The following is a 72,089-nucleotide window of genomic DNA, read 5'->3' as shown; positions in this document are numbered from 1 at the left end:
CATAGTAGGCATTCAACAAATATGAACAAATAAACCTCTTGGCATAAATATTCTTTCCCTTTAAAATATGATTCCAAAAGTTCTGGCCCGTTCCTAATGATGGTTTTATTATTCTTAAGGACATTTTCTTTTCTTCACACCAGAGAAACACATCTTCAATTCTGCAACAAAGGCGCTAGGTGAAGACTGTTTGATTCAATGACCTTGATTTATTGAAATTGCTTGAGGAGAACATCAGGGTGATAAACAGCAGCACATGCAGTAAGCAAGCAGCCGAGACACCGTCCAGTCTCAACCTGGCCTGTGCTGGCCGCCGGTCCACACAGCTGGCCCCCGGTCCACACAGCTGGCTGGCATCCCAGTCCACATAGTGAGCACCCATGTTTACACAGTTGGCTGGTAATCCTGTCCACACCTGGCTGGCACCCCAATGTACACACCTGGCATTCCAGCCCATACACCTGGCTGGCACTTAGATCCTCACAGTTGGCACCCCAGCCCACTCAGATGTTGACCCAGTCCACCAACCTGACTGCAGTCCAGTTCCTCCCAGCTGGCACTCACTCCATACAACTGATGCCTCAGAATGGTTGCTGCACCCCTGAGAAGTGTCCTCTCACTCTTCCTTGCCCTTGACAACAGAGTTTTCACTGGCCCCTGAACACAACTCCGGTGACTACAGAGACATCGGTGTGCCAACAGTATAGTCAAAGCTGTGGTTTTTCCAATAGTTGTGTACGGATGTCAGAGCTGGACCATAAAGAAGGCTGAGCACCAAAGAATGGATGCTTCCGAATTGTGGTGCTGGAGAAGACTCTTGAAAGTCCCTTGGACAGCAAGCAGATCAAGCCAGTCAATCCTGAAGGAAATCAGCCCTGAATATTCACTGGAAGGGCTGATGCTGAAGCTGAAGCTCCAATACTCTGGCCACCCGAGGCAAAGAGCTGACTCACTGGAAAAGACCCTGATGCTGGGAAAGATTGAGGGCAGGATGAGAAGGGAGTGACAGAGGATGAGATGGTTGAATGGCATCATCAACTCGATGGACATGGGTTTGTGTGGACTCCGGGAGTTGGTGATGGACAGGGAAGCCTGGCGTGCTGTCGTCCATAGAGTCACAGAGAGTTGGACACGACTGAGCAACTGAACAACAACAGGTGACTACTCTGTCCTCATTAAACAAAATAAGCTTCAGTGATACTGAAAGGGGGTTAGTTAGTAAGACACTTGGTTGATTTTCCCAGCCAGAAGAGTATAATATACAACCACAAGGAACCTTTTTTTCTTTTTTTTTGAGGATTCCCAGAAAGGAAAGCACTTACAGGTTTCTCAGATGGCATGAGTGCAATCCTAGTCTGGGGCCTCTTGCAGCCCCTCTGACCTGTGCTGGAAAGGAGGTTATTCTCTTCAAGTTGTCAATGCCGCTCCAGGCACAGCAGTCAAAAGCACAGCTCAGGCCTGCATCAAGAGCAAAGGCCCTGTGAAGTCAGGCCCTGACACTCATGGAGGTACAGTGACATGCTATGAGGACACCATGTTGTCCAAAATCCCTCCAGGCAGGCCTAGCATGGGTGAACACTGGAGTCAGATGCAGGTGGAGAAGAGCATCATGGGAGTCTGGGATGCTGGACCAGACATTGCAGAGTGGGTCTGGAGCAGTGCTCTTAGATGGAACACACTTCGAGTTTTTTTGTTTGTTTGTTTGTTTTTGGGTGTAAATTTTTTATTAAAATATCATTGGTTTATAATATTTTAATAGATTTAAGTGATGACATAGTGATTCAATATTTTTATTGATTATATTCCTCTTAAAGTTATTATAAAGTGAAGTGAAAGTGAAGTTGCTCAGTCGTCTCCGACTCTTTGCAACCCCATGGACTGTAGCCTAACAGGCTTCTCCGTCCATGGGATTTTCCAGGCAAGAGTACTGGAGTGGGTTGCCATTTCCTTCTCCAGGGGATCTTCCTGACCCAGGGGTCGAACCCAGGTCTCCTGCATTGTAGGCAGACGCTTTACCCTCTAAGCCACGAGGGAAGCCCATTATTATAAAGTATTAGTGATATTTCCCTGTGCTGTACATTATATCTTTGCAGTTTATTTATTTTATATATATAGTGGTTTGTAGCTCTTAATCCTATATCCCTATCTTGCTCCTCCTCCTTTTTCTCTCTTCACTGGTAACCACTAGTTTGTTCTCTACATCCATGAGTCTTTCTGTTTTGTTATAGTCCTTCATTTTAATTTTTTTAGATTCTACAGGTAAGTAATAACACAGTGTTTGTCCTTCTCTGACTTCTTTCACTAAGCATGATACTATCCAAGTCCATCCATGTTGTTGCTAATGACAAAAGTTTTCATTCTTTTTTATGGCTGACTAATATTCCATTATAGATATATACATCTTTATCCATTCATCAGATGGAACATACTTTGAGGGGCACATGTACAGCCATACCCAACTCTTGATGATCTTTAAAGTGACACCTGAATACAGCACCTGTTGGAAACACATAGAGGGGGAAATGCAGAAAGTGCATCCCTAAGCCCAGGCCAGGAATATTGCCAAGAGAATATCTAGGGAGGGCAGCTCCTTTGAACTCACTGGCATGGCCACTCATCATCTATGCTACCTCGGGCCTGCATCTTCCCCTCTATCAACCTTAGTTTGTTCAACTTGGACATGAGGATGATGGTGTACATCTGTCAGAAGCTCCTTCTACCTTTACCTCAGTCTAAGCTGATCAGCCTGATTCTGTTTCTTGGGCATTTGAAAGTGACATGAAGAGACCACTCCATGTAGGTAAATAATTGAAGTTGAAACTCCAATACTTTGGCCACCTGATGTGAAGAGCTGACTCATTGGAAAAGACCCTGATGCTGGGAAAGATTGAGGGCAGGAGGAGAAGGGGACGACAGAGGATGAAATGGTTGGATGGCATTACCAACTCAGTGGACATGAGTTTGGGTGGACTCTGGGAGTTGTTGATGTACAGGGAGGCCTGGCGTGCCACAGTTCATGGGGTCGCAAAGAGTCAGAGATGACTGAGTGACTACACTGAACTGACTAAGCCATGGATATTCTCCCTTTGCCCCTCCAGATCCACTCTCCGTCCTTCTCTGCACTGCTGTGTGTCCTGGGAGGCTGACCTCTGTCTGCATTGTATCTATTGACCTCCCAGACCTCCTGCATTCTAGTCTGCTCTGGCCAATGCCACCTGGAGATAGAAGAGTGGATGGAGAGAAAGATAGAGGGATTTATTCTCACAGCTCCTTCTCTTCCAGGCTATGGTTTGGCAGTGGCTGAATTCCTCCACCGAAGGCCATGGCTCTTGTCAGGCAGCCCTTCTCCCAGTGCTGCAGGGTTTGCCAGGTTCAGGGACACACTCCCTCCCCTTGGCCCTTCTGACCTACCAGAGGAAATGGTTTCCTACCATGCCAGCCACAAGGTGCTTGATGGTCCGTTGATGGTTTCCCTGAATGCTACCCTGGCAGGTAATCTCTGCCCTCAGCTCTCTTTGACCACCCCTTTCAAGCAGGCCATCTGTGTCCTGCTGGACCCTTGACAGTATAGGAAGCCAAGCTGGAAAGGCTTAAAGATTTAATGACCTGAGGTCACAACTCGGGGGCAGTTCTGATGGCCCTTGTAGAAGCAGGATCATGTAACTGTAGAGAGCATCCAAGGGGCAGATGGCTGCTTGGTGATTTTCCAGGACCCACAGGGCCTGACTGTGTAGCCCACATTTCAGAGTCCCTTCCAACAACCTCTGTGGCCAAGCTAGCTTGAACAGACTTCTGATTCTTGTGCTTATTGATCTGTGATTGAAACATAGGCCTATCTTTCTCTCCTCTAGGAGAGCTGCCTGCTATTTCTCTGTAGGACTGGAATTCCTACTGACAAGAAGGCCCGTCTCTTCTTAGATACGAAGTGCCAAATGGGTGGGTTCTGTGTCTGGTCTTGAGCAGTCTGGGTGATCAGCAGCCAGCCTAGCAGCTGGCAGAGTAGACACTCAATAATGTATCATATTGAATGAATGAAAAATAATCTCCAAGCAAAAGTATTTGTTGGATGCACAAGTACAAGATCGTTTGAGAGAAGCTGAGAAAGACTGCTGGGCATTTTGCTAATTGGCTGAATACACACCAGAGTCCACTTTTCTCTTCCACCCAAACTGCCTTTGTTTTACCCATATTCAAAAAAATCAGCTGCCATGGCTGACTAGGAATGCCCTCCCAGGCACGAAGGGACACTGAAAGAGGAAAAACTTGCCCCCATGTACACAAGAACTAAGCATTTTGCTTTCCAGTCTTCAAAGATGAACAGAGACAACAAAGGGTTGGAGGAAGAAATTTTGGCTGAAAGTACAGGGTAAATAGTCCTAGGACTGTGGGTTTTCAGAATTGGAAGGAATGTTCAAGGTTGGCAAGTTGAATCTTTCACAAATGATAAGATAACCCTCAGCCAAAGCTGGGGGCCCCTCTTGGCCAGCTCAGAGAGCTGGTGTACCTCCTCAGAGTCCTGTGTCTCCCAGCAGAGACCCAGGATTCTAAAGGAGGCAGGCAGGGGGCATCCAAGTCTCACCTGCAGGTGTGGATGAAAGGGTGATGGCATTCTCACTGTGGGTCCCACGGGGCACAGGAACACGTGAAAGCAGCAGGGACACGGTGAGAGATGACTGTCACAGTTGTGCTCTGTCCACGCCCCCATGTGCATGGGGTCTCAGAGGGCAGGGGCTTTGGTCAAGCAGTCCCAGTCTTGGGTGCCCACACCACCTTAGGCAGGTCCTCCTCTTAGAACCCAAGTGCTCGACAGGAGGAGCTAAGATGGCAGAGGAATAGGATGGGGAGCCCACTTTCTCCCCTACAAATTCATCGAAAGAACATTTGAACACTGAGCAAATGCCACAAAACAACTTCTGACCGCTAGCAGAGGACATCAGGCACCCAGAAAAGCAGCCCATTGTCTTCGAAAGGAGGTAGGACAAAATATAAAAGATAAAAAGAGAGACAAAAAAAAAAAAGAGAGAGACAAAAGAGTTAGGGATGGAGACCTGTCCTGGGAAGGGAGTCGTGATAGAGGAAGTTTCCAAACACCAGGAAACCCTCTCACTGGCAGGTCTGGAGGAAGCTTTCAAATCTCAGAGGGCAACCTAACCAGGAGAAAAAATAAATAAAACCTGCAGATTACATGCCTAAAAGCAACTTCCAGCAGAAAAGTACTCCAGATGCTCACATCCACCACCAACAAGTGGGGGCGGAACAGAGAGGAGCGGGAGGCATTGCTTAGGGTGAGGCCTGGGCCTGAATGCCCTGAGGGCAATTGGAGGGAGCTAACATGAGATAGCAACTTAAACTGTGGGATAGCAAGAGAGAGAGAGAGAAAATTAACCTGCGAAAAGCGCTAACCAAACACACTGCTGGCCTGTTCGCAGAACAAAGGAAGGACTGAGCAATTCCAGAGAAGAGCTAGCCGGTGGTGGACTGGCCCATTCCCCGCCAGAGTCAGGAGGCAGTGGGGAGGGGAAAGGGGCAAACTCGTCCCCAGAGACAGCACCCCCTACCACACTGCAAACAGGCTCCCAGCTTCTAACCAAAGACTTCCTGAGATTCTGGATGGTCGACATCCGCCGGGAGGGTCGCGGCTAGAGACCAGCTCCCCAGAACAGACACAAGACGCACCCAACCAGCGCATGCCGGAAACTGAGGCTGGGACCGCGGAGGGGATAAGGCGCACCGCACCCGGGGAGAGTGCGCCGGTCAAGCTCCTGGGTGCCTGAGCTGCTCGGGCGGGGGGAAGGCACAAAACGCAGGCCCAACCGAGTCTGCGCTTTTGTGGAGGACCAGAAAACTGGAACCGCATGCAACGCAGGGCCGGCTCCCTGTAGAGCAGCCTGGAGCCTGAGCAGTGTAGACGGGGAGAGCACACACCCGTGAGCGGGCAAACCCAGTGTGGCCGGAACACTGCGAGTGCACCCCACACAGGCCAGTGAGATTTGTCTGCAGTGCTCCTCCCCTCCCCACAGCACGACTGAATAAGCAAACCTAAACAAGAGACCACCTCCGCCCACTTGTGTCAGGGCAGAAATTAGACACTGAAGAGACCTGCAAACAGAAGCCAAATAAACAAAGGGAACCGCTTCAGAAGTGACAGGTGCAACAGATTAAAATCCCTTTAGCTAACACCGACTACACTGGAAGGGGCCTATAGATATCGAGAAATGTAAGCTCGAACAAGGAGCTATCTGAAGCTGAACCGAACCCATAGTGCCCACAACAGGTCCAGAGAAATTCCTAGATATATTTTTACTATTTTTTATAATTGAAAAAATTTTTTTCTTTTTCTTTTATTTTCTTTTAAAGTCCTCTATTACTCCTCTATTACTCATTAATTTTCATTTTCATTTTCATATATTTTTACTATTTTTTTAATTAAAAGAAAAAAAATTTTTTTTTCTGTTTTTATTCTTCTATTTTCTTTTAAAGTTCTCTATTACTCCTTAATTTTCATTTTATTTTCATATATCTTTACTATTTTTTTAATTAAAATTTTTTTTCTTTTCTTTTCTTTTCTTTTAAAGTCCTCTATTACTCCTCTATTACTCCTTAATTTTCATTTTCATTTCACTAAAACCTTGCAAAAAAAAGACCATATTTTTAAATCAAACTTCATATATATTTCTTAAACTTTTTGTGTTTTTGTTTTTGTTTTTAATATTGTATTTTTAAGAGTCTAACCTCTAATCTAGATTTTTAATCTTTGTTTTTCAGTATTTGATATCAATTTTGGACATTTAAGAATCCAATATTCAGTACCCATTTTTACTCAGGAGTGTGTTGATTACTCTCTCCCCCTTTTGACTCTCCTTTTTCTCCCCCAGATCACATTTATTTCCTCCCTCACCCTTCTCTTCTCAATCCAATTCTGTGAATCTCTGTGGGTGTTCTGGCTATGGAGAACACTTAGGTAACAGAGTACTGTGTAGATCTGTCTCTCTCCTCTTGAGTCCCCCTTTTTCTCCTCCTGCTCACCTCTATCTCCTTCCTCCCTCTCCTCTTCTTCATGTAACTCTGTGAACCTCTCTGGGTGTCCCTCACTGTGGAGAATCTTTTCACCATTAACCTAGAAGTTTTATTATCAGTGCTGTATAGTTGGAGAAGTCTTGAGGCTACTGGAAGAATAAGACTGAAATCCAGAGGCAGGAGACAAGCCCAAAACCTGAGAACACCAGAGAACTCCTGACTACAGGGAACATTAAATAATAAGAGATCATCCAAAAGCCTCCATACCTACACTGAAACCAACCACCACCCACGAGCCAATAAGTTCCAGAGCAAGACATACCACGCAAATTCTCCAGCAACGCAGGAACATGGCCCTGAGCATCAACATACAGGCTGCCCCAAGTCACACCAAACGCATAAACCCATCTCAAAACTCACTACTGGACACTCCATTGCACTCCAGAGAGAAGAAATCCAGTTTCACACACCAGAACACCCTAACCAGGAAACCTTGACAAGCCAATTGTCCAACCCCACCCACTGGGAGAAACCTCTACAATAAAAAGGAACCACAGACCACCAGAACACAGAAAGGCCATTCCAAACACAGCAATCTAAACAAGATGAAAAGGCAGAGAAATACCCAGCAGGTAAAGGAACATGAAGAATGCCCACCAAGCCAAACAAAAAAGGAGGAGGTAGGGAATCTACCTGAAAAATAATTTATAATAATGATAATAAAAATGATCCAAAACCTTGAAAACCAAATGGAGTTACAGATAAATAGCCTGGAGACAAGGATTGAGAAGATACAAGAAATGTTTAACCTAGAAGACCTAGAAGAAATAAAAAAGAGTCAATTAAAAATGAATAAGGCAATAAATGAGACCAAAACACTCTGGAGGGAACCAACAGTAGAATAATGGAGGCAGAAGATAGGATAAGTGAGGTAGAAGATAAAAGGGTGGAAATAAATGAAGCAGAGAGCAAAAAAGAAAAAAGAATCAAAAGAAATGAGGACAACCTCAGGGACCTCTGGGACAATGTGAAATGCCCCAACATTTGAATCATAGAAGTCCCAGAAGAAGAAGACAAAAAGAAAGACCATGAGAAAATACTCGAGGAGATAATAGCTGAAAACTTCCCTAAAATGGGGAAGGAAATAGTTACACAACTCCAAGAAACTCAGAGAGTCCCAAACAGGATAAACCCAAGGTGAAACACCACAAGACACATATTAATCAAATTAACAAAGATCAAACGCAAAGAACAAATATTAAAAGCAGCAAGGGAGAAACAACAAATAACACACAAAGGGATTCCCATAAGGATAACAGCTGATCTTTCAATAGAAACTCTTCAGGCCAGAAGGGAATGGCAGGACATACTTAAAGTAATGAAAGAGAATAACCTACAACCCAGATTACTGTACCCAGCAAGGATCTCATTCAGATATGAAGGAGAATTCAAAAGCTTTACAGACAAGCAAAAGCTGAGAGAATTCAGCACCACCAAACCAGCTCTTCAACAAATGCTAAAGGATCTTCTCTAGAAAGGAAACACAGAAAGGTTGTATAAACGCGAACCCAAAACAACAAAGTAAATGGCAACGGGACCATACCTATCAATAATTACCTTAAAGGTAAATGGGTTGAATGCCCCAACCAAAAGACAAAAACTGGCTGAATGGATACAAAAACAAGACCCCTATATATGCTGTCTACAAAAGACCCACCTCAAAACAAGGGACACATACAGACTGAAAGTGAAGGGCTGGAAAAAAATATTTCACACAAATGGAGACCAAAAGAAAGTAGGAGTCACAATACTCATATCAGATAAAATAGACTTTCAAATAAAGGATGTGAAAAGAGACAAAGAAGGACACTACATAATGATCAAAGGATCAATCCAAGAAGAGGATATAACAATTATAAATATATGTGCACCCAACACAGGAGCATTGCAATATGTACAGCAAATGCTAATGAGTATGAAAGGGAAATTAACAATAACACAATAATAGTGGGAGACTTTAATACCCCACTCACACCTATGGATAGATCAACTAAACAGAAAATTAACAAGGAAACACAAACTTTAAATGACACAATGGACCACCTAGACCTAATTGATATCTATAGGACATTTCACCCCAAAACAATCAATTTCACCTTTCTCTCAAGTGCACAAGGAACCTTCTCCAGAATAGATCACATCCTGGGCCATAAATCTAGCCTTGGTAAATTCAAAAAAAATGAAATCATTCCAGTCATCTTTTCTGACCACAGTGCAGTAAGATTAGATCTCAATTACAGGGAAAACAAAAAAAAAACTATTAAAAATTCAAACATATGGAGGCTAAATAACACGCTTCTGAATAACCAACAAGTCATAGAAGAAATCAAAAAAGAAATCAAAATATGCATAGAAATGAATGAAAATGAAAACACAACAACCCAAAACCTATGGGACACTGTAGAAGCAGTGCTAAGGGGAAGGTTCATAGCATTACAGGCTTACCTCAAGAAACAAGAAAAAAGTCAAATAAATAACCTAACTCTACACCTAAAGCAACTAGAGAAGGAAGAAATGAAGAACCCCAGGGTTAGTAGAAGGAAAGAAATCTTAAAAATTAGGGCAGAAATAAATGCAAAAGAAACAAAAGAGACATAGCAAAAATCAACAAAGCTAAAAGCTGGTTTTTTGAAAAAATAAACAAAATTGACAAATCGTTAGCAAGACTCATTAAGAAACAAAGGGAGAAGAACCAAATCAACAAAATTAGAGATGAAAATGGAGAGATCACAACAGACAACACTGAAATACAAAGGATCATAAGAGACTACTACCAGCAGGTCTATGCCAATAAAATGGACAACTTGGATGAAATGGACAAATTCTTAGAAAAGTATAACTTTCCAAAACTGAACCAGGAAGAAATAGAAGATCTTAACAGGCCCATCACAAGCAAGGAAATCAAAACTGTAATCAGAAATCTTCCAGCAAACAAAAGCCCAGGACCAGATGGTTTCACAGCTGAATTCTACCAAAAATTAAGAGAAGAGCTAACACCTATCTTACTCAAACTCTTCCAGAAAATTGCAGAAGAAGGTAAACTTCCAAACTCATTCTATGAGGCCACCATCACCCTAATTCCAAAACCAGAAAAAGATGCCTCAAAAAAAAGAAAACTACAGGTCAATATGACTGATGAACATAGATGCAAAAATCCTTAACAAAATTCTAGCAAACAGAATCCAACAACATATTAAAAAGATCATACATCATGACCAAGTGGGCTTTATCCCAGGAATGCAAGGATTCTTCAATATCTGCAAATCAATCAATGCAATACACCACATTAACAAATTGAAAGATAAAAACAATATGATTATCTCAATAGATGCAGAAAAAGCCTTTGACAAAATTCAACATCCATTTATGATAAAAAACTCTCCAGAAAGCAGGCATAGAAGGAACATACCTCAACATAATAAAAGCTATATATGACAAACCCACAGCAAGCATTACCCTCAATGGTGAAAAATTGAAAGCATTTCCCCTAAAATCAGGAACAAGACAAGGGTGCCCACTCTCACCACTACTATTCAACATAGTTTTGGAAGTTTTTGCCACAGCAATCAGAGCAGAAAAAGAAATAAAAGGAATCCAGATAGGAAAAGACGTGAAACTCTCACTGTTTGCAGATGACATGATCCTCTACATAGAAAACCCCAAAGACTCTACCAGAAAATTACTAGAGCTAATCAACGAATATAGTAAAGTTGCAGGATACAAAATTAACACACAGAAATCCCTTGCATTCCTATATACTAACAATGAAAAAACAGAAAGAGAAATTAAGGAAACAATACCATTCACCATTGCAACAAAAAGAATAGAATACTTAGGAGTATTTCTACCTAAAGAAACAAAAGACCTATATATAGAAAACTATAAAACATTGATGAAAGAAATAAAAGAGAACACAAATAGATGGAGAAATAAACCGTGTTCATGGATTGGAAGAATCAATATTGTGAAAATGAGTATACTATCCAAAGCAATCTATAGATTCAATGCAATCCCTATCAAGCTGCCAATGGTATTCTTCACAGAACTAGAACAAATAATTTCATAATTTGTATAGAAATACAAAAAACCTCGAATAGCCAAAACAATCTTGAGAAAAAAAATGGAACTGGAGGAATCAACCTGCCTGACTTCAGACTCTACTACAAAGCCACAGTCATCAAGACAGTATGGTACTGACACAAAGACAGAAATATAGATCAATGGAACAAAATAGAAAGCCCAGAGGTAAATCCACGTACCTATGGACACCTTATCTTCGACAAAGGAGGCAAGAATATACAAAGGAAAAAAGACAACCTCTTTAACAAGCGGTGCTGGGAAAACTGGTCAACCACTTGTAAAAGAATGAAACTAGAACACTTTCTAACACTATACACAAAAATAAACTCAAAATGGATTAAAGATCTAAATGTAAGGCCAGAAACTATAAAACTCCTAGAGGAGAACATAGGCAAAATACTCTCCGACATGAATCACAGCAGGATCCTCTATGACCCACCTCCCAGAATATTGGAAATAAAAGCAAAAATAAACAAATGTGACCTAATGAAACTTAAAAGCTTTTGCACAACAAAGGAAACTATAAGCAAGTTAAAAAGACAGCCTTCAGAATAGGAGAAAATAATAGCAAATGAAGAAACAGACAAAGGATTAATCTCAAAAATATACAAGCAACTCCTACAGCTCAATTCCAGAAAAATAAATGACCCAATCAAAAAATGGGCCAAAGAACTAAACAGACATTTCTCCAAAGAAGACATACAGATGGCTAACAAACACATGAAAAGATGCTCCACATCACTCATTATCAGAGAAATGCAAATCAAAACCTCAATAAGGTACCATTACACACCAATCAGAATGGCTGCTATCCAAAAGTCTACAAGCAATAAATGCTGGAGAGGGTTTGGAGAAAAGGGAACCCTCTTACACTGTTGGTGGGAATGCAAACTAGTACAGCCACTACGGAGAACAGGGTGGAGGTTCCTTAAAAAACTGGAAATAGAACCGCCATATGACCCAGCAATCCCACTCCTGGGCATACACACCGAGGAAACCAGATCTGAAAGAGACACGTGTACCCCAATGTTCATCGCAGCACTGTTTATAATAGCCAGGACATGGAAGCAACCTAGATGCCCATCAGCAGGGGAATGGATAAGAAAGCTGTGGTACATATACACAATGAAATGTTACTCAGCCATTAAAAAGAATACATTTGAATCAGTTCTAATGAGATGGATGAAACTGGAGCCCATTATACAGAGTGAAGTAAGCCAGAAAGATAAAGACCAATACAGTATACTAACACATATATATGGAATTTAGAAAGATGGTAACGATAACCCTATATGCAAGACAGAAAAAGAGACACAGATGTATAGAACAGACTTTGGGACTCTATGGGAGAAGGCGAGGGTGGGATGATCTGAGAGAACAGCATTGAAACATCTATATTATCAAGTGTGAAACAGATCACCAGTCCAGGTTGGATGCATAAGACAAGTGCTCGGGTCTGGTGCACTGGGATGACCCCAAGGGATGGGATGGGGAGGGAGGTGGGAGGGGGGTTCAGGATGGGGAACACATGTAAATCCATGGCTGATTCATGTCAATGTATGGCAAAAAAAACACTATAATATTGTAAAGTAATTAGCCTCCAACTAATAAAAATAAATGAAAAAAAAAAAGTACTCAAGTGCTCATCAGATATTGCCAAGTCTCTGTCTCTCAGTTTGCAGTGGACCTGCACAGCCTCCACCACCCCCAGGAGCCTCATCTGTTTATGGGATGTACCTCCCCAGGCATCCAGGGACCAGAATGATCTGTGACTATGGTTTCCACTGCCCTCTCCCCGTGATCTAAGTCTTTTTATGTCTCAGTAAAAAGAACCTCAAGCAAAAGCTAAGGGGCAGCTGCCTGGGAAGCCAGAGCAGACAGCACAAAGAAGGGGCAGGACAAATAGTGGACTGAGGGGGTGCCCTCTGGGGAGCGAGGCAGACAATTCCCACATCCTCTGGACATGATGCCTGGGCCAGGAGGAAGGAGTGGGGAAGAGAGTGAGGAGGAGGCTGAGTCAACTTCTTCAGTTATCTTGCCTGGGGCAGGAGCCCTACTCAGGAAACCAGTGTTGAGGATGGTCTCACCTGGAAAGTTAGCACTCCTCCCCTCCCCAGGCCAAACCAGAAGGAGGGAGCATGGTCCATCAAAGATAGAGCCACCAGAGAAGCTGCTCAGAGACTCCCACCAAGGCCCAGACTCTACAGATGCACCCTGCCTTCACCCATGTCTACCCCAGGCCCGTCCCCTGCCTGTCCACAGGGCTGCAGCTTCTAAAATCCACCAACCCCACTCCAGCCCTGGGATGGGTGAGAGGGCTGACATTTCCAGAGGCCAGGAGCTCTGATTTTTAAAGACACCCCCCCCAACCCCGCAAGGCATGGGGCTTGGCAAGAAGAGGAGGATCTCCCAACAAAAGTCAAGGATGCATAGCTTGTATTATATCCCCCTATCCCCCTCAGTCCCCTTAGCTCTCCAGTAGAGAAACTAAAGACCTGAGTCCTGCACAGAGAGCCAAGACACACAGAGAAACCAGAGAGATAGAGCAGAGAGGTTGAGAACTAGCACGACAGAGACAGGGGGAGGCTGCAAAGGGGAGAGAGACACAGAGGCAGAGGAAGATGAAAAACAGAGCGAAGGCCAGACAGAAATAGAGGGGAGGACAGACGAAAGTGTAGGGGAAAGCAATGAGATGGAAACAGGGAGACAGGAAAAAAAAATCAGCAAATTCAAGGCTTCAGCAAGAGAACCAATGATAGCTGTCCCTGCCATGGGAAACCCCTCATTTATTTGTAGAGACCACAGAGGGCATAGGATAAAGGGACCCCCCACCTAAGACTCCCAGTAAGACCTCTCACCCTTAGGGTGTGAGTTCTCACCCTAAACAGCCTTTGTGTCCCTTTAAATCCAGGCGGATCACACCACCTGCCCACTCCCAAACTGCCAGTTGGTCCCCCCACCCACGCGAGCTCTGGGCTCACTCCTCCTGCCAGTTGGTACCTGGAGCAGGGCGGTGGGGGAGAATCACCCCAATGCAGGTGATACAAGCATACATTGTCTGTACAGATGCATGAAACAGTAATAAAACCAACTACAAGTCTCTCTCTTTTTATTATCAACAGGAACTGACAATTCTAAACGCAGTGATAAAAATACTTTTCCCTGAAAAATTCTTTTGCTGGTCAAATGTTAACAACTGCCGTGGTTACTGTTGAGTTTTAACACATGCGTTTAATACACATACAATATATACTCAGATAATCTGTTTTTACTACTCATCCTTTAATGAACATTGTATTCTTCATGGATGGTAATCCATAGCTCTGGCCACCATATGGGGGACCTCAGTTACATGTCTATTTCCAGAGTGTTCCAACATTCAGAATCACTCAAACCCACTTCAGGTGCACTTTATGGCTCTAACTCCCACGATGCTACATATTCCTGTGTTTAAACAGAAACTTCTAAATAAACAACGGTATCACAGTGAAGGTAAAGATAGACTTTGGAAAACAAAGAAACAGAACCTGAGTTACTTCCATCCTGTCTTTCTATATGACCACATGGAATTTTTATTCCTGTATAAATTTTTAAAGCAGTGAAGCAGAATGCAAACTGCAAGGGTACTATCTTTTGTTTGCGAAGTACAAATTTTAGCTCAGGAACTACTTTACCGAATTGGGATCATGTCTTTAACACTGAAATGAATTCTTTTGAAATTGCTGCCTATTTTAAAACAAAAAAGTGAATCCAGAAAACAGAAATGGTAATGTTATCCTTTGTTATTGCCACAGACCAATAAGGAGGCCTAAATTTCCCCCTTTTTTTCAAAATATGCTATTATAATTTAAAAGCATTAATCCATTACTTCTTAAAGTTTTTGTACTGTAATATTTGACTAATTTTACTTTTATGCTGGTATAATGATATGAAGATCAACACAAGGTAATTTTTACTGAGTTTCTTTTCTAGCTATTGTTATTGCTGTTATTATAGGTTTTATTTCATAATTGGTGCTAAAAATAATTTTACTGAATAAAAGATGGAGACTGTTAAAAAGACTTATCTACCTCAGATGTCAAGATACACCATTCAGTTCAGTTCAGTCCCGCAGTCATGTCCGACTCTTTGTGACCCCACGGACTGCAGCACGCCAGGCTTTCCTATCCATCACCAACTCCTGGAGCCTACTCAAACTCATGTCCATCGAGTCAGTAATGCCATCCAACCATTTCACCCACTGTCATCCTTTTCTCCTTCTGCCTTCAATCTTTCCCAGCATCAGGGTCTTTTCCAATGAGTCAGTTCTTTGTATCAGGTGGCCAAAGTATTGGCACTTCAGCTTCAGCATCAATTCTTCCAGTGAATATTCAGGACTGATTTCCTTTCAAAAGCATCAATTCTTCGGTGCTCAGCTTTCTTTATGGTCCAACTCTCACATCCATACATGACTACTGGAAAAACCATAGCTTTGACTATATGAACTTTGTTGGCAATGTCTCTGCTTTTTAATATGCTGTCTAGGTTGGTCATGGCTTTCCCTTGTGTCTCAGCTGGTAAAGAATCTGCCTGCGATCTGGGAGACCCAGGTTGGATCCCTGGGTTGGAAAGATTCCCTGGAAAAGGGAAAGGCTACCCCCTCCAGTATTCTGGCCTGGAGAATTCCATGGACTGTATAGTCCTTGGGGTCTCAAAGAGTCAGACACGACTGAACGACTTTCACTTTCACTTTTCTAGGTTGGTCATAGCTTTTCTTCCAAGGAGTAAGTATCTTTTAATTTTATGGCTGCAGTCACCATCTGCAGTGATTTGGAGCCCATAAAAATAAAGTCTGTCACTGTTTCCCCATCTATCTGCCATGAAGTGATGGGACTGGATGCCATTATCTTCATTTTTTGAATGTGAAGTTTTAAGTCAGCTTTTTCACTCTCCTCTTTCAGGCTGGATGAAGCACAAGCTGGAATCAAAATTGCTGGGAGAAATATCAATAACTTCAGATATTCAGATGACACCACACTTATGGCAGAAAGCAAAGAACTGAAGAACCTCTTGATGAAACTGAAAGAGGAGAGTGAAAAAATTGACTTAAAACTCATTCAGAAAACTAAGATCATGGCATCTGGTCCCATCACTTTATGGCAAATAGATGGGGAAACCATGGAAACAGGGAGTGACTTTATTTTGGGGGGACTCTAAAATCCCTGCAGATGGTGACTGCAGCCATGAAATTAAAAGATGCTTGCTGCTTGGAAGAAAAGCTATGACCAACCTAGACAGCATATGAAAAAGCAGAGACATTACTTTGCCAACAAAGGTCCATCTAGTCAAAGCTATGGTTTTTCCAGTAGTCATGTATGGATGTGAGAATTAGACTATAAAGAAAGCTGAGCACTGAAGAATTGATGCTTTTGAACTGTGGTGTTGGAGAAGACTCTTCAGAGTCCCTTGAACTGCAAAGAGATCCAATCAGTCCATCCTAAAGGAAATCAATCCTGAATATTCGGAAGGACTGATGCTGAAGCTGAAACTCCAATACTTTGTCCACCTGATGCAAAGAACTGACTCATTCGAAAAGGCCCTGATGTTGGGAAAGATTGAAGGCAGGAGGAGAAGGGGATGACAGAGGATGAGGTGGTTGGATGGCATCACCGACTTGATGGACATGAGTTTGAGTAGGCTCTGGGAGTTGGTGATGGACAGGGAGGCCTGGGTGTGCTGCCATCAATAGGGTCACAAAGTGTTGGACACGACTGTGCAAGTGAACTCTCGAACTCTCAAAATTCCATTTTCATCCAAAGACCCTCATCCATTAATTTCAAAAATCAGAAACTTGGGAATGCTCCTTGACCTCTTCCCCCTTCCCACCCTCTATGGCATGTGTACTCAGTCATGTCTGACTCTTTGCAGCCCCATGAACTGCAGCCCACCAGGCTCCTCTGTCCCTGGAGTTTTCCAGGCAAGAATGCTGGAGTGGGTTGCCATTTCTCCCTCCAGGGGATTTTCCTACCCTCTATGTTCAAATCCATTTCCATACCCTGCCAATTCTACCTCACACACATCATTTGAATTCATCTACTTCTTTCCACTATCACCAGCCCAGTCCAAGGCACTTAATCTCCAGCCTGGAACACAATAACCTTCTAACTAGTCTACATCCTGCTGCATTCCCCTACCCCCAAAAAGCTATTCATACCATAAAACCCAGAAAATTATTTTTAAATGAAATTTTCATCACAATACTCCCACTCTTCAAAACTTTCAATGAGTTTCCATTATCCCTAGAAGGAAGATAAAAGTCTTGAACAGAGTCCATATAATCCAACAGTGCCCTGGCCTCCACCTTCCTCTTACCTTTTCTCTTACCATCCACCAGCTCTTTAAAATTCAGCCACACTTTTCTCCCTTCTATTACTATATCTACCTTGCTCCTTTTAATTCAATCATTATATTCACTGAGGAAAACTATATATTGGACACGGGGGTTGATATACAGTGGTGAGCCGAAGAGGTGAAAATTGCTGCCCTCATGAAACATATTCTAGTGAGGGAAGACAGATGGTAGACAAATCTCTATGTAACATTAAAGAATGGGGAGTTTTCCAGGTGGTCCAATGGTTAAAAATTCACCTTGCAATGCAGAGGACACAAGTTCCATCCCTGGTCAGGGAACTAAGATCCCACATACTGTGGAGTATCTAAGCTCTCACACTGTAACTAGAGAGTCTCTGCGCTGAAACAAACAAACAAAAAAGAGATCCCACGTGCCACAAGTAAGACCCGAGGCAGCCAAAATAAATTAGTTAGTTACTTAATCAATTTTTTAAAACAGAATGGGATGAATAAGTGCAACGAAGAAGCACAAAGCAGGAAAAGGGAACGGCAAATGTCCAGAGACGCTGTGCTAGTCGGAAAACCAGGAAAGGCATTGCTGTTCATCATTGCTGATGAACTTATTTCAAAATTTTTACTTTTAATTGGAGGAAAATTGCTTCACAATTCTGTGTTGGTTTCTGCCATACATCAACATGAGTCAGCAGCCATAGGTATATATATATATATATATATATATATATATATATATATATTCCCTCCCTCTTGAATTTCCCTCCCACCTCCCACCTCCCACCCCATCCCACCCCTCTAGGTTGTCACAGAGCACCAGGTTGAACTCCCTGTTTTATATAGCAACTTCCCACTAGCTATCTATCTTACATATGGCAATATGTATATTTCAATGCTACTCTCTCAATCCATCGCACCTTCTCCTGCCCCCACTGTGGAAGACGTGATATTTGAGCAAAGAGTGAGCCATCAGATTATCTGAAGAGAGGGTTTTCTAGGCCGAAGAAACAGCAAAGACCTAAAGCAGAAAAGTGATGAACACATACATCTAGAGAACAGCAAGAAATGCCAAGGCATTTGCAAGGGTCTGAAACACTTTTCCCAGACCCAGATTTTCCTGTTTAAACCTCCAAATGGCATTTAGATGTCCAACCAAAGGTCATTTCTTCAGGCAGCCTTTTTCTGACCTCCTTGTCCAGATCAAATCCACTGTCCCAAGCTCCCAGGTTTCTCTAGTCTCTTCTGTAGTTACCTTAAGCATCATTTAGCTTATATATGTGGGAAATTAAATAAGGTCTCTCTGTCTACTTGGCTAAACCCTCTGGCTCACACTTAATATCATGCCACCCTGTGCATTGGCCTCTTTCCCCTGGCCAGGGCGAAAGAGAGTCTGTCACTTTTTGCTCTCTGATTGACCACTTGCTATTTCATCCCTGCTAGTTAAAATATTCTATTTTCAAACATGGTTCAATATAATTGATCAGACTACAGCTTGCTTCACCATAATCACATCTTCCTGGAATTACTGCCTCATTCCCTTGATTGGACTCAGATATTTTGTCGTCACTCAAGATGGGTCCCTACTGTCTCAAGATGCTGATTTAGTCCATCAAATGTTGAGTCTTCATACTTTCACTCTCAGATATTGTATTGAATTTTGCAATATCCTTATTTGCCCACCCATACTTCCTTCCAAAGTAGATTCCCTCTATATTCCTGCTACCCAATTTCCATGTTTTATTTTACCTGACTGTTTTCTTGACCTGCCATATTCAAGAGGGTCAGAGAGTGGAAACATGACCAAAAGCCAGAACCATCGTAGATTCAGAAGTATCCACTCCTTCCAAGCCTTGTAGAGCCCAATCCACTATCTTCCTATGCTTGGTGGCCTTGAGCATTCCCACCTCTGCATTTATTCTTTTTTTTTTTTTTGAAGGATAATTGCTTTACAGAATTTTGCTGTTTTCTGTCAAATCTCAACATGAACCAGCCATAATCTACAAGCTAGCCAGAGACTGTGTGGCCCAGCTTTAAAAAGAGAAAAAAAAAAAATCTGGATCAATTTAATCCTTTCTTGAGACTTTGACCCAGGGAAAAAAAGAAAATTTTCAGTTAGTGGCTAAGAAAGAATTTGAAAGGATGCCTTGAGTGGGAACAATGGAAAACCAAGGCCAAATGCAATGAAAAATAATAAGGAAAGAAAGGAACAAGACATTGGCTGAAGGTAGCTGGTAAATATTAAAGAAAGAAAGGAATGGGAGGGGAGGGATTTAGCTGCTAGAAGAATCCAGAACCAGGTGAAATCCAAAAGCAGTCATCACATTCCACCCTTATGGTATGGAAAATAAAGGAGACATCAAGGTCAAGGTCCAGTTCAAATATAACTTTAATAGAAGATAACTGATCTCCAAAGAGATATTGATCTGAGACTTATCTCTTTAGAGATCAGTTGCCTTCTATACAAGGCTCCCTGACTGGACAGTCTCTATGCTGACTGAAGGGTTATAATCAACTTTAGGAATGCATGGGGTGTGCATGCCAAGGCTATGGGCTGTTCCCTTATCCCTCACCTCCTTCCAAGCTGGGCTCTGAGAACTTCAGCATTCCTGAAGTGACCTGAAAATACTTGGAGTAGGATGTGCATGCTCAAATGTGCACTTCAGTCGTGTCTGACTCTCTGCAACCCTATGGACTGTAACCCACCAGGCTCCTCTGTCCACGTGTTTCTCCAGGCAAGAATACTGGAATGGGTTGCCATGCCCTTCTCCAAAGGGCTCTGCAATGCAATTACAGCCTGAGCAGAGCTCACCCTTCACTATCCTCTGTGATAGTGAAGCTCAGCTCAAAAGACATGTGCAACTGACAAAACAAAGTAATACAGAGACACAGCTATCTGGGGAGAGGAATAATTGTATTATTTCGTGGCTCTACTAGCAGCCCAGGGTGAAGGCAGAAAGAGGGCGAGGAGCAGCAAACACAGTCTAAGCTGATCTCTGAAGGATTGACAAAGCAGAGGACCAGCCTGGAAATTTTTCAGCAAATATTTGCAGTTGGTGAAAACACCTAGCAACTGCTCTTACACAGATCCAGAGAAAGGGAAATGGAAGCAGACACAGAATAGGACTCCTCATGTGTACCGGGCTGTTGGTCATCACTAGGCTGGGTGCTCTGTACACGTTTTGTCATTTATTAATAATTCCCACCAAGGATATTAATACCCTCATCTTACAGATGTGGCTCATAAGTGACGTGTTGTCAGTAACTGGTCACATCTATTGAGGATTTAGAACACGCAGATTCCAGGCTATTGCACTGTATTATTTCATTAACCCACATAGCAATTCTGTCAGTTAAGTACTATTATCTCCACATTATAGGCGAGGACATGGAGACACAAAAAGGCTGGCCCAAGGTCACACAGGGAAAGAAGGTGCTTCCAGGTGACCTGGTATAGTGCAGAGTCTCTGTGGCTCCTAAAGAGCAGAACCTGGACTTAAACCCAGAGATCTGACTCTGAAACTCAGGCCCTTTTGACAAAACTGTGCTGCTTCCTGATGTTTATCCCTGTTCATCTGTATCTTCCCAAAAGCTGACCCCAAGAGAGGTCATGTGGTGACTGAGTATGTGAGCCTGTGACCATCAGAGCTCGTGACTCCTGCTTCCTGCAGCTCTGAGTCCATCCCTGTGGGGGCTCCAGGAGGGTGTGGGAGGCTGTGGCAGACCCCCGGAGCTGGAGGGCTCACCTTCCTGTCTGCCAGCGCAGGGGTGCCCAGGTCTCTGCAACTGCCCTTGTTGTCTCCAGGGTCATCCACAAGTTGCACCTGGGGCCTGGGCTGACTCTCCTTGGCAAGAGCAGAGTTTCTCTGAAGTTTTCTGAAACAACCTAGCATCACAAACTTGACTTGCAGCCCAGTCATTGGGGGTGGGGGGAAATCCCAGTTGTACCACTCACTTGGTGTTCTTGGAAGAACGGCTTCATCTCCAAGGTTAGCATCTTCATCTTAAAATGAAAATCACAGTCCCTATCTCCTAGATGATCAGACGGATTAACTGCCCGAAGCTCTGCACCTGGAATGCAGAAGGGGCTCCACAATGTCAATGCCTGCCTCTTGCTCTCCCCCACTTAACTCTAAAGTGAGACTTTTTTTTTTTTTTTTTTTTGCGTGCCTCTTAAGGTCACTGTGAGCACGAAATGACATAATCCAGCCTGACCAATTTTAGGCACTCGGTAAATGTTAATTAAAACTGAATATTCTAAAATGATTGACTTGAGGCTGTCCCCAGGAAGCCTCAGCATTTGCACAGTAAGCCAAAGTGGCTGGAAGGAAAGTCCAGCCCATTTTGCCCGGGCCTGTGATCCTGGCTGCACTTTGCTGTCTTTCAACATCACCACAAAGGCTCTGAACAGGCCCTGGCTCTAAGGGAAGGACTCAGCATGCACAATGGAGCCAGAATGATCTTTCTGAAGGGCAAAATGAAGCATGCCCCTCCCGAAAGCTAAAAACTCTTCAATGGCTCCCTGTGGCCCTCAGGATCAAGTTCAAACCCTCGAACCTGTTTTCAAGCCCTGTGTGATCTGGCCTGTGTCCATTTCCAGCCTGATCTGGCACTCTCTCCCTCCTTCTCTACAACTCCAAACACCCTGAGTTTCTTTCAGGTCCTTCAAGGGCTGGGCTCCTCCCTCTATCACACACTCCCAGAGCATCCCAAATGTCCCCTTTCATGACGTGCATCCCATGTACCGGGTCTGTTTTATGTCTGTTGACACCGTAAGCACATCAAGTGCACAAGGGCAGAAGGGTGGAATCCACACTTGCTTTGCTCATAGTTATATTCCCAGTGCCTAGCACAGAGCCTGGCGCCTGGTAAGGACCAAGCATGTTACTTTCATAAGCAGAAAAAAAATATGTCCTTATTCAGGTGAGTGAGAAATGTCACTTTTCTCTGTGTACCCCACCATCTTGCTCAGTCTGGTAAGTCGATGCAGCATTCTGATCTCCACTTCTGCAAATGGAGTAATGTGATCCATCAGAATCTCGAAGTACGGGGAGGGGAGCTAGAAGCAGGGAGAATTAATACGGATTATGTGTCCATAGGGCTTCCCAGGTGACCCAGTGGTAAAGAATCCACCTGCCAATGCAGGAGCCACAGGAGCTACAGGTTCAATCCCTGGGTCAGGAAGATCCCCTGGAGAAGGGAATGGCTATCCACTCCAGTATTCTTGCCTGGGAAATTCCATGGACAGAGGAGCATGGCAGGTTTCAGTCCTTGGGGTCACAAAGAGTCGGACATGACTGAGCGACTGAGCACACACATGTCCGTAAGGCTTAGAGAGCAGCTGTCTCATGCACACCAGACACACACACACAGATCCACTTACATACATCCAGATAACTCCAGGCCTGAAGGTGAAGATGTACATCTCAGTGTAATATCTCTAATACAAGGCAGCATCTCTGTGCATGTACGTTTATGTGAGTAGCCCAACCACTTTTTTCAAGTCCCTCTGAAGTGCTTCCATACTTTCCCCAAAGTCTCTTCTCTCTTGGGCCACCACTTGATTTTCTTCTCCCTCATAGCCCCCCCATGAATGTCCTTCTCCTCTTACTGTTCAGGGTAATTCGGCTCTGCTCCCAGGATCACACACCTCTCTTAATCTCTGCTCAGCAAGACAGAAGTCCTGCAATTAACAGGACCTGCCCTCTTTAGAAGGCAGTTTAGCTAAAATCTGTTTTACTTAAGGATAATCCCAAAGGTCTCACCCAATCCCCAGCCCATGCCATTTATCAAAGCAGCTCTTCCAAACACATCTATCACTGGGTCCAAGAATCTTTCATTCCAGCTGCTTAGAGGATAACATGAAAGATAACACTTCCTCTGTAGAAATACAAACTCATACGTAAAACCAAGGTGGGCTCCTCCCTCCTCCATCTAGCAGCACTGTAGGTGTTTGCAGTTTATGTAGTGTCTGAGCATAGGAAGAGGAAGGAAATTCACGCTGGGCATGCACCTGTTTCTCCAGCCTGTTCCTTAAAGATTTGTGACTCTGATTTCATCCTTACATCATTATCCCAAGGTTTAGATAAAGAGACTGAGGGTCAGAAAGGTAATTTGCCCAAGGTCCAGTGAGCAAAGGGCAGAACCAGAACTTGAACCCAGGCTTGTTCTGACTGCTGGGTCCATATATTTTACACTATACCAGGATGCCTCCTCTCAGTATATCAGAATACACTGACACCAACGTTGTAATAAGGGGTCTTCAATGTGTATAAAATATGTAAGTCATTTTTGGAGAGAGGGATAAAGAGAGGGAAGGTTTGGAGCATGATCTATAAGGAGGCACAGATCCCAGCACATTGGAAGTAGGCAGAATTACTTTGTGTAACCACCCCATTTTACAGATAGGGAAACTGAGACCCAGAGAAGAAAAGTGACTTGCTTGCTAATCATTACACAGTAAACTAGTGCCAAGTCAGATGAGTTCTCAAGTCTAAGAGCAGCCTGGCCAAGCTCTTTCAACTCCATCCCCTTGGTGTTCTTCAAGTAAGTTATATCTTTTTCTGATGTTGACTTGCATAAGTTCTATCTTGTTCTGATGTTGACTTGAGTAAAAGTCTCCAGGGTCATCCTGATCTTAAGATAAAAAATGTATCAATCCCACCCAGAAAAAAAAAAAAAAAAAAACTCCTGAAAGAACTCTTCCTTGGAAATCGCCACATTTCCTGCCTCCTGAGTTCCTCACTCAAGGGCTGGAAGCCCCATCTGAGAAGTCACATCTCGCACAACCTTTGGATGGTCCAATAGTTGATGAGGGTCATGGTTGATGCTGTGGATGATAAGTCTTGGTCAGCATCCTGTCTGGAGATGCAGGTACCATGCTTTGCTTTCCCATGGAAAAGGCTGGAGTGTTTCCTATCCCAACAGTCAAATCTTTCCCACCCTCATGGGGCAGACTTAAGACTTCTTGTGGGAGGGCTGGTGGTGGGATGGAGGTTTCTATCCCGCAGGCCAGCTTTGGAGGCATCCCAGATCTCTCCATCTCTGGTGCACTGCGACACTCCTGAAAGACTAGACTGAGTGTAAAAGATATGCCTTTGGCTCAATATGTAAAAACTCTTCAGCAATAAATTTAAGCAATTCCATTTGGGGCTCTCACAATTTCCTCCACTCAGACAAACTGCTTTTTATTTCAAATGTTGCTGAAGGAAATTGGCCAATTGCTTACTTCAACTGTCAATGCCATTATGCTGAGCCTGGAGGCTAGACATAAATACAACCTGGGGATTTCTCTGAGTTGAATCCTTGCAAAACTGGCCACTAAAATACAGGTCAACCCAGAGGGTCTGTGGACCTTGACCCCCTAGAAACTTCTCAGAGAAATAGAACAAAGGTGACTGGGGCCAGGGCAGAGCTCTGGAGAATTATGGACATAGCATCCAAATTGGCTTTTCAGATTGATAATCACATCTGGAATCCAAGGGGGTGAGGTGATCTCTGGCCATCCTGGGATGGCATTAGCAGTCAAGGAGACCAGTTGGAGGAGGCAGGGGGTGGCGTTAGTGTCTGAGGAGCCTGAAATTAACAACAGCAGTTCCAGTATTGATCAGTCCCACATGCCAGGTGCTGTGCTAGGCATTTCATACGTATAACCGCAGTAAATCCAAACTCCTTACCATGTTCCCTGGAACAGTGCCTGCTATCTAGTGTTATACAGGTGTTAGTAAATGTTGTGGCTGTTAACAGGAAACTCCCAGTGAGCCTCCAAGCCAACCCTCTCTGGCTTGGAGTAGGCAAGCTGACCTTAGGAGCTCCTAAGTCACTGTACCATCAGAGCTGAACTTGACTGACAGCACTGATCATGTGGGCTATCCCCAGTTTGGGCCAGGGCCCGATTTGTTAACTGTGTGATCCCCTGGCTTCCTAACCCTGGTGGGCGATGTGTCTGGGCCCTTCTCCCCACGGGTGCCCTAGAAGGCTGGCTCAGCAGCGGCGCATGTCCCGTCACCTGCACCAAGAGTTGTGCTTCCCCCACCCTCACTCTGCAGCGGGAAAGGTTTCACCTGACGCTTCAGGAAAAAGGAAGGAGGAGTTTACTTTTAAACAGTCAAAACAGAGTCCTGGGGAGCGAATCCTGACTCCAGCATTGCCATGACAACACCTGGAAAACATCCCTGGCTGAGAGCTGAGGTCTGTGAAGCTGAGTGGCTGTCTCAGATGAACAGGTTCTGGGAAGGCGTCTCCAGACTAAGGCAAGGGGGCAAACAGGGACTTCGTGCGTTAACTATGCCCGCTTCATAGGGCTGGCTGGGGATGCTGGATGTTACTGGCAGGTCTCCTAGTAACCATTCCCTTTTTAAAAATAGATATATTTATTTGGCTATGCTGGGTTTTAGTTGCAGCATGTGGGATCTAGTTCCCTGACCAGGAATTGAACCCGGGCCCCTTGCAGTAAGAGCAAGGAGTCTTAGCCACTGGATCACCAGGGAAGACCCCATTATTCCCTTTTGAACTATGCCATACACAGGCCTTCCGAGTTCCACGTCCCCTTCCCTCCCAGAAGGCACCTGTGCTTGCTTTCCTTCCATTCCTTCCAACCTTCAGAATGGGTCTTGCATGATTGATCTGACACCCCACCCCAATACCAAAGCTGGTTCAAAATCACAAGAATACCCTGAGCTCCTGCTATTTTCTGACACTAGGCCAGACGCTAGGAATACAGCGATTTTTTTTTTTAATGGACATGTCTGGATTCTCTAGAAAACAGAGCTTGAGGCCAAAACAAACACCAGAGACTCCATCAATGTCAAGGTCCAAGAAATGAAGGGAGAAGAGTAAATGAAAAGTGGGGCAGGCTTATCAAATCCAACCCAATGCATTAGAGACTTGGACACATTGTTAGATATGCAATGACACGGAGAAAATTATATTCCCAAAAGTCCTCCTGGGGAGAATATTCTCTGCTTAGAGAAGACCCAGTTGTGGGGTGGAGCCTCAAGGCACATGCCCAAGCAATTATATTAATAAGTGCCTGAGCACCTTCTCAGGAGTCTGGATCTGTGAACTGTAGAACTTTGTTGTGCTGAGTGGAATATGTGAGTTTGGGTAAGAGCTAAACTGCTCAGGACAGAAGAGGTGGGAAGGGAACCATCCCACCATCCACCTTCCCCGGCCTCCTCCCTATGGCTATGAGCAGAAGGTAAAGAGTGCTGATTTGAAGGGGGCACCAAATTTCCATCCTTTCTGGGGTACCCACCATCGGACTCCATGATGGGGAGCCACCCAAACGCTGGGAGACAAAGTAGTTCGAAGGCAGGTACCTAAAGGGTGATCAGCTAGCTGATCAGTGTCCTGAGGACGGAGGAGGCCTGGGGCTTCACCTGGACTGCTCAGATGGGCCAAGTGGCCAGTGATGCCTCAGACTTTCGAGGGGACCTCACCCAGTGGCTAAGCATGCAGGGTCCGCTCCAGGCCCGGGAGTCACCCACACTGAAGGCCACAGCAGGGACCACAGGCGCTGCCCTTGCCAGCATAATGGGCACACATTATGGGTTCACAAGGCAGGGAGCACTGCTTCACCTTCTAAAGCACAGAGGTGTGGACGCCCCTGCCCCTGAGGTGCTCAGAATAACTGAGGGAAACAGTTCTAGAAACAGAAAAAGGACCCTACACCCGTACCCCATGATGGACAGGGGCTCCGGTCACAGGGCGCTTGGTGCTGCCAGAGCACAGAGGAGCCGTTTCTGGGAAGGGAAAGCTCAGCAGAGGTGAGGCGGTGGGGGTAGGGGTGGGGGCGGGGGAGGAGAAGGGAGGGGTGGATGAGTGAGGGTGAAGCTGTCCCAAACCAAAGGAGCTGGATGAGCAAAGGGACAAAGACACGTAATACCATAATACGGACAAGGAACAAGTCCTTTTGAATGTTGGATCAGAAAGTCTGCTCCCATGAGTGATGGAAGATGATTCTGCCAAGGGGGGAAAGATGGGGCCAGATCATGAAGGGGCTTCGATATCATGTGATACCTGGACTGTTATCTTGAAAGATGATAGAAGCCATTGAAGGATTTTCAACCTGGGGATAACAGAGCCCCATTTCTAAGCCTTATCTCTCAAATTTCCTGACCCTAATGCCCTATTTCCTTCTTTCACTTGCCTGAATCTTGGCTTATTCTCCAAGGCTTCCTTGAAACCCCACTTTCCTCACAAGCCTTCAGGACATATACAGGACTCTTATCATCTTCCATTTGACTTTTAATGGGTCTTAGTGGACTCATTCCTGGATCTGGCCCTCTCACTAGACTGTGGGGCTCCTAAAAGACAGAGTTTTGCCTTCATCATTCCTGCGTTTCAGTTCCTTTGTGTGGCTGGAAGAAGGCACTCTGAAATGCAAAGCATTGCATAAATATCTACTACTGCCACTACTATTAAGACAACTATTGCTATTGTCAGTATTATTTGCATTACTGGAGTTCTTTAAATATTCATAATCCTTTAACTACGGGGACCCCAGCTTCTGCCAGTGAAGCCCTATTAGAGTTGATTCACCTGAATGGAAAGAGTTTAGGATTTGTTGTCTAGAGGTGAATTAAAATCCTGACTCCACCACTAAACAGAGGAGGAGACCCCAAATTACAAAGGTCTGTTGAAGGAGAACAAGAGGGTTAAGAAGACGCTGCAGTTCAGTTTCTGCAAGAATAACACTGAGGAAAAGCCTGGCCCCTTATTACCAGCTGGTCAACAAGATGTTCACATATCAGCAGCATCTGGGGAAGCAAGTTCCCAACTCCAGCCAAATGAGACAGACTCCAAACCCAGCACCTTGCAAATGAAGTCAAGAGGCTGCCCCACTGCACCGCCTTAGAAGCCTCCATGCATGTAAAATGGGCCTTATGGCAGCCCAGGTGTGGGTTCCCCAAGAAGGTACTAGGATGGGTCGGGTCAGAAGAGCCCATATGATCAGAAGAGGCCCAGAAGTCAAGGAATCCCTGATCCCTTGTGTCTTCTTCAGCCTCTCAGAAACTGTGCAACTGGAAGAACTCAGCACCATGGAAGTGCTGAGTCTTGAAGCTCCAAAGGAGCAGGTGCGAGCTTGCTGACCAGGCCTTCCTGCAGCTCCCCATCATCACCCATACAGGGAACTCACGGTTTCTGTAAGAGACAAGGTCACCCCAGCTTGGATGGAAATTGTCAATCAAGGCCTGACCTCCCTCTTCCTCCCAAAGCCACTGACCAGTCAGAATCTGTGGCTTTCTCTGATAGAAGAGGGTGCCCACTACACCATTAAAACAAAAACAGGTACATTCAAGGGACTTCCCTGGCGATCCAGCAATTAAGACTTCAAGCTTCCACTGCAGAGGGTGCAGGTTCAATCCCAGGTCAGAGGAGCCTGACGGGCTACAGTCCATGGGTTCGCAGAGAGTCGGACATGACTGAAGTGAGTTAGCAAGCAAGCAGGGAACTAAGATCCCGCATGCCCCGTGGTGCAGGAAAAAAAATAAGTACATGCAATATGGACTGAGAGTTGGGGGGCAAGCACATAATAAGAGATGGAGGCATTATGGCCCATCACACGACCCAGGATGGCCAGAATAATACCCCTTTCTGGTTCTCCTCCTACTTCTCCACCATCTCTAATGAACACTTGTTTAATTACAAGGAGCCTTATCAGACTGCCAGTGAATTTGAATCTTTGTGTGGTCTTTTTTATTTTTATATGAAAGGTTTCAGGAAAAGTCTAAATTTTTTTTTTTTCTGAATTGGGGTGGTCCTGATTTGGTGCCTGGTTCTCATGCTATCTCCAGTGTGTTTGGGCTCGAGGCTGGTACAAGGACTCAGCTGCAGAAGGACCTGATGAACTGATTGGTGCCAACCTAGGAGAAATTACACACTCCTACATGAAACGTCTTTCTAAGTGTCAGAACTGCCGGAAGAAAGTACATGCTGACTTCACAGGCAGTGATCTCCACATCACTGGGAAGATACAAGGCAAAGCTGGGTAAATACCTGGTGGAGAAGTTGTAGAAGAAAGGCATGCATCTGACGGGGTCTTTCCCAGCCCCGAGCCCATGCCTCTTACAGCCTCTCTACTGAAGATGTGCTCCTCTGCTCAAGTTCTGTGAGCCCTTGCCACTCTCAGGATCCATTTCTTTGGCAGAGAAGATCGTGCCAAACGGCAGCGGGAGTCTGCTTTCTCTACGTGGGGGACTCCTCCCCGTGGCAGGCAACCCTTCCCTTATTCTTCTCCCTGATCTAAACACAGCTAGGGTTTAGTCCAAGGAAGGGTGTTTTATTTTTATTTTTAAGCCTTGTTATCCTCCAAGAAATAAATAAAGAGGGTATGAGTAAGCAGAAAAGGCAGGGATCCAGGTAATCTTCAGCATTCCCCCAGGATTTCACTTCCTAGGGAGATACCCAGTTGAATCACGCTAGGCTGTCCCTAAATATGTCATGTTCCACTGAGAGAAGAGGGGTCCTATGACTCCGCCTGGCAGCAAAAGCAGACCTGCTGCTAGGGTAAGAGGCCTTTCTGACTGAGGACAGAAAGAGAACAGCCCAGCTACCAAGCTGCTGACTCCAAAATCAGTAGTCATCCACCCCACCCTACCACCATAAAGGATTTAGACAATTCTAGAATATGTGCAACTTCTCAAAAGTTGGTTAGATTTTTTTTTTTTTAACCTCTTCCAAGCTCCTGGTAGGAATTAGCAGTAAAACCTTAAAATGTAAAAGCCCTACTTATCTGCTTTAAGAGACGGGAAGACAATGGCCCACTTGAAGGCTAATTTTAGTCGGGAGAATTCCAAAGGATAGAGTGGAGCTTAAAGACAAACACTACAGGAGGCTCTCCAGAGCTCCAGACTCAGACGCCCGGCTGCACCCGTTGAAAGGAGTGGGATCACAGATACCTCCATCCACCAAGTCCTACTTATCTCTGAACGGTTCCTGATGCACTAGAATGGCCATCAGATAGCCACTGTACCATGTGCTATGTGGCTCCACCCCCTGGCCATCAATGACTGGAAGAGAAGGACACGTGACCAACACAAGCCAATCCATTTTCCACTCAAAAATGTGAACTGAGGGTCAGAGCTGAGAGTGGAAAGCCGAGTCAGGCTAAGAGTGGTGAGGTGCTCTCGGGTCAAGGGCATTATCACCTGGGACCAGGTGAGAAATGCAAATTCTGGCTGGGCATTGGGCCCAACAAGTGTACCAGGTGATTCTGATGCTGACTAAAGCTAGAGAATCTTTGCCCTAGAGGAAAGGAAGCCCAAGAATTCTTACTGCTAAATCCCTCTCTCAACTGATTTCTGTGAGACCTTTGAATATATTTCCAATAAGCTACTTCAAATTGGTTTCTTTTACTTCCAATGAAGAGAACCTTGGCTAATACGGCTGCTTGAGCCTGAGATAAAAGAGGTGGACCCTCCATCCCCCAAGTCATCACCACCACCTCCCAGTCTGGTATCCCATCCCCATTCCCACTCCACCTCATGTTCTGTGTGTGAATCATCCCAACCTCACTCCTTTCCCACCTCATAGTTCCTTCTTGTTGTTCAGTCGCTCAGTCATGTCCGACTCTTTTGTGACCCCATGGACTATAGCCCGCCAGGCTCCTCCGCCCCATGGGATTTCCCAGGCAAGAACACCAGAGTGGGTTATCATTCCCTTCTCCAGCGGACCCTCCTGACCCAGGAGCGAACCCGAGTCCCCTGCATTGGCAGGCAGATTCATTACTACCGAGCCACCTGGAAATCCCACCATAGTTCTTTAGATTTGCTTTTTAAATCACTTGATTTTTTCAGTTCACATTTTTTTCTGTTCTTTACCATCTCAACCTAGAATCTGAGATGTTACTGTAACACCTTTGTTGCAGGAAGAGGGACCCCTTCCAGGGCCCAAAAGGGGGCTCTTACCTAACACTCAGAAATGAATTGTCTGAGGAGATACACATGCTGATAAAGCAAGAGACTTTATTAGGAAGGGGCTTCCAGGCAGAGAGCAGGAGGGTAAAGGAAACCTGAAGAACCGCTCTGCCACGTGGCCCAAAGTCTAAGGTTTTACGGTGCTGGGATTAGCTTCCAGGTTGTCCCTGGCCAATCATTCTGACTCTGGGTCCTTCCTGGAAGTGCATGCATTGTTCAGGCAAGATGGATTCCAGAGAGGAGGATTCTGGGAGGTGGTGGGACACGTCGCCTCTCCTTTCCTGAATTCTTCCAGTTGGTGATGGCTTATTAGTTCCATGTTCCTTACTGGGACCCCCTGTCATAAAATAACTCATGCAAATGGGTGCCTGGCCAGGGTGGGCAGTCTCAATCAGTGTGTTTCCCCTAACAACTTGATTTCTCCTCTTTTCAGTTCAGTCACTCAGTTGTGTCTGATTCTTTGCAACCCCATGGACTGCAGCACGCCAGGGCTCCCTGTCCATCACCAACTCCTGTAGCCTACTCAAACTCATGTCCATCACGTCAGTGATGCCATCCAACCATCTCATCCTCTGTCATCCCCTTCTCCTTCCACCTTCAATCTTTCCCAGCATCCGGGTCTTTTCCAGTGAGTCGGTTCTTCACATCATTAGTCAATACAATGAGGGCTAGGCTCTTCACAGATTCTCCCTCTGCTTTTTAAAGCACAGGTGTCCTCTATTTTTCCCCAGGAATTCATTTATCTTTCATTGCCTTTAAGGAGAGGGAAGCTTCTCTCACAGTGGCACCCAGGTTCACACAGTAAGTAAGGGGCACATTCAGACACCAAACCAAGTCTGTTGCTGCTGCTGCTAAGTCGCTTCAGTCGTGTCCAACTCTGTGTGACCCCATAGACGGCAGCCCACCAGGTTCTGCTGTCCCTGGGATTCTCCAGGCAAGAACACTGGAGTGGGTTGCCATTTCCTTCTCCAGTGGATGAAAGTGAAAAGTGAAAGTGAAGTCCCAAACCAAGTCTAGCAGACTGCAAAACTCCATTCATTCCACTCTATCATGGCTTTCCATCTGCAAATTTTCTCCTTAATCCTCCTTCCTTCCCCTGAGTGAGGAGCAGGGACTGAACTGAGAGCCTCCCCATCCCTCTCCCAATCTAAAGACTGTGTTCTGCAAAGCAACAGATTCTGTCCATTTCCCCACCCTCTTTTATGGCTGTGTGTGTGTGTGTGTGTGTGTGTGTGTGTGTGTGTGTGTGTGTGTGTGTGTGTGTGTGTGTGCGCACACACGCCAGCATGTGTGTATGTGATTGTCAATAATAAGTTCCTTTCCAAACAGCTGTTGGTAAGGCCATTCGTTTGTACATCCAAAGAACCTAGGGAAGGTTAAGCTTGTAATCCCGAGGCACATTTTCCACAAAACGGAAGAGTGAGTTGACACTTCACACAATCTTCTCTTTTGCTCTACGTGTGTTCTTTTTCCAAATCATCCCTAGTTCCCCCGCTTTGAAAATCTGCTGAAGCAGGCAAAGACCTCCTGCAAGATCTTTACAAGAGAAGCCCTTAGCAACTATAGTATCAACATCATTTTTGGCCCTAGGGAGACATTAGGGGCTCTGAACCTATGCAATCATCCATGGTTCACACCAGTGGAAGGACTTTTACTGGGACCAAGTTCTCAAACAGACTCCTAGGCATCTCCTGGACTCACATTAGGCTAATGAGCCTCCCTTGATGCCACTCCTCTCTAGCCAGATGCTCCAAGATTTTTCCTCCTTTTTGATTTTTGTCAGTTGCTTCTCATATTTTACCAATTGTTGTCAATGGCATGGGCACAGCATTTTTTTTTTTTTTTTGCCAGTTGCCTGATTCACTCTTGGTTCCTTCACAATCATGTTACTGTCAAAACAATATATATCCCATTTTCACTTGCAACATCCATTTTCTCACCACTTTCAATTTTTGAAATTATTATTCCACTTTGGTTTCCATCGTAACCATATGTCTCTACTAACTAACATTTTCAATGCATTCTCACTCACCGCTTCTCCACTTATCGGTCATGATGATAGCAACGTTTGTAAAACACCTTCATTCAAAGAACAAACACAGTAAACAAGCCCTAACAAATCAAGTGACAAGCAAGTACAACTGCAGTCGCCATCTGTTGGTGGCAGGAAGAGCTGAAGTGCTTTTGCTGTGGAGCAAGGGTCAACAAACCTTATTTGTAAATTAAGTTTTATTGGAACACACTCTGCCCAGATATTTATTATTGTATTTGTTAGTTTCTGAGCTACAATGGCAGAATTGGATAGCTAGTGACAGAAACCATGTGGTCCTCAAAATCTAATTTATTTATGATCTTTATAGAAAAACTTTGCCAGCCCCTGCTTTGAGCACTTGTGGGAATTAATAAATTTAAAGTTTGCAAGGAAGGAATACACAGCTTGAGTTTACACATGACTCAAGTAGACAGTCTTCATGAAGATCATTTACATGAGAGCCTTTAAGAGTTATTGTTCACTCAGTCTTGTCAGACTATTTGCAACCCTATGGAATGCAGCACACAAGCCTTCCATGTCCTCCACTATCTCTCAAGAGTTTGCTCAGACTCATGTTGATTGAGTCAGTGATGCCATCCAACCATCTCACTCTCTGTCGTCTCCTCCTCGTGCCCTCAATCTTCCTCAGCATCAGGGTCTTTTCCAATGAGTCAGCTCTCCACATCAGGTAACTAAAGTATTGGAGCTTCAGCTTCAGCATCAGTCCTTCCAATGAGTATTCAGGGTTGATTTCTTTTAGGATTGACTAGTTTGATCTCCTTGCTATCCAAGAGACCCTCAAGAGTCTTCTCCAGCATATGGTCCAAAAGCATCAATTCTTTGGCAGTCAGCCTTCTTTATGGTCCAACTCTCACATCCATACATGACTACTGGGAAAACCATCGCCTTGACTATACAGACCTTTGTGGGCAAATGTCTCTGCTTTTTAATATGCTGTCTACTCTGTCTAGACCTTTGAGAGAATTCACCCTAAGAAAAGAAGGGACCAAACCCAAATAGCCTGACCCAGCCAGAAAGTTTAAGTCAGTGCCCAGAAGAGAATTTGTCATTACTAGGTATTGGTTATAACTCCAACCCATCCTGAGCTCATTTCCATGGATGTCTTGGGGGGAAGAGGGCTTGTCTTAGTCTGATATAGTCTAATTAATGCCGTGTTACAGATCATCTCAAAACTGAGTGGCACACAGTCATAAGCATTTATTGCTCAATCCAGCATCTGCAGATCAACTAGGGAGGCTCTAGTTGACCTAAAGCCACAGGTGCCTCAGCAACAGGTCTGTTCTGTCTGGTTCTGTCTCCCATGGTTCTCATTCTTCCAGGACAGTGATCTATTTAGGAGGGTATATTCTTTTCCTGACAATGGCAACAGCCCAGGAAGGCAAGTCCAAATGCACAGGCACACTTCAAGCCCTTCCTTGTATATGTGCTAACATCCCATTATCCAAAGCATGTTACATGGTCAAGCCCAAAATGAATGGTTGGGAAATACACACCTCTCACAGAGGTTTGGAAGAAGGAAGTAAATATGTGCTGAACAATAAGATACCTAAGTAAAGTCTGCAAGGACTGCTTCATCAGACTCTGCAGAATTTGGAGATGTTTCCAAGACAGGGCAGCAGAAAGGATGAAGAGGTTTTCTCCTTTTCTCTCCACCTTCACTACAGACCAGCGTTCAGCTTTGACACTCAGGCTGTGTCCCTTGAAAGATGATAGCGATGAAAGAGCCCTGTGAGGCCATGAGGGTGCATGGTGGCCTCTGCTCGGCCTGGCAGACCAGCAGCAGAGCTCGACAGACCGCTCAGTACAGAGCTAGAGCCTGCAATGCCTGAAGTTTCCAGCACCTACAGAGCCGCTGTGGCATCTGCAGGGGTTGGCCATGCCCAGTGGAGCGGCAGCACCCCCTAGAGGAGAACATGGGACTCAGCGAAACAACTGCATGCCGGTCCAGAAGCAGCAGTAACACAGCGGGGGATTCTCAGCAAACAGTGAGATCTTTTTATAGGAGGCTAAGGTGGGGTCGGAGAAGGCAATGGCACCCCACTCCAGTACTCTTGCCTGGAAAATCCCATAGACGGAGGAGCCTAGTAGGCTGAAGTCCATGGGGTCTCGAAGAGTCGGACACGACTGAGCGACTTCACTTTCATTTTCACTTTCCTGCACTGGAGAAGGAAATGGCAGCCCACTCCAGTGTTCTTGCCTGGAGAATTCCAGAGACGGTGGAGCCTGGTGGGCTGCCGTCTATGGGGTCGCACAGAGTCGGACACGACTGAGGCGACTTAGCAGCAGCAGCAGCAAGGTAGGGGGGTGGGGGTGGGAGGGGGTGCGGCACAAGACAGTGAAATCTGACTCACCTCATTGATACCCACAGGCTGATGGAGGCTGGAGAAATTTATATTATACAAACTAGGATATCTAACCCTAAATCCCAGGCCCCTCAGAACAGAGAACAGATTCCCTTAAACACACACACACACCCTTAGGTCCCACCCATTAGAAAGAAAAATGAAAGTGAAGTCGCTCAGCAACCCCATGGACTGTAGCCTACCAGGCTCCTCCATCCTTGGAATTTTCCTGGCAAGAGTACTGGAGTGAGTGGCCATTTCCTTCTCCAGGGGATCTTCCCGACCCAGGGATGGAACCTGGGTCTCCCACATTGCAGGCAGACACTTTACCCTCTGAGCCGCGAGGCAAGCCCATTAGAAAGAAGCAGGAACATTAGATTCTCATAGAATTTCCTTCCTTCAGCAGACTCATCAAACATAGATTCCTACCTATTCTAACTAAGATAAGCCAGTGATCTGTGATAAGCCTGTGCCTGAAGGCAGAGCAGCCTTCATCCTGGAGTGTCTGAAGAAGGCGCTGGAATGCCTCTTTATGGCAGAAGCTCCTGCTCACTCTCCATCTGTCCAGCCCCACCAGGCCTTGGAGCTGGTGATCATTAAGCAGTAAGCACGTCCTAATGGTGGCTAATGGTGGGTTTAAGTACTCCTTACTGAAGGAACTCCCGGGGTTGGCTGACTTACATGTATCAATTGGTCCTGCAAACCCATAGAACTACTCCTCCTAATGAGAAGATTGACTAAATGCTGAATCTGAGCCTAGGAAATGGCTAGGGAGAGGGAGGGGACCCCACTCGTGCCCTCTGTGAGGGCCCAGTGTGAAAGCACAGCCAACTCTGCCGGGATTTCGGTTAGACTAGGAGCCCTGTAGGAGTTGAAGAGTTAAGGTGTCATCATAGATAATACTCGGGACTTTCCTGGTGATCCAGTGTTTGACGCCATGCTTCCTCTGCAGGGGGCACAGGTTCAATCCCTGGTCAGGGAGCTAAGATCCCCACATGCTGCGTGACCAAAAACATAAAAAATAAAAACTCCATGCCTGTGGGGATAGCTACACAATTCTGTAAATATACCAAAAATCATTGAATTGTGCAAGTAAAGGAAGTGAATTGTGTGGTATATAGATTATGACTCAACAAAAAAATTTTTTTCAATAAGGAAAAAAGAAAATTTTCAAAAATTCAAAAAATTTTCAAAAAGATTTAATAATAAGAAGGCTGCCAGGCTGGTCTTGATCTACCTCTACTGCATCTCCATCATCATCCCCAGGACACCCCGGTGTTCGTGCTTACCCAGAACTGCCCTGTCTGCCTTAGAAATTCCTTCTGCTCACGGTCCCCTGCCCTCTGGCTCTCTCCCACCACTCCTCCCACCACTCCTTGGACATTCTCTGTCCCAGTAAGGACCACACATTTCACCCAGGTACTTTAAGCCAGAAAGCCAGAATCCTAAGAGCCATTCTAAGTACCTTCCTCTCCCTTGAACCCCTGTCAATCCATCACCAAGTCCTACTGATTCTCCCTCCTAGATGTTTCTTCAGTCTGCCCACCCCTCTTCATCTTCCTTATCCAACTCCCCGTCATCTCTTGCTTGGACCACTTTAGTGGGCCTCAATGTCAGAGACTCTGTTGTATCCATTTTTGTATCTCAGTGTTGCACCCACATCTGGCACAAGATGAGAACATGAGAAAAGGTTTGTTGAATGAATGAGTGAGTGAGTGAGTGAATAAAAGGGCCCAAATGTATACATGAGTAATTATTCTCAGCTTTTCTTTCCTTCTCAGTACTAGCTGTATGCATTTGGACTAGTCATTACTCTGAACTTGTTCCCTCATCTGTTAAACAGAGATAACACCATCTCAGGGAGAGGCGCTGTAAAGATGAAAAGAAATAACACTAAAGGAATTTTTGCTGCTAATAGTAATCTGAGAAACAATGAGCAAGCACGCTTTTTCTTCCTTCTCTGGTGAGAAACTTAGAAGAGGCTGTTGTTGGCATTGGCCCAGAGGCTCAAGACATCTGGGCCGAGACCTGTGTAATATCTTGGCCTTTTCCTTGCGATTAGCTCATGGTTACAAAATGGCAGCTGCACCTCCAACATCAGCCCACATTCCAAGTAAAAAGAAGAAATGCCAAAGGCAAACAGCAGAAAAGATAAATGCCAACTCCATCCACTCCTTGAAAGAGCTCCACACACTTTCAATTTGGTTAAAAAGTAGAGCTTTGGACCAGAGAGCAAACATTTGTTTGAATGGCTGTATCAGTCAGGGTTCTTGGTTGCAAACACTGGAAACACCTTTGGCTCTATGAATTGTTTTAAAAAGAATTTCTTAGAGCTCTATTGAAGTCTCACAATTAGGAAACTAGAGGCTGGGGTTGGAAAATAAGTCAAAACCAAGGGCTCCCCCAAGGGCCCAACATGGGAAATGATCCGGCCAGGATGCTGTGGCCACCACAGCAGGACAGCGCTGACACTAGCCGCAACTGCTGCCCCCTTTAGACACCACCGTGGCTGAAACAAATCAATCCCCCACCGTGGTTCTCTTTGCATAATTTGCTCCATTTTCAAAATCCTGGGCAGAGCAACCAACTAGCCAAGCCCATAGTATCAGTAAAGGGTCTTGGTAGGAACTGGGAGATTTAAGAATTTACTAAAGAGCCTATTTGCAAAGAGGAGGGGAGGATATAGGGAAACCACAGGAATGGTTCAGCATTCCGTTTGTCATGGCGTGGTACCATGATAGACCTGAGCAGGCAGAGGAAGAGAGTGGCTACTGAAACCCAGAAGCTTCTCAGAGAGATGGAGGGCCATCTGCAGGGGCTCTAACCTTAGGGAGAGGAACACAGTCCATCAGCCCAAGTGATCCAGCAGAGAGGGGTATAGAAAAATAAATACTCCAACCTCACTCTCTTCCCTAGCTCTCTCTCCTTCTCCCACGTGTATGAACGTGTGCCTTCTGCAACACCAGGCACACTCAACCAGAGCCCAGAGAGCAGCGGGCTCATTGATGTAGTTGAGGGAGGTCAGCCTCTGGGAGCTCAGAGCAGAGCAGGGCAGGGTGGCAAAAAGATCTGAAGAAGCAAAGATATCCGGAAAGAGCCACTCTTTTCACCCCCTACCATCCACTCTTGCCATTCTTCTGGGTCAAAAGTTCAAAAGTTCTTGTATTCAGTACAGGAAACAACCAAAGTCCAACTCCCCTATATTGTTGCGGGGTGATGTCAATTCATTCAAACTCTCTACTGAAACCTAAAATTTAGCCACAAGTGTTCTTCATGTGGGGTAGTACAAGAGAAAGAAGAAAAGTGTGTGTGGGGGGGGGATTAACATAAAATTTAGCTGCTACTATTCAAGCTTTTATAGATGGAGACCTAAGTCAGTAATCACAGTGGCCCACTTCCATAGCTAATCCATGTTCCCTTGGCCTCTAAGAACACCCTGAATGGTTGCGGTTTATTGCCCGGTAGGATTACCCGATCCTCATTCCTTTTAAATCTGAGCCCCTGGTAGTCTTGTCTTTACTGAGCTGCCATAGTTTCACATTGATCAAGACTATTGGTCAAGACCAGACAGTAAATACTTCAGGCTTTGAAGGCAAAGGGCTGTCTGTTGAAACGACTCAGTTCTGCCTTTGTAGTGTAAAAGCAGCTATAGACAACAAAATCAAATAAGTATAGCTGTGTTTCAATGAATCTCTACCTGCGGATATCTTCATTTGAATTTCATAGAATTTTTACATATAACAAAATATTCTTCTTTTGAATTTTTCAACTATTTTAAAATGTAAAAGTCATTCTTGGCTTCATGGTCATACACTTCCCTCATGGTTCAGATGGTAAAGAATCTGCCTGCAATGTGGGAGACCTGGGTTCAGTCCCTGGGCTCAGAAGATCATCTGGAGAAGGGAAAGGCTACCCACTCCAGCATTCTTGCCTGGAGAATTCCATGGACAGAAGAGACTGGCGGGCTACAGTCCATGGAGCTGCAAAGAGCTGGACACGATTGAGCAACTAACACTAAGAGATTAACAGGTACAAAAACATACAGTGGGCTAGATGTGACTGACCGGTGTAGTTTGCTGATCCCTGGAGTAGACTATTAACACCATTCACAGTGCTCAAGCTGGAGCATTCAACTCCAAATTCCCGGAGAACACCCCCATGTGGATGAATTTTGCCTGAAGAAACTGTTCAAACCTTATACTCCTCCTTGTCCCACATCTCTTGCTAGTGGTCCCCAGTGGCCAAACTACTTCCTGGGACACAGACAGGGTGGGAAGCAGATTAAGGAAGGGTTGAGGGTAGCTTAAAGTCAGGAGACAGGAAAGTGGAGCTCCCTAGAGGGGGCACTGCCTCACGAAAGGAGGAGATGGAATATTGCAAAAATTTTAATGTCAAATATCTGCTACAGTGGTTATTTTCATCAAGCATCAGTTGAGCTTCAAAATGGCATATTGATGCAACCCAAATTTCACATAGACTGAATCTACAAATGCTTGCTGCCATCGCAGAGTCAAGATAGAAAGATAGTCCCCTATGCGCCCAGAGAGTGTTCACAAATGCCTGGTCCCTGCAGAACCCCCAGGCCATCAGTACTGCTGGCTCGGTGGACTTCAGACATGGGCCTTCTCACTAATGCACATGCATGCACGTGTGAGCCTTTGTCCCACCTCAGCGGGAGGAGTAGTCCAAGGTTCAGCAAAGCCAAAATGCCACCACCTCCCAGTGTGAACTGGGCACCATTTCATTTTCCCTGGGCACTCAACGAAGCCAAAGTCCTAACATCGATGGCAGTGCTTTCCACCAGAGGGGACTCCTTGACAAGCAGTTCACTAGGAATGTTGATCAGCCATCTGAGGCTAGTCCTAGACCCAAGGGCACAGTGGAGAACCCTAGCTGTGGGCAACTTTGTATACACCTACCTCACACTCAGCACACAGTCACCGTGATCACACCTGTATGTCTCAGAGGTCCCCCAGATAGCCCACCACGAGCAATTCTGCACACACACTCATACACAAATGCAGATGTGTGTATCTTTCTTTAAAATAGAACTGAGCTGCAGAAAACTCCTCTATCTACGTGGAAAGCTCAGGGGTCTGCGTGGGGGCCAGGCTGGGTGAGAACAGGAATCTTGAAACCGGCCATAAACAGAGTAGAGGCAGGCAGGTTTAGCCAAAAGCTGCTTTATGCTTCTCACAACAGCTATTGACATCTCAGAAGTTAGGAAGCGAAGAAGGGAGCAGCTTGTACTATCCACTTAGCAGAATGGCTATCTGGAAGTGAGTTTCCCAAAAAAGAGAGAGATATATATAAAGGAGTGTCCTCAGAGATGGGCTACAAGGAGCTGTCTGGAATGAAGACATCTCTGTTGCTGGACACACCCAAATCTGAGATCCAGCACTGCTCTGATAAGCTGTGTGACCTTGGGCTCACCTCTCTGAGTTCAGTTTCCCAGGTTTATAAACAGGGTTCAGTGAGCTAGCCTACAGGAAGTAGCTGGCACAATGCCTGGCATAGAGTAGGCACTTGACAAATGCTGTTTCTCTTCTCTTCCCGTGAAACCGCTTCTCCCAGAAATACTGAGCCTTATCTCCCACACTGTGACCACACCCTGGCCATTCCATCATAATTTCATTTCTGTTCCTGAGTTGATTCATCTTGGGATAGCGGATCTGCCTTCGCCCCTGGTATTTTGGGTCCCTGGCTAATTTTGGGTTCCAGGCTGGAATTTAATTTTCTGTCTGTATCTCCTCCCGTGAGCCTCTTTGGCTCACCCCACCTCCTGACTTAAGTCCATCCTACCTTTTCCTGTTTGTTTCTCCCTCCCCTCTTCCCTGCCTCCATCCTTCCTTCCTTCCCTCCTGCCTACAGTAGCTATAGAAAATCTGCCTCTTGTCCAGTACTGTGCCAGGCAGGCAGCCTGAAGGGTCACCCTAGAAATAAGACAAATGCAGCCTCTGATCTTAAGGGCCTTCGGTCAGGTAGGAGAGACAGACAACGAACAAATACATAACAGGATGTTTAAATGGAAGTGTTAGTCAGGGCATCAAGAGACAATAGCTCTCATATTTCAAGAAAGAAAGAAGAAAAGAGAAGTCACTCAGTCGTGTCCAACTCTTTGCGACCCCATGGACTATAGCCTACCAGGCTCCTCTGTCCATGGAAAGTTCCAGGCAAGAATACTGGAGTGGGTTGCCATTTCCTTCTCCAGATCTTCCCAACCCAGGGATTGAACCCGGGTCTCCCGCATTGAAGGCAGACACTTCACTGTCTAAGCCACCAGGGAAGTATTTCACATTTCAAAGGAGGTGCTAAGCCATGTACAGAATTTACAAAGGAGGTTGTCAAAGCCAGTTTCACATCCAAGTGTATGTACAGGTCAGAAGTTGGATTGGGGGGAAACATTTGAGCAAAGAATTTTTTGAGATAAGCTAAAGGCAACATAAGAAAAGAGGTGAATCCTGCTCCTTCCTTGGGGTAGGAGTGGGAAGCTATGTTCAGTTCAATTCAGTTCAGTCACTCAGTCATGTCTGACTCTTTGTGACCCCATGGACTGCAGCACGCCAGGCTTCCCTGTCCATCACCAACTCCCGGAGTTTAATCAAGCTCATGTCCATTGAGTTGGTGATGCCACCCAACCATCTCATCCTCTGTCATCCCCTTCTCCTCCCAGCTTCAATTTTTCCCAGCATCAGGGTCTTTGCAAATGAGTCAGCTCTTCGCATCAGGTGGCCAAAGTATTGGAGTTTCAGCTTCAGCATCAGTCCTTCCAATGAATATTCAGGACTGATTTCCTTTAGGATTGACTGGTTTGATCTCTTTGTAGTCCAAGGGACTCTCATTTTAGGAATCGATGAACTAAAATGGACTGGAATGAGTGAATTTAACTCAGATGACCATTATATCTACTACTATGTGCAAGAATTCCTTAGAAGAAATGGAGTAGCCCTCATAGTCAACAAAAGAGTCTGAAATGCAGTACTTGGATGTGATCTCAAAAACGACAGAATGATCTCTGTTCGTTTCCAGGGCAAATCATTCAGTGTCACAGTAATCCAAGTCTATGCCCCAACCAGTAATGCTGAAGAAGCTGAAGTTGAACGGTTCTATGAAGACCTATAAGACCTTGTAGAACTAACACCCAAAAAAGATGTCCTTTTCATTATAGGAGACTGGAATTCGAAAGTAGGAAGTCAAGAGATACCTGGAGTGACAGGTAAATTTGGCCTTGGAATACAAAACAAAGCAGGGCAAAGGATAACAGAGTTTTCCCAAGAGAATGTACTGGTCATAGCAAACACCCTCTTCCAACAACACAAGAGAAGACTCTACACATGGACATCATCAGATGATCAATACTGAAATCAGATTGATTATATTCTTTACAGTCAAAGATGGAGAAGCTCTATACAGTCAGCAAAAACAAGACCGGGAGCTGACTGTGGTTAAGATCATGAACTCCTTATTGCCAAATTCAGACTTAAATTGAAGAAAGTAGGGAAAACCACTAGACCATCCAGGTATGACCTAAATCAATTCCCTTGTGATTATACAGTGGAAGTGACAAACAGATTTAAGGGATTAGGTCTGATAGACAGAGTGCATGAAGAACTATGGACGGAGGCAGTGATCAAGACCATGCCCAAGAAAAAGAAATGCAAAAAGGCAAAATAATTGTCTGAGGAGACCTTACAAATAGCTGAGAAAAGAAGAGAAGCAAAAGGCAAAGGAAAAAAGAAAAGATATACCCATTTGAATGCAGAGTTCCAAAGAATGGCAAGGAGAGATAAGAAAGCCTTCCTCAGTGATCAATGCAAAGAAATAGAGGAAAACAATAGAATGGGAAAGACTAGAGATCTCTTCAAGAAAATCTAACAGAAGCAGAAGATATTAAGAAGAGGTGACAACAATACACAGAAGATCTTCATGACCCAGATAATCACGATGGTGTGATCACTCACCTAAAGCCAGACGTCCTGGAATGTGAAGTCAAGTGGGCCTTAGGAAGCATCACTATGAACAAAGCTAGTGGAGGTGATGGAGTTCCAGTTGAGCTATTTCAAATACTAAAAGGTGATGTTGTGACAGTGCTGCACTCAATATGCCAGCAAATCTGGAAAACTCAGCAGTGGCCACAGGACTGGAAAAGGTCAGTTTTCAAACCAATCCCAAAGAAAGGCAATGCCAAAGAATGCTCACACTACTGCACAGTTTGCACTCATCTCAGATGCTAGCAAAGTAATGCTCAAAATTCTCCAAGCCAGACTTCAACAGTACATGAACCATGAACTTGGAGATGTTCAAGCTGGATTTAGAAAAGGCAGAGGAGCCAGAGATGTCACTACTGCTATTAACTGGTGTGTGTTTTTTTCTTCTTCTGGGCACCAGAGATATTGTACCCCATCCACACACACACCCTTGAAATTAAGGATGCCCTTGTAATTTGCCTTGGCCAATGAATTTCACGGCACTGCACATCCTTCCAGCCCTCTCTTCCCCTACTGTAGTAACTGTAGAAGCATTTGTTCTTATTATCTAATTCTATTAAAGTTATTCAAACCATCAATTTACACCAAGTGCTGAGAGAGAAAATATTGATAATACCTGAATGAATATCTAACATCTAGTTAAGGTAAAAAATATTTTCTCATGTGAAGCAAAGATTAAGTTCACTGAAAATAACTTTTTTCTCCATGCAACATTTTTTAATTGCTGTAACTTAAATACAACATGACATTTACCATTTTAACCATTTGTAAATGTACAGCTCAGTGATATTGAGTGTATTCACCTTGTTGTGTGACCACCACTACCCTTCATCTTCAGAATTTTTTGTAGAAGTTTTTTTTTTTTTTTTTAACATGGAGATGCCATATCTCAAAGCAGCCTGAAATACTGAATCAACACTGGGAGGACAACTGGCCATAAGGGTTGTTGGATCCACAGGGCCTGAGAGCAGGAAACGAAGTTGTATGGTAGTAAACCACTTTGGTTGGATGGTGTTAACCCAGCCTAGTCTGATTAGCTCATGGATGCTACCTCGTACACCCCAGGTGACAAGAGAATGGCTTTGAGAGACCACTTGCAGAACTTAAGTGGGACCCCTGCAGTTTCACTGGAGATATCCAAATGTCAAGAAGCTGACTGCAGCAGCCTATCGAACAGAGGAGAGGGCCCCAGTTTGGGAAGTAACTTACTCCCAGAGTTCACCAAGCGAAGAAATGACAAAGGCTTAACCAGAACCTGATCTAAGTCAAGAGCAAGAGTGAGCCAGTGTTGGAGGTCATCTTATGTCCTGTCAAAGAAAGAAACCAGAGGCACTGTTGGGTTCCCAGGAGAAAACAAATAAACAAAATAGAGAAGCATGTGTTCTAGAACAGAGGCTGTAAGTAAAAGATCCCCAGTGATGACATAGGCATCTCTAATGGCCCACAAAACACACAGGAGAGAAAGCGTTTGCTTTTTTTTTTTTTTTTTTTCCATTTATTTTTATTAGTTGGAGGCTAATTACTTTACAATATTGTAGTGGTTTTTGTCATGATTCATTGACATGAATCAGCCATGGATTTACAAGTATTCCCCATCCCTATCCCCCCTCCCACCTCCCTCTCCACCCGATTCCTCTGGGTCTGCCCAGTGCACTAGGCCCGAGCACTTGTCTCATGCATCCACCCTGGGCTGGTGATCTGTTTCACCTTAGATCATATACATGTTTCGATGCTGTTCTCTCGAAACATCCCACCCACAGAGTCCAAAATTCTGTTCTGTACATCTGTGTCTCTTTTTCTGTTTTGCATATAGGGTTACCATTAACCAGTCCAAAGAGTGTTGAAACTGATCACTACCATGGAAATGGTCCCTGGTCCCCTTACTTCTTCTAGCACACCTCCATCCCACCCTGGAGGTGTCATACATGGCTAGCAAAATGAGAGAGGAGTGGAAGTACTAGGTGAAGAAAGAGAGAAAATACAATCTTACATCTCCCTTCCCTAACAGCTTCCAGCCTGCATGCAACGGGGCTCAGTGAGGTAGGGAGGAATTCGCATCTTTAAGGCAAAATTGCAGGGTGGCATATTTAAATCACTAAATTAGAAATATAGTAGAAACAGACAGAATACGCAAGATTTTTCTTCCCTAATAGCAACCACACCTGTCACGGGTCCTGCTGAGTTTTCATCCAGAAGCAGGAGAGCTAGCCCCACAGGATGGATCTGAACTGGGACAGTGGGAGACAAAAATGAAGCTGCTTTATGATGACATCCCACAAGTCATGCTTATTCAACATAATGATACACATAAATCTACAAATATTTTCTGAGCTCAGAAAAGTCAGGTAAGAGATTTGCCAGGGATGCTGTGACTAAAGAAACTCTATGTGGATCAAAATTAGGAGTGGTCAGCCACAGGCACAGAATGAGAAGAGAACCATGGCATATCCATCTAAGCACCGATGGTTCCATGGCCTTGATCCTTCAGTTTCCAGCGGTTCATTGGTGGCAAAGGTAGAGGTTAATTCTTTAGTATGTGTCAGTTCATACCATGCAGCTTTCAAATCACATAATTAAATCCTATTATTTTAATTCCACATGTGTCAGATGCAATGGAAGTGGTCAGCTGGTTCTCGACAGCCACCCCCATTTCCTTCTACTGGGCATACCTCTACAGGAGAGGCTGAAAAGATTTTTTAGGTATACCTATATTTCCCACCCTCCCATGAAGATTGACTCTGGGTAAGAAATAGGTTTCGCCAATCAGGTGCACTTAGGCGAGATAGTTTCAGGTGAAAGTAAAGCAAATACTGTCTTCCTGTGACAAGCAGGGAAGAAACACCAGTAGATTTTTTTCAAACTATATCTGAAACTAAGCCCATGTTCCACAACTATTGAGCCTGTGCTCTAGGGCCCAGGAGCCACAACTACTGAGCTCACATGCTACAATTCATGAAGCCTGTGTGCCCTAGATCCCATGTTCTGCAACAAGAGGAGCCACCACAATAAGAAGCAGCACAGCTAGAGAGTAGCCCCCACTCGGCACGAGAGAAAAGTCCATGCAGCAACGAAGACCCAGCACAGTCAGAAATAAATAAAGAAATAAAATCATTTTAAAGGACAAAGACCTTGGGGGAGGAGACCACCCAGATCTCCCTGGTGGCACATCAGCTTGATAAATACTTCCACATTCAAACACCCCATAAGACCTTGGCTCCCTCTGTGTTTCCATATGGCCAGTCCACTCCTGGTAAGACCAGCCTTACCAGGCTCCATTGCCCATGCAGCAGTTCTGGAGAAGCTAATCACGATGCTAAAGCTGAAGCTCCAATACTTCGGCCACCTGATGCGAAGACCCGACTCATTAGAAAAGACCCTGATGCTGGGAAAGATTGAAGGCAGGAGGAGAAGGGGACAACAGAGGATGAGATGGTTGGATGGCATCACTGACTCAATGGACATGGGTTTGAGCAAGCTCTAGGAGATGGTGAAGGACAGGGAAGCCTGGAGTGTCACAGTTCATGGGGTCCAAAACAGTTGGACACAACTGAGCGAGTGAACAACAATAATCATGTTCTCCATTCCTGTCCTCCTCCTCCTCGTCCTACTTCTCCCTCCTATGAATAACTCACTACACAGTTAGTGGCTTATCAGGAAACACTTTCATTTTAGCTGGAAAAGCCCAGTTTTAAGGCATTTCCACCCAGGCATAAGGCTCTCCAAGAAATAGGCGTAACACACCCCAAGGTTGTGCTTTCCTCAGCCACAGCAGAGAGCCATGCATCAGTGTCAGAGAGTTGGCAGAGACCACCTGGACAATGTTCTCTTAACACTTCCCTTGCCATCTCCATTTAAGGCCCCTGGAGAGCAGATGATTTTGAAGGCAGAACCTGTCCTGTTTATCTTTACATGCCCAACACCCAGCTCTGGACCATGCAGAGCAGATGCTTAGGGATGCTTTGCTGAGTGAACAGATGAACAGACAACACTTCCATTTTCCTGCCTCTTTCCTCCACTCTCCTCTTGCCCTTTACATACCAGCCACATAGAACAGCTTTCATTTCATGCTCTCTCTTACCCTCTGCCTTCATATACCCTTTTCTGACTATACTATGTACACATCCATCTTCAAGTCACTGCTTAAACTTCCACATTTTCCAGGAAACTTCCCCAACTGCCTAGACCAGTTTCTCCCAGTAGACAATCCACAGCTCCCTGTACTTTCCACCTCAGCGCATTCATCACCCCGAGTGTCGTACTTGTCTGCTATGAAGTAAGCTGCAAGGAGGCAGGAGACCCCATGCTCTGTAATTATTTGTTGAATGAATGAATAAATGTCTTTTTCAAAGGCATGCATTAGGAGTAGGACCTTCCTCCCAAGAACTCTCTACCAGATTCTCTAATCACAGAGAGGCTACATTTCTGCCCGTCTAAAGGATAGTCCACCTTGGACATGCCACCAAGTCTGTCATGCTTAATTCACCCACTGGCTCCCCCTGGTCTCTTGGAGGCTAATATTTGTATTATTCTACACTATTAATATGTTTACTACAGCAGTTTCCTTTTGCTCTTTCTCTATTTTCCTTGTATTCTGTTATTTTCAGCCTTTTCACCCCCTTATGTTTTCTCTGTTTGTTTTACTACTATTTAAAAGGAAGCTCCTTTGCAAAAAGGCCCAGCCTTGAGCAGCTGATTTATTCCAGGTCAGGAGCACTCAATGTCACTCCCATCTCTACCCATCCTCCCCCAACAGCTAATGCTACAGAGCCATTTCCTATGTCCAAAGAAGAACTTCTGGTCCAACCCTGGGACAGTCCGTAGACTATAAACATATAGGATAGTGAAAAGTTTACCACCCAAAGTCATTACATCTGATCACAAAAGAGAGCAAAAGTTCAGGATTTTCTGGTCCCAGAGTATTGAATAAGTCCAGCCTCGAAGTACAACCCCACTGCCTGTACATTCATCTGTGTTTCCCAAGAATCAGGCTCAGGAGCCTTCACCTCTAGTGTCAGAAAATGTCTGAAAAGTGGATAAATCAGCAAAGAATGAAAGAATGAGCAAATGACTCAAAAGGGAATAAATAGATGGATGAATGGATGAAGTAATAAGCAACTGAATAAATAAAATGAATGAATCAATGAGTAAATAAATGGATAAATACACAGATGGTGCAGGCAGAAGAATGAATGAGTGAAAGAGTGAATAAGTGAATTGGAGGATGAGTGATTGAGTGAACAAATAAACGAGTGAATTAATAAATAAATTTGAGTGAGGCTTGTAAGTCAGGCGTAAACCAGGCATGAATTTCTAGCAGTAACAATAAACCAGTCAGTTCCAGAAAATGAAACTGGATACTAAAAATACAATAAAGAAATTAAAAACAAAAACCCATGACAATATGGGAGACATTGATCAGTGCCCAGGATCAATATTCTCTTGGACAAATCTTCAACATGACCTCAGCCCCACTCACTGACTGTCACTGGAGCTGTAGACATTCTGAAAAAGACAGACTGAGACAGACAGCCTGTGGGTAATGAGAATCTGTACGCTCGATCAAGGCAGTGGTTCTGTACCCTGACTGTGCTTTCAACAAACCATAATGCTTGGTCCCCACGCCATAAGATTCTGATTTACCTGGACTGAGGACAGACGGCAAGGATCAGGAGACAGAAAAGGGAAGATGCTGCTTTATTTGGTTTTCTAAAACTCCCACAGGAATCTAAAGTGCAACCAGGATTGAGAACCACTGCTTCCACAGTAAATGAAATTTTAATGTGGGCACTTGGATGTGATCATTTAGAAGCCAGTGACATCCTCGTGTGACAAAAAAAAAAAAAAGCCTTTCTGCTTTTTTTTTAACCAAGTAATATGTGAAACTTACACCCTCCACTCTACAAGAGTTACCTCATTGCCTACCCTACCCACAACTTCTGGGAGGGGACGCTTTGCCACATTGCTCAGCTTCCTGCACCCACAATAGGCTGATTTCATGGGGATGGACCCTTGGCCTGGAGGCAGAGATCTGGGGATAGAGCTCAGAGTAAGACTCGGGAATAGAGCACAATTCCAGGAAGGGAGAGGGTCGGGGCAGAGGCTCAGCGCTAGTCAATAACAATATCTCTTTACATTTTGATGTAGCCACATTGACATAGTAACATCAATATGGATGAACAAGATATCACCTCTGTCAAAATGTCTTGCTTGGAGACAAGAAGGCAGACGAGCTTTTGCAACACAAGGAGACAGCAAGATCCCTGGCAACCACCTGGCCGAAGGACAGCAAAAAATCAGGTAGAAATCCTCAAGCCAACTACTTGGGAAATGAATGCAGTGTTTTTGGTGCCTGGAGCCAGAGGCTGGGGAGGTGCTTCTCTGCTTCAATCCGGGGTGCGTGGAGGCTTCGGCACTGTACCCACTTGCTTCTTTCCTAACTCGGGTTGCCTTCATTTTTAGGAAAGTTCTTTTAAGAAGGCCATTCTACTATCTCCATCATGCTAAAGAGGGGAAGATTAGTAGGAAAACTGAGCACGGAAACTCTCCAGATATCTTAGGCTGAATACTAGGGGGTTGACGCGAGGCAGGGGTAGCATGTAGGAAATTGCTCATCTATCCCCGGGTTCTCATTTCAGCAGAAGATGAAGGAATGGGGAGGGGAGGAATCTTAGAACTTGAAATTCGCAGGAGGTAAATTTAGGATCAATAAAAGAAAGTGCTCCTTCATGCAGCAGGGAGTAAGTTTATAGAGCTCATCATCCCAAAAGGAGATGCAGCTGGAACATAAAAGCATTCCTCAAACTTGCAAATATATTTTGGGTTATTGAAAGAAGAGGGTGATGTTAAGTTGACATCTAGGAGAACAACCCTGTTTTCTCCTAATTTTCCCTTTAGTGTCCTGGACTCAAACAACATTCTGCTCTGCAAGCACTGTGGAGATAACCTAGAGTGGTGATCCAACAACCTCCTGTTTGATCTGGGGTTAACAATTGCCTAGGAAACTAACTTCCTTCCTTTATGCTTCCTTCTTATAAGTGCCAGTGACAGACACCATCTGTTAAACACCTTCTATTTTCTAGCCACTATTACTTTACACCCACTGTTTAATTTAAATCAAGCATCCAAAAGGCACTTACTGAATTTTTTTCATGCTCAATACATTTATTGAGTATTTTTTCTACCCATAGAACCACTTTTTAAGGTTCTATGGGTAGTGGAGAAATGAAAAGATTCCATCTAGGTCTTTAAAGTATCCATGATACATTTGAGAAGGCAGAATAAATATGCATGTCTTATTAAACAATTGACAGATACAGGAAACCACTAGAAATAATGGATAGATACCGAAAATCACTACACGTTTGAGGCACGTAAGATAAGGGATCAATGGGGGCTGAGAACTTAACAATGGTGAGTGTTAACAGTTATAGCCAAGTGACTAAGAGCAAAGCCTGGTTCTAGGTGGGTTGCTTTCAAATCCAGCTGCTGCATTTACTAGCTGTGGCATTTGGGTAAGTGACGCCATCTCTCTGAACCTCAGTTTCTTTACCTGTATAATGTGGATGCTAACAATACATTCCCAACAGAGTTGTTGATTAAATGAATCAATGCCTTGAAACCCTTAGAGCAATGCCTGGAATATACTGAGTGTTCAGTAAATGTTCATTTTCACTCTTTTTATCTCTAGTAAGAACCACCATGAGGAGACCTCCTCACCTGTCTGGTGGTGGTCAAGGTGAAATTCAGATTCCTTAAACAGTCTGTGAAGTGCCCGGCGCTGTGCACTCAGTCTAGTCTTAAACCTCATCTCGTGCCTTTCTCCCCGGCTCATTTTGCTCTAGACACTCTGCCCTTCTCTTTCCTCTGTTCCTTGAGTGCGAGGACAAGCTCTTTTCCACCTCAGAGTTTCACACGCGACTTCCTTCTGCCTGGAGCCTCACTCCCCCCGCCCCCCGTCCCCCCCCCCCCCCCCCCCCCCCCGTTCTTCACATGGCTGGCTCCTTCTCATCCTACAAGTCTAGCTTAAATGTCACTTCCTCGGAAAGGCTTTCTGTTGCCATCTGTATCCGTCAGGGTCCTGGCGGGAAACAATGGCACATCACAGAAGGATGATTCAAGGAGGTTTAATAAAAAGGAGTGTTTATAAAGGCATGGAGCAAGAGAAAAGGCGACCACAGGGACAGAGCAGAAACAACCTTGGCCGGAAGGATGAAGTAAGAGGGACAGGGGCTGCAGCCGGCCCGGGGTGATGCTGCACAGAGAGGCTAGGAGACTCACTATCCCAACCTCATCCTCCTCTCTGATCTCCTGCTGGAGATTTCCTCTGGCAGAACCCACTAGAAGCAGAGAACAAGAGAGCCCTTTTTTTTTAAGGGGGCATTAGCTTTATTTATTTATTTTTTTAATTGTACTGGGTCTTCATTGTTCTCTAGTTGTGGCGAGCAGGGACTACTCTGTTGCTGGGCACAGGCTTCTCATTGTGGTGGCTTCTCGTGTTGCAGAACACCGGTTCTAGGAGCACTGGCTACACTAGTTGCAGCACATTGGCTCAGAAGTTATGGCTCTCAGGCCCTAGAATATGGAGCCAGTAGCTATGGCACCCAGGCTTGGTTGCTCTGCAGCATGTGGAATCTCCCGGACAAGGGATCGAACCATGTCCCCTGCATCTTATCGAATTTACCACCAGGGAAGTCCCAAGAGAACTCATTGATGTGGTCCATTCAGGTCAGCCTACCAAGGCAAAGACCAGGGTGAAAAGGGTGGAGAGAAGGGAGGGCCTAGAGGAGCACGAGGAAGACACCAGGCAAGTTCCTCTTGTTATCTTTGAAGTTAGAACCTTAATCTTTTCTATATCACAGAACAGTTTATATTTAAGATTCATCTCTAGAACCATGTTGGCTTGATGCACATAGGTAGAAATAATGTCCTAGACTGCATTATGAAGTGCTTATTTTACATCAAGCTCTGTGCTAACAGCTTTATGTATTTTATTTCATGTAAGTGACAGAGGCAGGATGTGAACCCAACAGGTTTAATTTGAGGGCTACACACTTAATGAATATACTACAAAGTCTCTCCAAGCTTGGGTAGAAGGAAATAGGAAGATATTCCAAAGAGAGACAGCTAACAAAGACAAAAGATAGCAATAAAGAAGTCTCAGACAAGGTCTGGCAGAGTGTCAGCCCTGGCAGGTGTAGAGAGCAGAAGGCAAAAGACAAGGGAAAGATTGATTCATAAAACCATCAGGCTAAAGACTTTAGTGTTGGACCCACAGGCAACAGGATGTTGGATGGAATCATAATTACCTGGGGCTTGAGACAGAATGTTCCAGGGGGTGGTGTGCAGGATAGTTCGTAAGGGAAGGAAAGACAGAGGACCACTTAGGAGACTTCAGGGTGACCCAGGTGACAGGTGGCAAGTAACAGAACTTGGAAGATGGCCTAGGGAAATAAAGGACCCCAGGCAGAAGAACGCAAGGGAGGAGGTGGTGTGAGGAGTGGTAGTGGGCAGCCCCATTCGGCCCTGTATTTCTGTTTTTACTCTCAAAGCAAACTAAAGTATTGACTCGATTCTGCTCTTGCCCCGAACCCAAAAGCTGCTTCTTTTTTCATTTGTCAACTTAAGTGGAACAAAAGTCATCAACATCAGTTAATTACCTTGCTGCGGCCTGAAAGGGTCCGTGGACCTGAAAGTCATTAGCCAGGTCTGGTTTTTGGAGTCATTGACCTCCAGTCTCTCTAGGATACGGAGAGGGAACCTTGATTTAATTGACCTGACTGAAACAACAATTTCTGTGATGACTTTCACGGAAATAGGCCACTAGCAGAGAGATCTTGGTGACACATTAAAAATTCAAGTGCCTAAAGAGCTTCGGCAGTCAACAGGTCCACCACTGGGAGTCTGGCTTCCCCAGAAGCTTGGCAGGCTCCCAGGGCTGCCAGATGTACTGCCCTTGACCAAGTGGGAACAGCCCGCCCAGGTCACCCTGGAGTTAGAGGTAAAGGGCAGAGCTTGACGGGGGCACGCGGGAATGTGAAAGACAAGAAGATTCAAGCCTTCCCCAGTATTCTCCGTCAGAGTGGAGGGAAACAGCATCCACCCCAGTGCAAAGCCAGAAATCAGACTCCTCTCCCACCCTCGCCCATCACACCCCAAGTCACCAAGTTCTCAGCACCTCTCAGAGCACACTCTTTCTCCATCTGCTCTATCATATCTCCCTTGGTTACTACAAAACATCTTCCTCCCTGTATAATCTTATATTCTGTGCTCACTCACAGTGAATGACCTTTGAGTGTCCCCAGGGCACCCTTTACACTCTGTCATTGCAACTGGAGGCCACACGTGCACCAGGCACCCAGACAGTGGGGGAGAGCGGAGGGAGCCCCAGTGACTTCACACTTCACTATTGGGGCCCTTCTTCATTTCCGGGAGCTGCTGTAACTAATTACCACAAATTTAGTGGCTTGAAACAATAGACATTTATTCTGTCACAATTATGGAGGCCACAAGCTCAAAGTCAAGGTGTTGGCAGGGCCACAGACCCTCCAAAGGCTTGAGGGGAGAAGCTGTCCCTGCCCCTTCCAGCTTCGGGCAGCTGTCAGCATCCCTTGGCGTGTGGCTGCATTGTTCCAGCCTCTGCCTCCATCTTCACTTGGCCTTCTCCTTGTCTGTCCCCATGTCTTCCCTTTTCTGTCTCTTATACAAGCACTTGTCCTTGGATCATGGCCCACCCAGATTGGCCAGGATGAGCTCATCTCAGGATCTTTTATTACATCTGCAAAGACACTTTTTTCAAATAAGGTCACATTCACAGGTTTGGGGATTCGGACATAAACCTATATTTAGTGGCTTAACCAGAAGAGCAAAAGAATGACTACAGATAGAATGTCTGGGTCAACTCAAAATTCATATGTGGAATCTGAATCTTCAGTGTGATAATATTTGGATTTGGGGTGATAATTTGGATGAGGTCATGAGGGCAGAGCCCTCATATATGGGATTAGTATCCTTATGAAGGTCTTCCCAGGTGGCACTAGTGGTGAAGAACCCACCTGCCAGTGCAGGAGACATAAGAGATGCAGGTTCCATCCCTGGGTTGGGAAGATCCCCTGGAGGAGGGCATGGCAATCCACTCCAGTATTCTTGCCTAGAGAATCCTATGGACAGAGGAGCCTGGCGGGCTACTATCCATAATGTCGCAAAGAGTCGAACACGACGGAAGCGACTTAGCACACACACACGCCCTTATGAAAGAAACCTCAGAGAGCGCTCAGCCCGCTGCTTTGTGAGAACACACTGAAAAGACCACCACCGTGAAGCAGACGCCAGGTCTGTTGGCGCCTTGACCTTGGACTTCCCAGCCTCCAGAACTGTGGGAAATGCATTTCTGCGGTTTCTGAACCACTCAGTCCATGGTAGTTTGTTCAAGAAGCCCAAATGGACTAAGACAAGGACCCTTCTGGAAATATAAGTAGCCGATGAGGTATGGGAGTATGACCCACAGAACTGCCAATAAGTGCAATGGTATCAGCCAAATTGTCCTTTAAAATGTACCCCAGTTTTGCACCAAAACCCTGATCCCCATGGAACTCTGGAAATGACCAGAAGTTGACCAGAGCCTGGAGCCTGAGCCTCTCCTTTGCTTCCCCTGGATCTGGGATCCCATGACACCATCTGCCCATCATCAGCCCCTGTCCTGAAAGCTCTGAGATCCACATCCTTAAGCCTATCTTATAAGCATAGGAAAGGAGCTGAAAGAGGGGGAAGACCATAAACTTGGGAGTCAGCAGACGGGGTTTGAATCCTAGTTCAGCCTCACTAGTTGCTTCCATTCCTTTGCCATAAAAGAAGATAATGACAGCTCCCTCTCGGGGCTGTTAGAGCACGTGAAGCTTGAGCCCTGTGCCAGGCACGTGGCAGGGGTTCTAATAACTGTCTCCCCAAAACCTTCAAAGGTCACTGGTAGCTTACGGTGAGTGACGTCAGATTCGTGATCTCCAAAGAAGATTTAGCTTCAGGACCAGGGACCAGGCTTGATCACGCAAAAGCTTTTGTGTGGCAGAGTTTTATTAAAGTGAAAAAGGGACAGGGAAAGTTTCTGACATAGATATCAGGAGGGGGATAGAGAATGCCCCCCTCGCTGGTTTCAGCAAGGGAACCATGTACTTTTTTAATTGGTTAGTACAATAAATCAAAAGAATGTCTCAAGGTTGTAAAGGTCTTACCAGATCCACTCCCAAAATATACATTTTAAGATAACAGGATTAGAACTAACAATAGAAAGATCTTACCAGACCCACTCCCATAATATACATTTTAAGATGACAGGATTAGTCAGAAGGTTCTCAAGAAGGAGAAACATGTCCTCAAGCAGAATGCACTGTTGTCATTGGTACAGAGGTTAAGGGAAAACATATCTTTGAGCAAAATGAGTTGTTTCGTTGTGCAATGAGCAGTTCTGGGCTTAAAAAAAAAAAGTTTGCCTTTTTCTCCTCCTTAAGAATCCCAGACCCCTTTCTCTTTCTCAAGGGCTCTGGACCCCTTCCTCCTCCTCCTCCTCCTCCTCCTCCTCCTCCTCTCCCTCCCCCTCCTCCTCCTCCTCCTCCTCCTCTCCCTCCCCCTCCTCCTCCTCCTCCTCAGGTACCCTGGTCTTCTTATCAACCTACACAGAAATTGACTCTCTCGGTCACCTATTCCTTCTGTCCATCTCTAGGAAGGATGGTCTTACACCTCCCCTATCCTGCAAGCATCCAGTCTAATGGAGAGGCTTAAAAAGATAGATAATCAATGAGAAGTGGGGAGTTATAATAGACTCCACTTAAGCAGTACCAAACAAGCTTGGGTGAAAACTCCTCCTCCTTTGTGCTTTATGAGCAGGCAATGCTGCAGCCCTTGCCATCCTGCATTAAGCAATGTTTCAACTCTCTGTTTTCTTTATCTAATAAACAAGGCCACTGGGTGAAAGCTTGCACTCCCTTGGTAACTTAACATGCTTTTCTCTTCCCTTGTGGTTCTTATATAGGATATGATTTCATTCACTTAATTTACTTGCTGGACCAAGAAGGGACTGTCCAGGTCATACCTTGGTGTCAAAAAAAAGTCTAGCAAAGCTCATATCTTTCAGGTGTACATGTGCCCCAAATCCCAAGATCACATGAGACGTTTGTAAGCAAACACAGAAGGGGACCGCTGAGAACCAACATCAGCAAATTAGGCATGAAAGTCCCCTAATGTTCCACCTCCACAACCCCACCACCCCCTATCCACTGCTGAGTATTGCGCAATATCACAGTATTGGAAGTTGACCGACATTAGGGAGAGTGTGCAGTTCTTGGCAATGAATATAAAATAATTGCCAATGGGAGAGATTCCCTGCATCTTATTTCAGTCTTAATGGGAATCAGCCCTCTTTAGACTCAAGGAACCACATTGCCAGCCTCCATGCAACTGTCTCTTGTACCTCATCCAAATAAGAGAATTTCCCAAGTGACTGCAAGTCAGAGGTCATCATTTAGCTTCCCTAGTGCCCCCTGGGGCCCCAGTGACTGAGAAATGTTCTTGTTCACCTGACACAATGCACGTTTACTGACAGGAACTCTAACTGGACCGGTGGGTCTCAACAGGGGGGAGTTTTGCTCTACCCGCCCCACTCCAGACTTTTGATAATGTTTAGAGATATCCTTGGTTTTCACAGCCAGGGAGGTGCAAGCAGCATCTAATAGGTAGAGCACCCTACAATACACAGCACAACCCCCACCATGAAGAGGTATCCAACCCCAAATATCCATAGCCTGCAAGGTTGGGAATCTAGTCTGGACTCTTCACCCAGAACAACGCAGAAGTGCTTCTGTGAGTCGGACCCAACTCTCTCCATCAGCACTGGCCATGCCCTGGCAATTCAAGCTTGCTGGGTGAACTGGTTTCCCTCGCAGCACTGGGCCCACCCCTCTCTGCTGCCCGCAGCCCCACCCCTCGGGGACAGGACTCATGTGGCTAAGATGAAAGACTGGTGCCGCAGGCCGCCACGCCAACTCACCACTTGATTGCTTTTAATTAATTCTGCTTGATTACAGCACATGGGAGTCGCATCGGAGAGATAAGACAGGCTCTTTATATTCTGTCTTCATTAAAAAGTTTGGATCTGGAAGCCTTTTCAAAGAGCTATGTGTCTCCTTTACTTTTGTGTCATTTTTAATTGAGGAGGGCACAGGGAGATATGCGGAGCTATGCTGGAGCAGACTTTGAAAATGAAAGATGAAATGTCTGAGGCCCCTTCTGGGGCAAAAACAGCCAGGATTGGGATCCAATTGAGATAGCCAGGAGAGGGCCAGCCCACTGTGGCTGAAGAGAGATGTGAGGAAAGAAGTATCCTTCTTAGTCTATCACCAGTGGCGCATTAGCCCAGATCTATGGAATGGCACGGCCCAGGCACTTTGTCAAGTGAGAAGAACTCTCAGGGAGGAGCTGGGAGACTGTGCAGTAGTGATAAAAGAGAGAGGTCTGGAAGGATGGATCACCACCAGTTATCTGCACCCATCTTCTCCAGCTGGAGGATCACTCTCTCCACAGGGGAACCTCGCCCAGCACCTCCATGTGGAGTTAATCACTTCTCCGTCTGTACTCCTGCAGTACATGCTTTATCTCTTAAGCAAAGCATCAAGTTGTATTAGTTATCTATTGCTGCATAACAAATTACCCCCAAACTTGGTGGCTTAAAACTGCGAACAGCATTCCTTATCTCACAGCGTCTATGCACCAGGAGCGTGGGTACAGCATTCGTTATCTCACAGCGTCTATGCATCAGGAGCATGGGTGTGAACTAGCTTGCTGCGTCTGTCTAAGTGCCTTGGGATGCTGCAGTTGAGAAAGGAAAGATCCACCTCCAAGTCCACTCAAATGGTGTTAGTAGATTTCAGAATATCCACTTCCAAGCTCATTCCTATAGCTGTTGGCAAGCCTCAGGTCCTCACTGTCTATTGGCTGGAGATATCAGTTCCTTCCACATGAGTCTATTCATAGAAGTGGCCTCCCTCAGAGCAAGAGAGCAAGAGAGGGAGGAGAGCAACTCAAGACAAAAGCCAGAGCCTTTCAGTAACCTGGTCACAGAAGCAACATCCCATCTCTGTTCCTATATCTGTTAAAATCAGAGAAATGCAAATTAAAACCACAATGAGGTACCATCTCATGCCAGTCAGAATGGTTGCTATCAAAAAGTCTACAAACAATAAATGCTGGAGAGGATGCAGAGAAAAGGGAAGCCTCTTATACTTGGTGGGAATGCAAACTAGTACAGCCACTATGGAGAACAGTGTGGAGATTCCTTAATAAACTGGAAATAGAACTCCCATATGACCCAGCAATCCCACTGCTGGCATACACACTGAGGAAACCAGAACTGAAAGAGACACGTGCACCCTAATGTCCATCGAAACACTGTTTGCAATAGCTAGGACATGGAAGCAACCTAGATGTCCATCAGCAGACGAATGGATAAGAAAGCTGTGGTACATATACACAATGGAATATTACTCAGTCATTAAAAGGAATGCATTTAAATCAGTTCTAATGAGGTGGATGAAACTGGAGCCTATTATACAGAGTGAAGTAAGTCAGGAAGAAAAACACCAATACAGTATATTAATGCATATATATGGAATTTAGAAAGAGGGTAACAATGACCTTATATGTGAGATAGCAAAAGAGACACAGATATAAAGAATAGACTTTTGGACTCTGTGGGAGAAGGCGAGGGTGGGATGATTTGAGAGAATTGAAACATGTATATCATCATATGTGAAATAGATCACTAGTGCAGGTTCGATGCAGGAGATAGGGCACTCAGGGCTGGTGCACTGGGATGATCCTGAGGGATGGGATGGGGAGGGAGGTGGGAGGGGGGTTCAGGATGGGGAACACATGTACACCCATGGCTGATTCATGTCAGTGTATGGCAAAACCCACCACAATATTGTAAAGTAATTAGCCTCCAATTAAATAATTTTTTTAAAGTGAGTCACTGGGTCCAGACCACAGACAAGAGAAGGGAGTACAGTAAGTCCCCTACATATGAATGTTCAAGTTGTGAGTTTTCAAAGAGGTGAACATCCATTTGCAGGTCCAGTCACGTGAGTTCACATGTCTGGCGTACGTTGCCGTGTGCGTGCACCCTCTACAGGCAGTTGTGCCTTTGTGCCCTTTACCACACAGGACTGTGTAGAATAGAGGAGTAGAGTATCTCTACTTCAAGCCCGGGATGCCCAGAAGCAAGCGACTTTCTTTATTTGAGGAGGCACTGCTAGTATTTAAAGCACAGGACCTGAAAGGAGAACAGCACACAAAGGTTGCCTCGGTCGTTCAGAAGACAGCCCAGTGCTACCATGTCATCTATGACAAGAAAAGGAAGAGCTACTATCCAGACATCACTGGACTGTTTTTTTAGGAAGGTAGATAGATTTGAATCCAGCAAGGAAGCAGAACCAGTGTCAGCATCAGGCATGAGTGAAATTGTCCTCCGTCTCCTATTGCTGAGGACCCTTCGGCTCCACCACCCCGCTCCCTCCTCCCACTGCCTGTTCACTCAGTGTCAGCCCCGTATGCCGGCCGTTGTTCTGTCCTACTGTGCTTTTCAAGGTGTTGTGCTGTAAGATTAAAACTGTTTTCTTTACTTTTTTGAGCTTGCCTGCTTTTTACGTATTATCCGTGTGCTGTGCGGCTGTGCTGTGCTCAGTCATGTCCGACTCTTGGCAGCCCCAAAACTGTAACCTGCCAGGCTCCTCTGTCCATGGGGATTCTCCAGGCCAGAATACTGTAGTGAGTTGCCATTTCCTCCTCCAGGGAATCTTCCCAACCCAGGGATCAAACCCAGGTCTGTGGCGTTGCAGGCGGATTCTTTACCGTCTGAGCCGCTAGGGAAGCCCATTATCTGTGTGAAAAGTACTATAAACCTATTACATAAAGTACTACATAGCTGATTGTGTTAGTTGCCTACCTAGGCTAAATTTGTTGGGCTTAACAAACAAATTGGACTTAGGAATGCATTCTCATAATGGGACTCAAATTTGTAGGTGACTTACTATACAGGAGGGCATAAACACAAGAGGCAGAGACCACAAGGGCCATCAGAGAGGCTGCCTCCCATAATCCCATGCACTGTAATAACCTGCCTCTTTTTCTGAAACTGTCCGTCTTTGAGGTTGGCACCCTTACCTCCAAATCTCCAACAACTAGTCCAGTGTCTGAGACATTCTGGGCACTCCAGGGGTGTGTGGTAGAATGACAAATGCATAAATGCATGCATGCATGAATTAATAAATGAATGAATGAATACACAAATAAATAAAATCATCCTTTCTTAAAACTTATTTATACTTGTCAAACCAGTCCTCAGCAAAGAAAACTTGTTTACCTCCAAAACTACCATAGCAGGAGTAGATAGATCCAAGTCATCTAGAAACTCAATCATAAACTCAATTATGTTATTTATACATTAAATTGAAATCACAGAGTGCAATTATATTTTATCCTATTAAACATGGTGCCAGTACTATATCTTCTCCTATGATGGTTTAATCTGCATGTGGGTGTGTGCTAAATCGTTTCAGTTGTGTCCTACTCTTTGTGGCCTTATGGACTGTAGCCCATCAGGCTCCTCTGTCCATGGGGATTCTCCAGGCAAGAATACTAAAGTGGGTAGCCATGCCCTCCTCCAGGGGAACCTCCTGAGCCAAAGATCGAACCTGTATCTCATGACTCTTTTATTAGCCGGAGAGTTCTTTACCACTGGGGTTTCCCTGGCAGCTCAGCTGATAAAAAATCTACCTGCAATGCAGGAGACCTCAATTCAATTCCTGGGTCAGGAAGATCCCCTAGAGAAGGGATAGGATGCCCACTCCAGTATTCTTGCCTAGAGAATTCCCATGGACAGAGGAGCCTAGTGCCATCTGGGAAGCCCATGGTTTAATCTTTATCCACTCTTAAATATTTTCTCTTTAGGAACTAATGACTGATAGTAAATTAACAATGCTGAAAAGATAAAAAAAAAAAAAAACAGCCTTTCATTATTTTAAGCTGTTATGTGGGACTCTAAACAGTACTACAATGATCAAGAATGAAGAAATTTTATCTAGACCTAGTTAGTCTTCATGCAAGATCAATCAGCGGAGGAGCTGGAAACTCAGGAGCAGAGGTTTGCATGGAGCCAGGAGAGGCTGGTGCCTGAAGACCCAGGAGATCAGCTGGAATGTGGCCATGGCAAGAAGCTGAGCCCAGCTGAAACTTACTGAAACAAGTCAACTCATGCCAGCAGTGCCCCAGGGTCCAGAGACAGGCTAACAAGTGATCAACAGATGAACAGTTTCCCAAGCAAGTTCAGCTGCAAAAGGATTTAGGCAAAAAATAAGTTCTTCAAAGGTGAGTGGAACAGGCCAATGTAAAGAACCTGGCATGAAGTAAGGAAGGTTAAGGTCCTAGGGCCCTGGGCTCAGAGACAGGATCCCATCCCACAAAGATGGTCTGAACAAAGTAAGACCTCAGTGCTAGTAGGACTGGGGTACAAAACCAAAACATTAGGTGATGAGTGAGGTGCCTGCAAATTAAGTCCCAGATACTAGGGGTACAAAGGAAGGCTTTGGTTTCAGGATTAAGCAGTAGGCTTCTCTCCAAGATGAGATTGAGTCCTTTAATACCAAAACCTAAATAAGAGCTCCTTCAAGTCCCCATCCCCAGAACCAAATTGTGCCCAGAGCCTGGAGGTGATGGGAAGGAAGATGCTGGGATCTAGGGAGAGATCAAAGAACTTGTACCTTCCCAACCACCTGGTCCCCCACCTCTTGGAGGAGAGGTGCCCTTCTTCAGAGCTCAAATTCAGGGCTGGCATATTGGGCCACAGTACCAATGAATGGGGCTTCAAAGAAGTTATGCAAACATGGGTGTGGCCATTTTATGGATGGTCTCTCCTCCTGTGAGAGTAGGTAAGAGGGGTACAGAGGAAACATGCCCAGGGAAAAAAACCTTGGTGGATGATCAGCTCTAAGCACCAATGTAAATCCTTTCTCAAACCTTCCTCTGGTTCCACTCACTGACACTGAAGCTTTGGACTAATCTCTCCTCACCCTAAAAAGGTGGGAGCTGAGATTGGGATCCAAGCTTTGGCTGGAAGAAGATGAAGCAGACCAAACTTTCTTCTTTTACGTTGGCTGCATTGAATCTTAGTCGCTGCAAGCAAGATTTTTAGTTGCAGCATGTGGGATCTAGTTCCCTGACCAGGGATCGAACCCAGACCCCCTGCACTGGGAGCAAGGAGTCTTAGGACCACTGGACCACCAAGGAAGTCCCAGACCAAACGTTTTAGGTCACTGCTTTCAACATAGCTGAACAGATGGCCCCTTACAGCCAGGCTGCTGACTTGGGCACCACATTGGGTTTGGAGCCAAGGCTCCAGAGTTAAAAATCCTTCCTTGCATTGTCCTGAGTTCCTAGCCTATGACCATCACACTATCATATTTCAGTCACAATGCAGTATCACTTCTGGAGTCAGTGAGACCAAACCTCCCTCCCAGACATCAAGCTGGGAGTACAGGAGGGTTCTTAGGTTGCAGAGTCTAGTCGGGTTATTACAGTTCAGGATGGAGAGAACTGTACAGGTTGTTTCTGGAGACCAATGACAGAATCTGAAATGACCATGATTCGGTGTAGGTGTAGATAAAGCATACACCTTTTAGAAGACGGGAGAAACCACATATTGAATCCATCCTGAGGGAACTGCTTCCAAGGAGTTAATTAGGATAAATCGTTCAGTGTGGGTTATTTATTTGTTTATTTATTTAACAACCCTTTATTGATGCCTGCCTGCAATGTGGCAGGCGCTGTGGGGAATACAAACATGCCCAACCTACGGTCTCTGGCCTCAAAGGAACCTGTAATCTGGCAGGAGAGACAGATGCCTACACAGTTAACACAGGGAGAGAGGAAGCAGGAGAAGGGGGTGAGCGTGCAACTAATCAGCCTTCCCATTCCAATTAGAACCCTTGGGTTCAGATGCCAGAGACCAAGGTAGAATTCCAACTCAGTGCAAAGTTGGTAAGACACACAAACCCTCCCAGGTCTGGGAGTAGGAAACCTCCTGAATTATGAAGAGTTCAAAGCAAAATGCATGTGATTTTAGTGTGAATCTGATCATTCCTGGTAGATTTCTAAGTCTTATTGTCTGGTTTTGAATAGCATGGCTAGGCTTACTCTAGACAGGAATGTTACGGGTAAATTGAATTGTTGAGTTGCTTTAAACACTGGATATGGGATCAGCATGCAGGAATAGGGAGGAAGAAAAAGAATATTCATTCATCCATTCAAAAATTATTTCTTGTTTTGCAGTATGAAAAAAAGTTCCGGAGACGGATGGTGGTGATGGTCACATGACAATATGAATGTACTATACATTTAACAATGGTTAAGATGGTTAATTTTATGTTGTGTGTGTTTTACCACGATAAGAAAAAGTGAAAAAGAATTATTGAGTTAATTAACATGTATAAAGCACAGTGTTACATGCTGGCCCAGATAAAAATGTGAATGGTACAGAATCCTTGTCCTTAGGAAGCTCATAATCTGAGGGGAAAAGTCAAGAAACAAGTAAATCTCAGCTCAGACATCACCTTTCCCAGGAAGCCTTCCCTGATCCTTCCACACTGAGTTAGGTCTACTCCAATTCTCTCGCAATAGTCTGTGCTGGTTTGTTTCATAATTATCGTCATTTATTCAGCAAACATTTATTAAGCTAGGCATTAAGGATATAAAAGCAAATGAGGCTCTCAATGTAAAGGAAGAAACAAACATGCCAATGATTAAGTATTAAAAAAAAAATAATACTGCACCTCTCTAAACCATAGACTGATCTTCTAAATGTTGGGTTGAGTAAATATTTGCTAGATGGATGGATGGATGCATACATTGATAAATGGATATGGAGAAATGAATAACAAACTATGTGCCTGTGACTATAAATAGGGATCATTTAAAGTGAGTTTCAAGGGACTTTCCTGTGGTCTAGTTGTTAAGACTTCACTTTTCAATGCAAGGAGTGCAGGTTCGATCCCTGATTGGGAAGCTGAGATCCCACATGCCTCATGGCCAAAAACCTGAAACATAAAACAGAAGCAGTATTGTAAAAATTCAATAAAGACTTTTAAAATGGTCCATATCAAAAAAAAATTTTTTAAGTAAATAAAATGGGTTTCAGTTCAGTTCAGTCAGTTGCTCAGTCATGTCCAACTCTTCACGACCCCATGGACCACAGCACGCCAGGCCTCCCTGTCCATTACCAACTCCTGGAGTCTACTCAAACTCAACTCCATTGAGTTGGTGATGCCATCCAACCATCTCATCCTCTGTCGTCCCCTTCTCCTCCTGCCCCCAATCCTTCCCAGCATCAGGGTCTTTTCAAATGAGTCAGCTCTTTGCATCAGGTGGCCAAAGTATTAGAGTTTCAGCTTCAACATCAGTCCTTCCAATGAACACTCAGGACTGATCTCCTTTAGGATGGACTGGTTGGATCTCCTTGCAGTCCAAGGGACTCTCAAGAGTCTTCTCCAACACCACAGTTCAAAAGCATCGATACTTCGGCACTCAACTTTCTTTATAGTCCAACTCTCACATCCATACATGACTACTGGAAAAACCATAGCCTTAATAAGACGGACCTTTGATGGTAAAGTAATGTCTCTGCTTTTTAATTTGCTGTCTAGGTTGGTCATAACTTTTCTTCCAAGGAGCAAGCGTCTTTTAATTTCATGGCTGCAGTCACCATCTGCAGTGATTTTGAAGCCAAAAAAAATAAAGTCAGCCACTGTTTCCACTGTTTCCCCATCTATTTGCCACAAAGTGATGGGACTGGATGCCATGATTTTAGTTTTCTGAATGTTGAGCTTTAAGTCAACTTTTTCACTCTCCTCCTTCACTTTCATCAAGAGGCTCTTTAGTTCTTCATCACTTTCATGGGTACCTTATTTTTGACAAAGGAGGCAAGAATATACAATGGGGCAAAGATAGCCTCTTCAATAAATGGTGCTGGGAAAACTGGACAGCTACATGTACAAGAATGAAATTAGAACACTTCCTAACACCATACACAAAGATAAGCTCAAAATGAATTAAAGACCTAAATGTAAGGTCAGAAACTATAAAATTCTTAGAGCAAAACATAGGCAGAACACTTAATGACATAAATCAAAGCAAGATCCTCTATGACCCACCTCCTAGAGTAATGAAAATAAAAACAAAAGTAAACAAGTGGGACCTGATTAAACTTAAAAGCACAGCAAAGGAAACTTTAAGCAAGGTGAAAAGACAACCCTCAGAATGGGAGAAAATAATAGCAAATGAAACAAATGACAAAGGATTAATTTCCAAAATATACAAGCAGCTCATACAACTCAGTATCAGAAAAACAAACAACCCAATCAAAAAGTGGGGAAAAGACCTAAACAGACATTTCTCCAAAGAAGACATATGGATGGCTAACTAACACATGAAAAGATGCTCAACATCGCTCATTATTAGAGAAATGCAAATCAAAACTACAATGAGATATCACCTCACACCAGTCAGAATAGCCATCTTCAAAAAGTCTACAAACAATAAATGCTGGATAAGGTGTGGGAAAAATGGAATGCTCTTGCACTGTTGGTGGGAATGTAAATTGATACAGACACTATGGAAGACGGTACGGAGATTCCTTAAAAAAAAACCTAAGAATAAAACCACCATATGACCCAGCAATCCCACTCATAGGCATATACCCTGAGGAATCCAAAATTGAAAAAGACACATGTATCCCATTGTTGATTGCAGCAATATTTACAATAGCTAGAACATGGAAGCAACCTGCTGCTGCTACTGCTAAGTCACTTCAGTAGTGTCTGACTCTGTGCGACCCCATAGACGGCAGCCCACCAGGCTCCCCCGTCCCTGGGATTCTCCAGGCAAGAACACTGGAGTGGGTTGCCTTTCCTTCTCCAATGCATGAAAGTGAAAAGTGAAAGTGAAGTCGTTCAGTCATGTCTGACTCTTAGCAACCCCACGAACTGCAGCCTACCAGGCTCCTCCGTCCATGGGATTTTCCAGGCAAGAGTACTGGAGTGGGGTGCCATTGCCTTCTCCATGGAAGCAACCTAGATGTCCATCAACAGATATATGAATAAAGAAGCTGTGGTACATATACACAATGGAATATTACTCAGCCATAAAAAATAACGCATTTGAGTCAGTTCTAATGAGGTGAATGGACCTAGAACCTATTATACAGTGTGAAGTGAGTCAGAATGAGAAAGCTAAATATCGTATTCTAATGCATATATACAGAATCTAGGAAAATGGTACTGAAGAATTTACTTGAAGGGCAACAGTGGAGAAACGGACATAGAGAATAGACTTGTGGACATGGGGAGAAGGAACGAGAGGGTGAGATGTATGGAAAGAGTAACATGGAAGCTTACATCACCATGTGTAAAATAGATAGCCAATGGGAATTTGCTGTAGGTCTTAGGAAACTCAGACAGGGGCTCTGTATCAACCTGGAGGGGTGGGATGAGAGGGAGTTGGGAGGGAGGCTCAAAGGGGAGGGAATTATATACATACCTATGGCTGATTCATATAGAGGTTTGACAAAAAACAACAAAATTCTGTAAAGCAATTGTGCTTCAACAAAACAATAAATTAATTTTGAAAAATAAAATGGGTTTCAAAAGATAAATAGGAGTCTGCCTGGAGAGAGGACAGGCACCCCACACAAGGGCATGGGTGTGGGAAGAAGTCTGCAAGTTTGGGAAGCAAAGGAGAGCTTGGTTTTAGAAATTCTGGAAGAAAAGCAGAGGGAGCCTGGTCAGGAAGGCCCGCTGTAGGCTGTTCTAAGGAGTTTGCAGTTTGTTGTGATGATAATCACAGGCTATGAGAGGTTTTTAAGCGGAAGACTGTAACCGCACTTTTTATTTCACCTTGCTCACTCTGCAGTGGGTCGGAGGAAGTGAAATTCAGTCAACATAGGTTGATCCAAGGGACCAAGTAAGAAGTAAGTCAGAAAGAGAAAAATAAATATTATATATTAATGCATATGTGTGAAATCTAGAAAAATGGTACAGATGATGACATCTGCAAAGCAGAAATAGAGACCAAATGTATGGAAAATAAGGTGGGGGGAGCCGAGGGTGGGATGAATTGGGAGTTTGAGATTAACGTGTACACATTACTGATACTATGTATAGAAGAGATAAGCAGTGAGAGCCTGCTGTGAGCACAGGGAACTCTACTCAGTGCTCTGTGGTGACCTAGATGGGAAGGAAATCCAAAACACAGGGCACATCCATATACACAGCCGATTCACTTTGCTGTACAAGAGACACGAATACAACATTGTAACGCAACTATAGGCCAGGAAAAATTTCTTTTTAAAAAAAAAAAAAAGGGACCAAGCAAGAGATTATCCTTACTTATGTGGTAGAAATATAAATAAAAAAGCCCCAAATTAAGAAATGTTTAGGAAGTATGATAGATTTGGCAGTAAGTTGGACTAAAAGACTGATTCAATAAGCATTTATGGAACACCTACTATGTAGTAGGCACCATTCTAAATAATGGGAATTTAACACTGAACAGGGGAGCCAAAGTCTTATACCTGTGAAACTTAGGTTACGGTGTGGTAAAAAAATAAATAAATAAATAATTATAACAAAATAAAGAAGCAAACAAAAACAAACATGATTTAAAACGTGTGAGCTTGAACAAGTCACTTAATTTTTCTGTGCCTCGGTTTCCCCATCTGCAAAATGAAAATGTTAATAGTATCTACCTCACAGGATGATTATGAGGATGCAGAGAATCAATATCATAAAAGGCTTTGAACAGGCCTGGCCCATAGTAACCACTATGTAAGTATTAGTCATTGTAATTAAGAAAAATAATACAGGGCCATACATTAGAGAGGGACTCTCATGGTAGAGGTAAGAAAAGATTATTTTGGCTGGCCAGTTAAGAAATTCTTTTCTGGGCTGCTATTCTTGAGCTGCAGCTTCCCAGGTAGCTCAGTGGTAAAGAATCTGCCTGCCAATGCAGGAGACTCGAGATTATTTACTGGATCGGAATGATTCTCTGGAGAAGGGAATGGCAACCCACTCCAGTATTCTTGCCTGGAAAATCCCATGGACAGAGGAGCCTGGTGGGCTACAGTCCAGGGGGTCACAGAGTCAGACACAACTGAGCAACAGCATGCACATTCTTGACCTGAGATTTAAAAAAATGGATGCAGAAGCCAAAATGGTTAAGTTCTATAGAATAACATTCCAGAAGAAAAGCTCCTGAGGCTGGAATGAGCTAGGAGCATCCAAGAGGTAGACAGAAGCCCAGGGTGATCAGAGCACGGTTAATGAAGGGTAGGGGTGAGGAATAACACTAAAGAGGTTGGCAGGGACCAGATCATGAGGGGCTGCAGGACTATGGGTTTTTATTTCAGTAGCAGCATGAAGGAGGCCATCAGAGGGTTTTACCCAGGAGAGCAATATTCTCTGATTCTCACTTTTACAACACCATTCTAGCTGCCTGTAAAAGGTTCCAAAATATGGCTCCAATTTCCTCCAGTCCCTGTATGCACATCCTTTGCCGTTAGAGTCGTCACTCCCTCACCAAGAGGAGAAGCCTGTTTCCCCACCCACCTTGAATCTGAGCTGACCTTGTGACTTACTTCGATCAATGAAGTGAAATGTTTGGCAGCTCAAAAGCCAAACCTCAACAGAGACACTGTTCACTTTCCTTCCACACTGACCATCTTGCTACCCTGTGTGCTTACTTTGTGTGAAATATTAATGTGTCAGTTGCTCAGTCATGTCCAACTCTTTTCGAGCTTGTGGACTGTAGCCCGCCAGTCTCCTCTGTCCACGGAATTCTCCAGGCAGGAATAATGGAGTGGGTAGCCATTCCCTTTTCCTGAGCATCTTCCCAACCAGGGATTGAACCCATGAACCCAGATCTCCTGCATTGCAGGCAGATTCTTTACCATATGTGGTAATCATATTTATTATTTTCTATGTTTTATGATGTCTATGTATCTTTAGAGGGTCTTGTTGACTGGAGAGAGACTGCCCCTCCCAGTGCTGGCTAATTTCTAGACAATAAACAATTTTTCAGTAAGCCCACCTTTCATATATATACCAGCCAGTCCCCAGACCATAACCCCAATTACCTCTTTTATCTAACTCAAACACCAGGCCAAAATTTCCCCCACCCTAAATCAACCAGGGCCTGCTACCAGACAAGTAGAGACAGCTCCTATGTCTCAGATCCTGCCAGAATTATTCAAACCAGCCAGTTCTAAGCTGGTTACCCTGCCCGGCCTTGCTTCCCACAGATATTCCAATAAAGACTGTGGCCAGCACCTTGCCCTTACTCCTTTCTGCCTCCTCACTGACACTGGTGATTTAGGGACCCTGCATGGAGTTCTATGGAGTTCACTTCTAATGGGACTGTGAGTAACATTAAATCATTATTTCAATGGCATTGACTTCTCTGTGTTGTCACCTGTAAAGCTGTTCAACTTTACAGATGAAGAGCAGACACAGGCCATCCTACCATGTGAAGAAACCCAGCTAGCCTACCGGAAGATGAAACCATATACAGCAGAGACAAGATCCCACAGCTGAGGGGCCCTACACCCACCAGCCCCAGATAATCTGTCAGCTGACTGCAGTGGAATGAGTAGCCCAGGTCAGACCAGCAGAAAAGCCACCCAGCTTGAGCCTGACCCAAACTGCTGACCCACAGAACTGTAAAGAAATAAAGATAGGGGATGACTTATTACACAGCAGTGGGTAACTGATACACTGCTCTATGGGGAGAGGGCTCTACAGGAATCAGAATAGAGGTCAGTGTTACAAGGCATTGATCCAGGCAGGAATGAACATGACTTGGCCTGGAATGGTGGCAGTGGAGATGGAGGGGAGTGACCAGAATCAAGATATGGTTCGAAGGTAACACTTGCTGCTCAGATATGAGTGGAAGAGGAGGAGCAGACTCAAGTAAGATGCCATGTTTTTAGCCTGAGTACTTGGGCAACAAAGGGGGCATTTACTGAGATGTGAAGAACTTGGGGAGGAGTGGGTTTGAATTAGGCATGGAGGGAGATCAGCAGTTTGCTCTGGGATGGATTCAGTTAGAACTGTCTATTAGATATTCACATGGAAATGTGGAATTCCAAGTTGGACATTCACACTGGAACTCAAGGGAAAGTTTTAGGCTGGTGATATGAACGTGTGAGTCAGTCAGCTTCGAGGAGACATTGAAAGCCATGGTGTTGAAGCCAAGTCTTATGAGATCACCAAGAGAGTATAGAAGGAGAAAAGAACGGATAGGATCCCTAGGTTTTCGATCTGGAATGAGGAGAAACAAGCAAGGCAGGCTGAAACAGAGCAGAGAGCACAGTAGGAGGAGAACCAGGCCAGTGTTTCAGGGAGAAACGGGTGATCCTGTTGAGAGCCTGGGTAAGAGGAGAAAGAGAAAAAGTCATTAAACTGGGAAACAAGTGAATTGTTGGCTGAGATGAGAGCAATTTCAGTCGCCTAGAGAAGAAGGAAGCCAAGTTCAAGTATGTGGAGGAAAAAAAATGAGAGTGTGGATGTGAAGACAATGAATCTAAACAACTCCTTTGAGAAACTTTGCTGTAAAGGATGGTAGAAAAATGGGCAATACAGGGATAGGATGTGAGGTTAAGGGAAGGAACTTTGGTTTTACTTTCTATGATTTAAAGTGCATTCGACCTTCAAAAGAATAACTATAGCATCTATGTGCTGTTTGAAGGGAGTTTTCTCTTTTTTTTTTTTTTAAGATGAGAAGTACTACAGCATTTTGTATGCTAATGGGAATGATCCAGTTGAGAGGGGAGAAGCTGATGATGCAGGAAAGAGAGAGGATATTTACAGGAACAAAGTCCTTGAGAAGGTGAGAAAGAATGGGATCCAGGACAGCGTGGAGGGGTCGGCCGCTGTTAAGAGTAGGGACACGTCTTCCATTGTAATAGGAGGTTTGTCAATTTAGTGATGGGAAGACACAGGAGTTCTTGTCTGATTGCTTCTACATCTCATTGAAGTGTAAGACAAGGTCGTGAGCTGACAGTGAGGATGTGGGGGAGGGGTGGGGGTTTGAGCAGAGAGAAGCTGCAGTCTCTGAGTGGGAAAGGAAACGGGGAGGCGGTGTCATGGCATTGCTGGGCACTGTCCAGCGCATATCTGAGGTCTGTGGTCATGAATTCTGAGCGAGA

Source organism: Cervus elaphus, chromosome 20 (genome assembly GCF_910594005.1).
Source record: "Cervus elaphus chromosome 20, mCerEla1.1, whole genome shotgun sequence".
Taxonomy (NCBI): Eukaryota; Metazoa; Chordata; class Mammalia; order Artiodactyla; family Cervidae; genus Cervus; species Cervus elaphus.
The sequence above is the reverse complement of the archived record's forward strand: the minus strand, read 5'-3'. Positions refer to the sequence as shown.